This window comes from Paroedura picta, chromosome 12, assembly GCF_049243985.1.
Source record: "Paroedura picta isolate Pp20150507F chromosome 12, Ppicta_v3.0, whole genome shotgun sequence".
Lineage (NCBI taxonomy): Eukaryota > Metazoa > Chordata > Lepidosauria > Squamata > Gekkonidae > Paroedura > Paroedura picta.
The window spans coordinates 49479860-49551210 of record NC_135380.1 but is presented as its reverse complement, the minus strand read 5'-3'; the positions used below and the strand labels follow the sequence as shown (position 1 = coordinate 49551210).

The following is a 71351-nucleotide window of genomic DNA, read 5'->3' as shown; positions in this document are numbered from 1 at the left end:
TGGACTGCCTCAGGGATCTGTCATGGGCACTCTGCTGTTCAACATATTTATAAATTACTAGAAACTAAGCCCGCTGTACTTTAAATACAGTGGGCGCTAGCGGGCCTCGTGAGTTCTGTGGGCCGCCTCCCCGGCTTCGTGTTCCCCGCCCCTGCCCCTGAGGCCAGTTGTGGGCTGAGCTGCGAGCCGCCGGCGTCTCCTCCAGGTGCCCCCCCGCCCTGCCGCCTACCCGGGAGAAAGTAGACAGCATCAGTCTTCTGTGGGCGCCGCCTCTGCCGTCACGACGGACGCCGCCACCACTCCGGCAGCGTCCGCCGCTCCGGCAGCATCCGCCGCCTGGCGCTTCTGGCCGCATGAGCCGGCGGGCGAGGTTCCCTGGTTGCGTTCAGTGCGGCTAGCAATGGTGCTGCTGCTACTGTGCCTTACAGTGCTAGCTGCTGCCGCCGCCGCTCCCGCAGCTTACAGTGGCAGCCTCTCCTGTCCTGCTCAGGGGCCGCTCCTGTCCTCTTCGCCGACCTGTCCTCTCCGGGGGCGGCATGGCCGCCACCATTGCAGCTGCCGCCACTGCGCCTGGCGCTGCTGGGTGCCACTGCCGGGCGCACCTGCCTGTGCAGGGTGGCGGCGAGGCATCCTGTTTGCAGCCATTGCCACCACCGCTGCTCCTGCTAGCTCCTGCCACCGCCGAGGCAGCAAATGGTGGTGGTCGGCCGCATGCAGCCGACGTCGGAGGGGGGCGGATCGGGAGGTGCAAAGGGCCTCCCGATTTGTCAGTCCAGCAGCAAGGGACCAATTGGCACCCTTCCTCATCCTGGACAGGTCCCGCTCTCGGGGCCCTTACTGTTTTATTTTATCCGCCCCGCAGGTTAAAGATTTGGATCAAGGAATAGAGGGGGTACTTAATTTTCAGATGACACTAAACTGTGAAGGGTAGCAAACACAGAAGAAGACAGAATCAGTCTTGACAGGCTAGAAAACTGGGCTAAAACAAATAAAATGAATTTCAGTAGTGATAAATGTAAAGCTCTGCATTTAGGTAGAGAAAATCATATGCATCACTATAGGATGGGTGAGACTTGTCTTGGCTAGTACTATATATAAAAAGGATCTGAGGGTCTTAGTAGACCATGCACTGCACATGAGTCAGCAGTGTGACTCGGTGGCTAAAAATGGTGGTCTGAACCACTGGCTCATCTATTCACCTTAATTGATGAATTTGGGGTCTTACCTGATTCATGGCTGAATTCCATTATAGTCCCAATTTTCAAAAAAGGTAGCACTAACATTCCTAGCAACTATTGCCCCATAAGTCTATTATCTGTACTGGGGAAACTATATTCAAAACACTTATTGGGACGTTTATTAGTCTGGATGACTATTAATAATCTACCAGGCAAAGAACAAGCAGGATTCCGCTCTGGATGTACGTCACTTGACCATTTTCTTGTATTATCCTTTCTAGCAGAAAAGTACTCCTTACATCTAAAAGGCAAATTATATGCAGCTTTCATTGATTTATGGGGAGCATTTGATTCCATCAATAGATCCCTATTATGGAATAAATTAGCTGCTCTGGGAATGGACAAGCGATTGCTTTTCCTAATTCATAAATTATACACTTCAAACAGCTGTCGAGTGAGGTTTGACAGTAACGGTTCCTTAACTGAAAAGATCCCGGTCACTAAAAAGGCAAACGGGATTTGGGGCTGTATTAAAACCATTCTTGGTTATTTTTAATTAGGTCTATAGGAATGCCATCAGGGCCCGGTGCTTTACCTGATTTCATGAGATCACAGATCTCTTCTTGAGAAACAGGAGGCCAGAGAGGTACATTACATGGAATCAGGGAATCATCCTCTGTTAGTACTGATTCTGAAAAAAGATTTGAAAAATGTCCCATCCAATCAAAGGCTGAAATAGATGAAGAGTAGTTCACATTAAGTGGCTGAATGGAGCCCGATACCTCTGCCCAGAAGTCTTTAGTATCTTTATTAAATTGCATCTTGTTCTCCATTTTTCCATTGTGTTCAGATCTCGTTGAACTCTGTCTCTTTCTTCTGGAGTATTTGCCAGTCCTCCCAATTTGGTGTCATCTGCAAACTTGATGAGTAGCCCCTCCACCCCCTCATCTAGATCATTAATAAATATGTTAAAAAGTACCGGGCCGAGCACCGAGCCCTGAGGTACCCCGCTACTCACCTCTCTCCAGTCTGATGAAACACCAATGACAACAACTCTTTGAGTGCGGTTCTCTAACCAATTCCCTATCCACCTAACTATCTGAAAATCCAGATTGCAGTCCTTCAACTTATCCATCAGAACATCATGGGGAATCTTATCAAAAGCTTTACTAAAATCCAAGTAAACGACATCAACCGAATTTCCACGATCCAGCAAATCTGTTACTTGGTCAAAAAGAAACCAGGTTGGTCTGATAGGACCTGTTGGAGACAAATCCATGCTGACTTGCTGATCACCAAATTGTCCTCCAAATGTTTGCAGATCGCTCCCTTTAATATCTGCTCCATTATCTTCCCCACAACAGAGGTCAGACTCACTGGTCTGTAGTTTCCCGGGTCATCCTTCCTCCCTTTTTTGAAGATCGGAATAACGTTTGCTCTCTTCCAGTCCTCCGGGACATCTCCAGTCCTTAAAGAGGTCCTGAAGCTGATGGACAAGGGCTATGCAAGTTCTCTGGAAAGTTCTTTGAGCACTCTCGGGTGCATTTCATCCGGCCCAGAGGATTTGAACTCATGCAGTGCAGCTAAATGCCCCTCGACAACCTCTCTATCCATGTTAACCTGCCACCCAGACACTATCCTTTGGCTACTGCCATCTCTAGATGTGCCTAAACCCTTTGACCTGTGGAAAAAAACATTTCCTGAACATTTTCCTTTACTTTCTTAGTTCCTCTTGAAGTTCTCTGTTCATCCAAATAGGCTTCTTAGAGCTCCTGCAGTGTTTTCGTCTTTCTGGGATAGTCATTGATTGAGCATGCAATAGCTCTTGTTTGAGTAGCACCCACCCTTCACATGCTCCCTTCCCTTCCAGCATTCTCGTCCATGGTATGACACTCATCATGTCTCTGAGTTTATTAAAGTTTGCCCTACGAAAATCCAATATCCGCCTCTGGCTACAAGCTTCCTTGGCTCCCCATCTCAAAAGGAATTCTATGAGGACATGGTCACTTCCCCCTAGGGTCCCCACCTCCTTCACCTCATCCACCAACTCTTGCCTGTTGGTCAGTATTAAGTCCAGTATGGCTGGACCTCTTGTGGGTTCATCTACCATTTGATAAATGAAATTGTCAGCCAGGCAGGTCAGAAAGTTGCATGACTGAGGACGCTTCGCAGAGTTTGTTTCCCAGCACACATCTGGGAAATTGAAGTCACCCATGATGATAAGGTCCTGTCGCTTGGATATTTTCTCAAGCTGCTCACAAAGTTGGATATTTTCTCAAGCTGCTCCACATCCTCTCGTTGGTCAGGCAGTCGGTAGCAGACACCAACCACCCAGATGCTTTCCACTGTAGATATGCTCTCCTTCACTAGAATTTCCTGACCGGTAAGCCCTTTCCTCACATACAGTGCCACTCCTCCACCTCTTCGACCTATTCTGTTTTTTCTGAACAGTTCATATCCACCATTACATTCCAGTCATGAGAATCATTCCACCAAGTTTCTGTGATGCCTACTAGATCATACCTTTCCATCAGCATGAGAAGTTCCAGCTCTTCCTTCTTATTGCCCATGCTTTGGGTGTTAGTATAAAGGCATCTGAATCCTTTTACTTTTGGTTCCCTATGAGCTGGCCTTGCCAGTTGGGCTCCCTCCGATCGTTTTCCTTCCATACACTCCCTATGTTGATCGTCTCCTTCCCCTAGTGGCTTCAGTTTAAAGCTCTCCTGATGAATCTCCCTAGGTTCCTGCCAAACACATTCTTCCCCAGTTTCGATAAGTGCAGTCCATCAGGTGCTAGTAGGCCTTCCTCAACAAAGCCTATCCCATGGTCCCAGAAACCAAATCTCTCCTGCCGGCACGATAGGGAAATGCCCCATGTATTTTTTTCCTAACTTCTTTAAGGGCTGACTGCCCCTGCAGTGTTTGGTAGAGACGTACACCAGATCGCTCTCTCCTCAATTGGGCTTGGGAAGGTACTTCTTGTCAGCACACTCCTTGTAAGCATCTGCAATTGTGGTCAGAGGAGTAAATAGTTTGGGCCACAATTGCTGAATATGGGCAGCCCAGGCCTTCAGGTTTTCCAGTCCACTGGTCGTTCTCAGGGAGGGAGAGAGCATACCGCCACCCCATATGCCACTTAAAATGGAGACATTCCAGAACTAGTGTGGACAGCCTTGTTTACACAAATTCAGTGAATGGCAGCAGTTAAGTCCAGTTGTTCTGTTGGAAGAAGATGTAGTATCATAAATACTGCTCGTATTCACACATTTGGTCTGGCTGTTAGGGTGATACCCAGAGGGCAAACCTGACTTTGCCCCTGAGAGTTTCAGGAGCTCCTGACAGAAGTTGGCAATGAACTGAGGAGCTTGATCCAAAATGACGTTGTTGTTATTGTTGTTATTAAATTAAATTTCTAGACCACCACTCTTGGCCAGACCAGCTCATGGCGATTTACCATAAAATAGAAAACCAGTTTAAACACCAGTACATATTAGAATCATAGAATCATAGAGTTGGAAGGGGCCATACAGGCCATCTAGTCCAACCCCCTGCTCAACGCAGGATTAGCCCTAATATTAACACATTGTTGTCGGTGGCAGCTGCAAATTAAAACCTATTAATTCCTGCAGAGCCTCAATCTACTGCTCACTGTCTGTGTCCACTATAGATGGACGGCCACTGCAAGGAGAAGAAAGCGGACAACTCTGCTGCAAGCCCAGGTAAGCACACTTCACTTCTTGTCCTTTATAACATTCAAACTACAGCATGTAATAAACATACATGTCTGCATTGACCCTTGATCGCATCCTGTTCCTGGGCTGACCGCTGCAGTGGTGGTGCTGGAGTGCAGCAGAGCCAAACATGCAGCTCCCTCTTTTGGCAAACGACCAAAGAGGCAGAAGAAGCCGGGCATCTTGATCCCCTTCCCAGAATCCCAGTGGAAATGGCGTCTTTATTTCTCCAAGCTTCTGTATGTGACCTGTATCTGTAGGTCACAGATATTACCCATCAAATAAATTACCATCCGATAAGAAGAAGAAGAAGAAGAGTTGGTTCTTATATGCCACTTTTCCCTACCCAAAGGAGGCTCAAAGCAGCATACAGTCGCCTTCCCATTCCTCTCCCCACAACAGACACCCTGTGGGGTGGGTGAGGCTGAGAGAGCCCTGATATCACTGCTTGGTCAGAACAGTTTTATCAGTGCCGTGGCGAGCCCAAGGTCACCCAGCTGGCTGTGTGTGAGGGAGTGCAGAATCGAACCCGGCATGCCAGATTAGAAGTCCGCACTCCTAACCACTACACCAAACTGGCTCTTTATCTGTCTCCTAACTATCTGTCTCCTCTCGGCAAAGATACAGCACCATACAAACAGGGTCATCACATCAAAATCACATCAGAATCACAAGATGTCATAGTCCCATTGTATACGGCACTGGTCAGACCACACCTGGAGTACTGTGTGCAGTTCTGGAGGCCTCACTTCAAGAAGGACGTCGATAAAATTGAAAGGGTACAGAGGAGAGCGACGAGGATGATCTGGGGCCAAGGGACCAAGCCCTATGAAGACAGGTTGAGGGACTTGGGAATGTTCAGACTGGAGAAAAGGAGGTTGAGAGGGGACATGATAGCCCTCTTTAAGTATTTGAAAGGTTATTACTTGGAGGAGGGCAGGATGCTGTTTCTGTTGGCTGCAGAGACGCGGTAATGGGTTTAAACTACAAGTACAACGATATAGACTAGATATCAGGAATTTTTTTTTCACAGTCAGAGTAGTTCAGCAGTGGAATCTTCAAGCAAAGGTTGGAAACACACTTTTCTTGGTTGCTTTAGGATGCTTTGGGCTGGTCCTGCGTTGAGCAGGGGGTTGGACTAGATGGCCTGTGTGGCCCCTTCCAACTCTATGATTCTATGATTCTATGGTCCTGGCAACATCAGCCTAGGGGTACTGATCACAAGAGGGGGAAGGGAGGGACCCGATCTTACTACTCCCCTCCCCGGACTCCAGCCCGGCCTCAACCAAATGCCTGGTGGAAGTGCTCCATCTTACAGGCCCTGCAGAATCCAGAGAGCTCTGTATGGAGTCTTAAGATGTGCTGGACAAACACTGCCAGACATTGTGCAGAGGGTAGGGGGAGCACAAGGGGCAAAGTAAGCTTGTTTGGAGAACAAATCCACCTCACCCAGATGGCTGTAGTTCCATGGTTAAGGAATAAATCGGTGATGAAATCCATAGAGATCACCATCCAAGGGGGAAGGGGAGTTTCAAGCGGTTGCAGAAGTCCCCTGGGTTTGCCTCCCACCCATATGGCCATGAGGCACATGAAGCAGCCCTGAATCCAGGCCTCAATGTCTTTTCTTATGCTGGGCCAGTATTGCCACCCAGCCAGGTCCAAGGTTTTCACGAAGCCTGAATGCCCTGCTGGCCAACTGTCGTGGCACACTTGCAACACCTGCCTGCAGGCAACTGCGGGGACATACAGGGGATCCCTCCTATAGAAACGTGGCACAGCAGGGGCAGGGAGCCTAGCTTCCAGGCATGATACTTTCACATCTACCCCAGACAATAACCAGGACCCAAGGTGAAAAGACTAGGCTACACACCAAAGGGCTACATAAGATGCATGCATATGTAACAGACCAAGACCTGCGAACAGCAGGAACCAGGCTCCATGGCAAATTATTATTATTATCCTTTAATTTATATCCTGCCTGCCCATGGAGGCTCGAGGCGGGTCACATAAAATCAATCCCCTAAAAACAGTAACTAGAACAATAAAACACAGTACACCAATCACAACAAGGCAAGACAAGAATGGCGGCCAGGTTCATGCAACTAACCCAATTTCCATAACCCCACTAAAAGGAAGAAAAAAAAGGGGGGGGCTGATGGCACACGCAACCGTCACATTTGTGAGGGGGGGCGGATCTCTCTTGCTGCCCGGCCTCAACCAAAAGCCTGGCGGAAGAGCTCCATCTTGCAGGCCCTGCGGAACGTTGAAAGTTCCTGCAGGGCCCGCAGCTCTTCCGGGAGCTCATTCCACCAGGTGGGGGCCAGGACCGAAAATGCCCTGGCCCTAGGTGAGGCCAGGTGAGCTTCCTTGGGGATAGGAATGACCAATAGGTTAGCCCCCGCAGAGCGTAAGGCCCTGCAGGGGGTATAGGGCGATAGGCGGTCCCTCATATACGCTGGGCCCAGACCACGGATGGCCTCGAAGGTCAAAACCAAAACCTTGTACCTGATCCGGAATATAACTGGTAACCGGTGCAGCTGCCTCAGCACTGGCTGGATATGGGCCCTCCAAGGTGTAGCTGTGAGGACCTAGCAGCCGCATTTTGGACCAGTTGCAGTTTCCGGGTCAAATCCAAAGCCAGGCCAGTGTAGAGCGAGTTACAGAAATCTAATGAGGTGACCGTCACATGGATCACTGTGACAAAGTGTTCGGGGGACAGATAGGGCACTAGTTGCTGAGCCTGGTGAAGATGGAAAAATGCCTGGCCAGCTACCTGCTTGACCTGTGCCTCGAGTGTTAGTGAGGCATCAATGGTCACCCCCAAATTTCTGGCCTGAGACGTGAGCTTAAGTTGCGTCCCGGACAGAGAGGCTAAGTACGCTTCCTGGTCTGCTTCCCTACGGCCCAACCATAGGACCTCCGTCTTTGAGGGGTTGAGTTTCAGGCGACTCTGCTCGAGCCATCCAGACACAGCTTCCAAACATCTGGCGAATGGTTCTGGGGGGGAGTCCGGGTGGCCATCCATGAGGAGAAAGAGCTGGGTGTCATCAGCTTACTGATGGCAATCCAGCCCATAACTGCGCACCAGTTGAGCCAGAGGGCGCATAAAGATGTTAAATAATGTGGGGGAGAGCACCGAGCCCTGTGGGACTCCACAAGTTCATCTCCCACTACTACCCTCTGTGTCCGGTTTTGGAGGAAGGAGTGTATTCAGTGCAAGGCTGTACCCCTTATCCCTGTACCGGTGAGACGGCTCGCTAGCAGCTCATGATCGACCATGTCAAACACGGCCAACAGATCTAAAAGAACTAGCACAGCAGAGCCGCCTCAGTCAAGCTGGCGACGGAGGTCATCCAACAAGAAGACCAACACCGTCTCAACCCTGTGGCCAGGACGGAAGCCAGACTGGTATGGATCGAGGGCTGAAGTATCTTCCACAAAATCATACAGTATCCTACTGTATGTCATGGCTGTTGTTGGGGCAGAAGGACTGAGAGTAGTTGTTGTTCTCCCCATTGAGTTCAAGCGGCATGCTTATATCCACTGGGCTGATTTGTTGGTATAATTCTTCTTCTTCCATTAAGTCCACCAAGGGGCTCTAAACTCTGGTGACCAAAATCTGGTTAGGATCCTTGGCCCCAAAGAGATCAAATTGGTCTCAACCTGAGCAAGTGTCTTCTTGGTACTGGCTCCAGCCTGGTGGAGCACTCTGACAAATGAGATCAAAGTCCTGTGAGAATTTAGGAAGATCTCTTGCATCAGGCTGAGGCCTAATAATTAGGGTTGTGCACTTTGGCTTCAGCCAGTTCGGATGCCGAAGAGCACAAGCCTACTAATAATTAACACCTCATGGACCTCTCTGCCAATACCTGCCAAGCTATCTTCCGTAGGGAGGTCTACTGAATGCCCCCCACCCCCAATCTCATGATAGGAATTTTATAATGGGCAGTATTAGAGTTTAATTTACCTGGAAATTTTAATCAAATTAGATTTTATATTGTATCACAGAATTTTATGGGGTTTTAATTGTGTTTTGAGCTGCCGAGAGAGGGTGGTCATACAATTAATTAATTAATTAATTAATTAATACTCGTTTAACATGATTAATTAATTAATTAATCAAAATGTTGCACTGGTGCCTGGATCGAAGCGTAGGCTGAAGCGGGTCTCGATGTTAATGAAGCCCTGCCCCCCCCTCCTCCAGAGGGCCCGAATCACTCCTCACTTCTGGTCTGCAAGCCAGAACCGCAAGGCCACGCAAGATTTACATCAGCACACTGCTGGCGGTATACTATGCACAGCACCCTGTCACACCACCATGGGACATAAGAAAGATCACCCACTCCTTCACAGATCTAACCGATTGCTACGGTTATCTTTGGAAGCTCTGGTTCTGGTGCCCCTGCCTTTTCAGATTAGGAGTGTGGCAAACTGGATAAGGGCCTTTTTGGTCATGGCACCAAAACTCTGGATCAATCTCCCCTTCTTCTGGGCAAAACCGCAGTATGCAAATAAGAATCAATGGGGAAAGAGAAACTGCTCTATAAAGCCAACAAAGATTTAATCAAGGCGTGAGCTTTCGAGTGCAAGCACTGATTAAATCTTTGTTGGTCTTAAAGGTGCTACTGGACTCTGATTTTATTGTGCTACTTCAGACCAACACGGCTGCTCATTTGAATCTGCTCTATAAAGGTAGGTTCATAGAATCATAGAGTTGGAAGGGACCTCCAGGGTCATTCAGTCCAACCCCTGCACAATTCAGGATCTCACAGTTAGCTGCCCATCCACAGTGACCCCAATTTCATGCCCAGGTTGGATTAGGTGGTTGATTGTTCTGCAAAGAGGGGAGGGACTGTTTGTTTGGGGCTGACTGCTGATTCTGCCCTCTGCTGGGTGGGGTTTTGCTCCTTTGCTCCTTTGGCGTGAGCCTATGGGCAAGAGCTGGGGGTCAAGCTGGAAGTTTTCCTAAGTATTCAGGGCAGTGCAGAAAAACACAAACTCCTTTTGTAATGGACCAAGGCGGCATGCCTGGTGATGGAGCTGAGGCAATCCTAGGCATGGTCTGTGGCACGTTTGTGTTTTTACCTCAGGGTAACTTGCAGCAAGTGCTTGCAGCTGCTTTGGCGGCTGATTTGCCCGCGGCCTGGCGAGCTTCTTGCTGCGGGGGTGGGCGGGAAGAGGGAGCCACGGCCCGGGGCCGAGGCCTTCGCAGCCCAGCACCAGTGCTGTAGGACACTCCACAGAGCAGAACCACCTCTGCAAATGGAAGCCAGCCTGAGGCTCCAGGCCCAGCTTATCTGCACCAGAGCTGCCCTGTTGGGCTGGTTTTACTGTTCTGGAAGCTGCAAGGGAGGTATTTTGTATACAAACAAAGATTGGCATTAACACAAGATCCACCCCTGCTGTCCCAGAGGCTCAGGGCGTAGATTGTTCTATCAACTGCCCTTGTGGGGAATCAAAAGGCAGAATTTCTTGCATTCTCCCCCTCCCCCCCCCCACCACCTCGTTAATCTTTTTGAAGGCTGCAGACAGACGTTCCCCCCTTCTCTTCTGTTCTTTTTTTTAAAGACTCTGCTGAGACTCTCAATGCCTTTTGCAGCCTTGAATGCAGATTCTTCTAAGTAATATTACAGCTCTGGAGAATCAGGCAGTATATGAAGTAGACGGGGAACTATAAAGCGGCTTTAAAGGGGCAATAAAAGTTTTGGGTTTCATCTCATCTTACCGAAGAGGAGAATAACAGAGAAGCAGGAAATTTCAGTAGCAGACCTGGGGAAGGTCACCGGTCTCAGACAGCACCTTAGACAAAAACATCTCCTCTTATGAAAACAGCCAGGGTAGCTGGCAGGCAGTCAAAACCCTCATACAGGCTGAGCTCCCAGCAGTGCTGAAAAGTGAGAAGAGGCTGTTTTGTCTGCGTTCCCTATAAATGTTTAGAATTATTCTTTGGCATTAGCTGCTGAAGGCTCCTTGGCCTGAAGCCGTGCCCAGTTCCACTACCAGGACGCTGCTTGGAGCCAGAATTCACATCTGGCACTGCACACACAGAAGGTTTAGAGCACATTTGGAGATGTGTCCGACTTATGGGATCAGCAGACTCGTGGGCCAGGCTGCTTTGGGGGCTCAGTCTGTTTCGGAGGCATACAGGAAGACGTGCAGAAGGGGACAAGGGGGCACACGTCACAGCTTCTTGAGAATTTCAGCTTTGTTTCTTTTTCTATCAAGTTACTGTTTTTTCTACCCTGAAGAACATTTTCAGTGGCTATAGTCTGGCCAAGGTCAGAAGTTGGTAAAACCAGAATAAATTGGGTAAAAAAGGGGGTTGTTTTGGGGTGTTTTTCTTGTTTGGGAATGGGGAATTGAGCTCATGAGAATTGTAGTCCATGGGCATCTGGAGGGCCACCGTTTGACTACCCGTGGACTAGAGAATGCTGGATTGTGTCCATGTAGCAGCAGGCTTCCCTGGGCAGTCTAAGCAGCAGCCATCTCCAACGCCTTTCCCTCCTGCAGCACAGCACAGAAGGCCAGGCAGGGCTCTGTTCTCATGGACGGGGCAGCCCAATGTACGGAGCCCTGGGCTCTGTTGCTGTACTCTTGTGCCGGTGTTCATTGGTCTGGATAGCAATAACCTCATGTTTTTTATGTTTTGTTTTTGCCAGTTGTGCACAATCCATGTGGCTAGTTGAGCATTCTGTTTTGTATTCGGAAGGACAGAATTTAGCGCACTCTGAGTTATTACTACTTGCTACAGGACCTAGCCATCTTTCCATTGGCAAAACCCTCCCTGTCTCTTTCTTTCTTTCTTTCTTTCTTTCTTTCTTTCTTTCTTTCTTTCTTTCTTTCTTTCTTTCTTTCTTTCTTTCTTTCTTTCTTTCTTTCTTTCTTTCTTTCTTTCTTTCTTTCTTTCTTTCTTTCTTTCTTTCTTTCTTTCTTTCTTTCTTTCTTTCAGGATGTTGTACAACATTCAGTCCGTAGACATTGGTAACATAAAACTAAAAACAGTAAAATCTATAATATTAATAAAAATGAAGTTATTAAAAGAGTTTTAAATTACCACTAAATGTCAACACCAATTGATGTCAAGTTCTGGTCTCTTGAAAGTGGGGGGAGGGCAGTGGAGGAGGGGAGAGGGAGGCCCAGCCAGATACGCTGCTTTCTTACCTCAAGCTTTCTTACCTCAATCAGCCTTTGGGCTCATCCTGCGTTGAGCAGGGGGTTGGACTAGATGGCCTGTATGGCCCCTTCCAACTCTATGATTCTATGATTCTATGATTCTATGAGTTCTTTCCTACTGCAGAGATCAAGGCCAGTGTCACTTTATTAACCTAGCCAAAGACTTTCTGTGACTGGACCGGACACTGATCATGGGCTGCAGTTTCAACAGATGCTCTTGTAGCCTGGGCCAGAGTTAGAAACATAAAACCATTAAAAAGTTGGAAGGTTCACCTGGCTCAACACCCTGCCCAGTGCAGGAAATGTACAATTACCTTCCCCCAGTGGCTCCTTCCTCACTGGCAAATTCCTGGAGATTTGGTGGCTATCCCTGTGGAGGGTGAAGTTTGGGGAAGGAATCGAACAAGGATGCAATTCCACAAAGTCTACCCTTCGAAGACACCACTTCTCCCGAGGAAAATGACCTCTAGGCGAGTTGTAATTCCGGGCTCTCCCTGGAGTCTCACATTGGGTGTATTGTGATTTGAAAGTAGCCGAGTTAATCTATCAATGATATGATGAGACAAGGCAGTATTAAAGTATAAAGAAGTATTTTACTAGACTACCAGGATAAGGGAACTTGGAAATAAAACAAAAAAAAATGCATAGCTTTCTTTAGCTTATGGCAGACCTCTACAGCCTAGCTGTTACATGGTTGATTTTCAAGATGGATCTCACTCTCTGCCCTAAACAATTGAAGAAGAAGAGTTGGTTCTTATATGCCACTTTTCTCTACTCGAAGGAAGCTCAAAGCGTCTTACAGTCGCCTTCCCTTTCCTCTCCCCACAACAGACACCCTGTGGGGTGGGTGAGGCTGAGAGAGCCCTGATATCACTGCTCGGTCAGAACAGTTTTAGGACTGCATGTGGGGAGGAGTGGGGAATCAAACCCCGCTCGCCAGATTAGAAGTCCGCACTCCTAACCAGTACACCAAACTGGCAGTTCCAGAGAAGACAAGGTAGGAAGGACAATTGCTTCTCTTCTGGTCACTTGCCATGCCCTGTGAGAACTAGACATGTTATCAATAGTGGTAAACACTTTGCATATCAATAAACATATCACATGACCCCTATGCCTGTTCCCACAGCAACAAGTGTCAACAAAACTGTTAACTCTTTTTCTGACAGACAGTGGCTGGCTCTTGCTAAAAGACCAAGTCTAACAGCTGGCAAACCTAAACACCAGCTAAGTCGCCGTAGGGAACATAAATGAGAAAAGGCAGGGAAATCAGCATTTGTAGAGGCAGGTTAGGACCTATCTAACCATAGCTAAAAGCAGGCGTAGCTCTGTGTTGTGTCTGAACCAAGCCTGTGTCTGTGCATGGGAAGCCAGTGAGGAGTCCTGTGCCAGAGAAAGAGCCCCAGCTGGGCGGCATTGTCAAGAGGCATAGCAGTTTTGGTCTCCCACATTTGTTGATTCAGCTGTGGTAAACTTCTTCATTGGCTCCCCGTTTGCCAGGCTTCCTAACGAAATGCCAGAGGGGGAGGTGAAATCTGCCACTCACCTTCCTTCTATAGTTGGTACTAACAGGTTTTAAATTAGACCAAGTCAGTTCCCTTCAGACAGTGCTTCAGTCCAGCTGGATCATGCCCAGACCCCGGGTTTTTGAAGGCAAAAAATACTTTTGTGGCACTTTTCAACAATTAGATATTCATAGTCTGCCTTTCTTATTAAGGTGGATTATGCAGAGTCCACCCTCTAAATCAGTCATTTACTCCAAGGAACTGATCTTGGAGATAAGAGGTGATGCTAGGAGATCTCCAGGCCCCACCTGGAGATTGACACCCATAGTGACTGAAAGGCCTCACCAATTATTTAGGTTGTAATCCATTCTGGGTGGGGTTGCTCTAACCTGTAAGGATCAAGTCCATAGACTTTGGGCGCTCTTGGACACAGGCTTATGGCTGGAGAAGTAGGCAGAAGCTGTGACCAGGAGTGTCCTTGACCAGCCTTGACTGTTTAACCAGTTGCAGGGCCATTCCACACCCAAAAAGTATAGTGAAAGGATTATCTTTTGCAGGCGCCACATTTTTGCCATTTTTCACAACATCGTCAACATCCAGCGTCCCAGCAGCAAACCAGTAGCTACATCCTCTATTTTAAAGCGCTAGCTGGGGAATTGCATAGAGTGGATTCCCCAAAATATATAGTGCAAGCAGAGGAGAACAACCAGCAAGACACACACCAAGGGAATGTGTGGAGCCAAAGTAGTGCTATCTCCGCTTCCAGTGCCCAGCCTCGCACCCGCCTCCCTCTCCCTTCTCCTGGGGGTGGTTTTCTCTTTTGTTATTTTAATCAAACTGCCTGGAGCAACGAATAGACAAAGCAAAAAAAAAAAAAAAATTCCCCTCACCAGTTAGCACATTAAGCATGCCTCTCTAAACCCCCCCCCCAAAAAAAACAGGCTTGAGATTAGTTATTACAAGCTTCAAGGCTCATGATTGCAAAAGGGGTGGCATTAAAAAAGCACTCTGCATCTATGATCAGATGCATGGGCGTCTCAATGGAGAATTTTTACTTTTAAAAAATTAGCTGGCATTGCGGGCTCTTTAAAATATGGAGAAGAGTGATTTGTGCCTGTCTTGATTGACCGGTGGAGGAGAGTCGTGGATAAAGCGCATTGCTCTCTTCTGCCATTTCAACCAAGTGTGCAAAGTGCCAAGAAGCGTGAGAAGGCAGCAGAAGAAAGCGAGAGAGCCAGAAGGTGAGGAATGGCCAGATGTGCGTTATTTTTTAGCGTTATGCCATTTCCCTGGCGTAATGCTATTTTCTTAAATGTGTGGAATTGTCCACAGTCTCCCTGGGCAGAAAAGATATGGGCACTGTGGTGCATGCCAGGATCAGACTACTACAGTGCCCTCTGCATGGGCGGAAAAGGCCGGGATGGTGCCCATACGGCAGCAGGGCTAGTCCCTGCAGCCGCATGACATCAGCGCAGTGTGGCTCCATCCTGGGCCTGGCCTGCTTTAGGCTTTCCATTACCCTGCGGCAAGAAAACACAGATGTTTCCATGGGGGCAACGGAGCCTATCCAGCTGCAGGCCCATGTGGACAGGGAAGAGCCGGGCCTCCTCACCTTGTTACAGCATCTCAGAAGGGACAAAAAATGTCCCAGTCATCTCCATGGCACTTTGCGGTGCCACGGTCCCAAATGGGGCATTTTTTTTTTGCATGAAAGTTGTAATGCAATCCCACCTTTGTGAAATTTTTTTTTTTAATCCCTCACCGCCCCCCATGCAGTGGAACCTTCTGCCCAGCTGTGTTATGGGGATGCAGTAATCCAAGGTGGACAGTGTGCGCCATGGAAATAGGTCCCCTGTGGGGACACAGGAAGTAGCAGAACATGTTGTTCTGCTGCAACTTACTCCCAGTGGCCCAGAGCTGAGCCACTTATGTGGAACTGGTATAAGTGAGACGGCCCTTGAAAATCCTTTTGGTGCAGCCAAGATGTTGACTGTGGTGGGTAGTAGAGACACCTGTGCTCCAGTCGTGGCCCATTTGTACTGGCTCCCAATCTGTTTCCAGGCACAATTCAAGGTTCCGCTATGAACATTCAAAGCCTTCTTCATCATGGTACCAAAGCTCTGGGACTCTCTCAGTCTCTTCACAGATGTGAAGATTTTGCTGTTGTGTATGGCATTCTTCAGTTATCCTTTTGGCCCTATGTGTAGTTTTTTAAAAAGATTTTGCTTGTGTATTTTGGTTTTGGCTTTAATTGTTTTGTGTATTTTCACTTGATTGTAATGGTTTTTCAAATGTGTTTTTATTATGTATATTTTGGTAGTCCTGCTGAGAACAGAAGGGAAGGGTATACATTTGGTAAGCAAATAAATAGCTTTACTAGGATTAGAGAAATCTGAAACAAAGCACAAAGCATTTAACATATGTTACACAATGCAGAAAATGATAATATGAGAGCAAGATAATACATACAGCAAACAGATAACACACTTTATGCAGTAGCATAATCCCCAGTCCTCTTTCTTTTATTACAGCACCTGTCTGAACCATTCCATTATAGCCCCTTTACTTTCAAAATGTTCTCCAAACAATTCTTATTTGATTTGTATGCCACCGCTCTCCAAGACTTGTGGTGGTTAACAATAAAATGATAAAACAACAATACCCATAAAATCCCCCATACAAAAGATGGCTCACCAGCAGAGTTAACCCCTTTTAACCCCCCCCCCCCCGTCCAGCTAGCAGTCCGAAGCTCTTCCATTTGGAGCAAGGGACCTGATCTTAATAATTCGGTAATTCTGAGACCTCAACCCGGCCTCCACCATATGCCTGGTGGAAGAGTTCTGTCTTACAGGCCCTGTGGAAAGCTGTTAATTCCGACAGGGCCCTTAGCTCTTTTGGAATTAACAGCTCTCCGCAGGGCCTGTTAACATAGTTTGGAAAGGACAGATGCTTGGGAACCTGGGAATGTAGAAACTTGGCCATACAGAGGAGAACTTTTCAGGGTTGATAGGGCAGGAAAAGAGGCACCCAATAAGCTTTTGAGTCTGAACAGGATAATTCTGTACTTCCTCTACTGGGGTTTCCTGAACAGGTGGGGGTTAATTAATTTTGTATATATTTTTAAAATGTGTTAAACATTTATTTGGTGATATGACTATATACGGTCATGTCAATCTGCCCCGGCCCCCAATGGCCAATGGCAGGCCTGGGTGGGTGTGTACCCAGCAATACTTCCCAACCATATCCTGCACGATCCTGCCACTTCTGGGGTTTTTCAAAGCCAGAAGAATGTTTCAGGGATCTCTCAATGGTAAAGAAATTGAGAAAGGCTGTTCTGCTACATGACCACTGGTTTAGCTTTTGGGACTCTAGTGCTGGTAGGGAAGAGCTCATTTGGATGGTCCTGAATGGGCACTTCTCTCATGACCAAGTCTCTCTCATTAGACTGTTGCGAGGGTAAAAGAAAAATAATATTTGAAGGGCTGGCGACCTGTCATAATAGCCCTCCCGGTTTCCTTCGGAGCGTTGATTTAGCCGTCTAATGGCCCAAGAGCCCTTCATCCCTCCTAACCCCCGTGCTCCTTTCCTTTTTTCTGTGCTTTCCCTCGCATCTTCATCCCCTGGTTTATGACCTGTCTCTCTCCCTCCCTCCCGCCGCTAAGAGGCCTCTCTTATCTACCCACGTCCCTGGTTCACATAGTGGAGGAAGGAAATTTACTGCCAGGGATGGCAAGGAGAGCAGACTGGATGTACCTTTAGACCCAAAGCTCTCCCTATGGGAACTGGATCTCCCGCTCAAGCACTCCCTCCTCTATGTAGCCCTAGGGGGACACCCATGTTTGTCTCTGTCATGGTTCCTGTTCTTGCCATGCTTTGCCTTGTGGGACCCTTCAATGAAGACTGACTTCTTTGCACAGCTTGTGTATAGCTCAGTTCTCTGCAAGGGGGTCTCTTCTGGGTCAGCCGGACCACCCTACGGTTCGTGACATGACCCCTGTGTGAAATCTCATTGATTGCCGCAGTACCCATCAAATGACCTACTTTGTTATCTGAAGTAAGGGGGGTAGCCACACATAACAGGGCTTTGTCTGTGGTGTCACCAAACTGTTTTGAGAAGGACAAAATTATTTAAAGCTTTTTATCTCACTACTCATGTTTTGAGAAGGACAAAATTATTTAAAGCTTTTTATCTCACTACTCATGCTAACCTTGTTCAACGTGTATCCATATTCCTCACTGTGTATTTTATTTGTGATAATGTGACTGTAAGGTAATGGCAATATAATAGAATTTTGAGTTTGACTCCTTGGCCCTGGGATAGTGACCAGCAATTCCCTGGCAGGAATGTCTCACAGTTGTATGGATCAAGCAACATTTGGGGAGGTGATAGCCTTTGATCTCTGATAACAGGCAGTTCGGTCTCTCCCTGTGTTTTTGTAAACCACACTGAATTCAGAGGATTGATTGGCTGTTTTGATAAAGGATTATCATTGGCTGTATTTGGTTGTGACACAGTTTACTGATGTAGCAGAATTGATTTTTGCTATATATTCCCTGTGATGTAAGGAGATCATAGTCTGACGAAGAGTGCTTGCACTCGAAAGCTCTGAATAAATCTTTGTTGGTCTTAAAGGTGCTCCTGGACTCTGAGTCTATATCCAGTCATTAACGGGGCACACTGTCTGCATAGTAATATTTCTTTCCTTCTTAGTAGTGGTGGTTATAGAGGAATGGCCTCCACTTTAGAATTCACCCCAGTTATTCCACCACCGTGACTGCATTCTGCTTGTGTTGGAGCCTGGCTGCAAACTTGTAGCTGGCAGAAAGGAGGAGGCCAGGGATGAGCACTTGAGTGCTTACAGATGCTAATCATCTGGCTAAAGTAGAACAAAGGGTTACCCTGCTGGAAGAGACAGAGACTTGGACAACCAAATGGCTACATAGTAATTCCTTCCTCTTGATCAGGAAGAGTGAGAATGGGCCAGAGCAGAACAAACTCTCAAAGCAGAGATTACACATTTTCAGACCAAGGAGAAATGCTTCTCTTTTTATCCTGCTTTTCACAGACTCACAGAATTATAGAGTTGGAAGGGGCCATACAGGCCATATAGTCCAACCCCCTGCTCAATGCAGGATCAGCCCAAAGAATACTAAAGCATCCAATAAAAGTTTGGATCCAACATGTGCTTGAAGACTGCCAGTGAGGGGGAGCTCACCACCTCCTTAGGCAGCCTATTCCACTGCTGAACTACTCTGACTGTGATATTTCCCCCCCTGATATCTAGCCTATATCATTGTTGTTGTTGTTGTTGTTGTTGTTGTTGTTGTTAGGTGCAAAGTTATATCCGACCCATCGCGACCCCATGGACAATGATCCTCCAGGCCTTCCTGTTCTCTACCATTCCCTGGAGTCCATTTAAGTTTGCACCTACTGCTTCAGTGACTACATCCAGCCACCTCATTCTCTGTCGTCCCCTTCTTCTTTTGCCCTCAATTGCTCCCAGCATTAGGCTCTTCTCCAGGGAGTCCTTCCTTCTCATGAGGTGGCCAAAGTATTTGAGTTTCATCTTCAGGATCTGCCCTTCTAAGGAGCAGTCAGGGCTGATCTCCTCTAGGACTGACCGGTTTGTTCGCCTTGCAGTCCAAGGGACTCGCAAGAGTCTTCTCCAGCACCAGAGTTCAAAAGCCTCAATTCTTTGACGCTCGGCCTTCCTTATGGTGTAACTTTTGCAGCCATACATTGCAACTGGGAAGACCATAGCCTTGACTAAACGCACTTTTGTTGGCAGGGTGATGTCTCTGCTTTTTAGGATGCTGTCTAGATTTGCCATAGCTTTCCTCCCCAGGTAAAGGTAAAGGTAAAGGTATCCCCTGTGCAAGCACTGAGTCATGTCTGACCCTTGGGGTGACGCCCTCCAGCGTTTTCATGGCAGACTCAATACGGGGTGGTTTGCCAGTGCCTTCCCCAGTCATTACCGTTTACCCCCCAGCAAGCTGGGTACTCATTTTACCGACCTCGGAAGGATGGAAGGCTGAGTCAACCTTGAGCCGGCTGCTGGGATTGAACTCCCAACCTCATGGGCAGACAGCTTCAGACAGCATATCGCTGCCTTACCACTCTGCGCCACAAGAGGCTCTTCCTCCCCAGGAGCAAGCATCTTTTAATTTCTTTGCTGCAGTCCCCATCTGCAGTGACCTTGGAGCCCAGGAAAATAAAATCTGTCACTATCTCCATTTCTTCCCCTTCTATTTGCCAGGAATTGAGAGGGCCGGATGCCATGATCTTAGTTTTCTTGATGTTGAGTTTCAAGCCAATTTTTGCACTCTCCTCCTTCACCAGCATCAACAGGCTCTTTAGTTCCTCTTCACTTTCTGCCATTAGAGTGGTATCATCTGCATATCTGAGGTTGTTGATATTTCTCCCTGCAATCTTGATCTCAATTTGTGACTCCTCTAACCCCACCTTTCTGTGTGCTGATGTGCTCCGCATACAAGTTAAATAGGCAAGGTGACAATATACAGCCTTGCCAAACTCCTTTCTCAATTTTGAACTAGTCAGCGGTTCCATGCCCAGTTCTCACTGTTGCTTCTTGATTTGCATATAGGTTTCTCAAGAGACAAATAAAATGCTCTGGTATTCCCATCTCTTTAAGAACTTGCCACAATTTGTTGTGTTCCACATAATCAATTTGTTGTGTTCCACATAATAATTAAGAGCCTCTTGTGGCGCAGAGTGGTAAGGCAGCCGTCTGAAAGCTTTGCCCATGAGGCTGGGAGTTCAATCCCAGCAGCCGGCTCAAGGTTGACTCAGCCTTCCATCCTTCCGAGGTCGGTAAAATGAGTACCCAGCTTCCTGGGGGGTAAACGGTAATGACTGGGGAAGGCACTGGCAAACCACCCCGTATTGAGTCTGCCATGAAAACGCTGGAGGGCGTCACCCCAAGGGTCAGACATGACTCGGTGCTTGCACAGGGGATACCTTTACCTTTACCTTTACCTTACATAATCAAAGGCTTTAGCATAGTCAATGAAGCAGAAGTAGATGTTCTTCTGGAACTCCCTAGCTTTCTCTATGATCCAGCGTATGTTGGCAGTTTGATCTCTAGTTCCTCTGCCTCTTCGAAATCCTGCCTGTACTTCTGGAAGTTCTCGGTCCACATATTGCTGGAGCCTAGCTTGTAGGATTTTGAGCATAACTTTGCTAGCATGAGAAATGAGTGCAATGGTGCGGTAGTTTGAACATTCTTTGGCATTGCCCTTCTTTGGGATTGAAATGTAAACTGACCTTTTCCAATCCTGTGGCCACTGTTGAGTTTTCCAAATTTGCTGGCTTATTGAATGTAGCACTTTTACTGCATCGTCTTTTAAGATTTTGAATATCGTTGTACTTGTAGTTTAAACCGATTACTGTGTGTCCTCTCCTCTGCAGCCAAAGGAAACAGCATCCTGCCCTCCTCCAAGTGACAACCTTTCAAATACTTAAAGAGGGCTATCATGTCCTCATGTCCTTTTCTCTTTGGATGGGCACAATCCATGAAGGGTGGGCACAACCCTCCATGTGGTGAGGGACAATGGGAAAGTCCCAACTCTAAGGTAATGATGGGCTTTTAAATGCTGCAACTTCAAGAAGTACTAGCGTATTGTAATTACACATAATTTAGCATAAGTACAGAGTGCAAGGTGAGAGGACTGCATGTTTTTCTTTACATCTTTGCTCAGTCTGATTATTGTACAGACCATGTGTGTTCTTTATTTTTGTTTATTAATTTTTAAATATATTTTGGATGCTCTTAGCCTGATCCCTGTAGCCACACTGATATCTCCAGCATTTAGGGACCCATTCATTTGCACCCATTGTGGGATAAGAATGCAAATCATCCACATCAGGTCAAATAATTCTTTCAAGATATCATTTTAATGGTTGCAGCCAATATGAGCCAATTAATAAGTGGCATTGGGGCTATTTTCCCAAATAGAATGCCTAGAAAAATGCTGACATAGATTTTTTATAATCAGCATGACACACCCAAAATTAGATCATTATCTCATCAGCCACAGCTGTACAATCCCTGATAAGCATCGTCCACTCAGCTCAAGGCCGGTCGATGGCCAAGAGCCAGGCCTGGCATTATGTCATTCTCTTGACTCATGTCTCTCATCTCAGGCACATGCTGCCTTACTCTATACAATGCTATGGAAGTGTGCCAAGACACCTGCAGACATCATACTCTATACAAAGGTCAGCCTGAAACAACCTCCATTTCTCTAAGGGCAAGACATTTTACAGTGACTAAAATGGTCACTCCATCAACACCACACTATCCAAACACATCTTGCCATCTAAAATGCCATAAAGGTGGTACTGGGTAAGCTTGCTATTCCTTGTGAGAACTTGAAATTGTGAAAGTGCATTGTAGGGGTAGTCCATAAACACCTAGTTTCTTTAAATGAAACTAAGTCCTCTGGGCCAGATGAATTGTATTCAGGGGTAGTAAAAGAACTTGTGGATGTAATTTCTGAACCTCTGTTCATTATTTTTTGACAAGTCTTGGAGAACAGGTGACGTGCCAGAAGATTGGAGGCAAAAAAGGAGGATCCCAATAACTACTGACCCATCAGCTTGACGTCTATAGCTGGCAAAATTTTAGAACAAATCAAAAAACAGTCAGTCCTTGTGCAGCTATAGTAGATGGTTGTAATTACTTAGAGTCAGCATGGCTTTCTCAAGAACAAGTCATGTCAGACTAACCTGATGTCTTTTTTTTTTTTGAGAAAGTTACTATCTTGCTGGATCAGGGAAATGCAGTGTGTAGACCATAATCTTAGTAGACCACAAACGGAACATGAGTCAACAGTGTGATTTGGTGGCTAAAAAGGCAAATGAGATTTTGGCCTGTATCAAAAGAAAGATACTGTCCAGGTCGCGTAGGGTGATGGTACTGCTTTACACTGCTCTGGTTAGATCTCATTTGGAGTACTGTGTTCAGTTTTGAGCACCACAATTGAAGAAGGATGTAGACAAACTGGAGTGTGTCCAGAGGAGGGCAATAAAAATGGTGAGGGGTTTAGAGACCAAGATATATCAGGAAAAGTTGAGAGAGCTTGGTCTGTTTAGCTTGGAGAGAAGAGGTAATATGATAGCCATATTCAAGTACTTGAAGGGGTTTCACGTAGTGTAGCGATCCCCAACCTGTGGGCGGCGGACCACATGTGGTCCTTCGACTAATTGGAGGTGGGCCGCGAAGGACGCCTTCTCCCCCCCCCGGCCCTTTACTTCATCCCCCCCCCCCGGCCCTTTACAACACACTTCGGGTGTCATTGTCTCTCATCACTCTCGTTGCAGAGAAACAAGCTCAGGGTTCCCGTTGATTTGTCACTGTCATGAGTTAAAATTTCCATGAAAATAAAATGTTCCTTATTTTCATTGTTGTGGCGTGTCTGTATCTTATTTTGAAGGGATGTTTAAACATTACCATAGCGATCAGAGAGCGTTAGGGCAGTGGTTGAGAGTAGAGGAGTAAACTACCCCCCCCCACTGGGCCTCAGTAAAAGGTGTTGACTGGTCCCCGGCGTTGAGTGGTCCCCGGTGATAAAAGGGTTGGGGACCACTGACGTAGTGGATGGAGCAGAGTTATTTTCTTTTGCCCCAGAGGGTCGGATCAGAACCAATGGGATGAAATTAATTCAAAGGAATCTTCAGCTAAACATCTGGAAGAAGTTCCTCACAGAGCAGTTCCTCATTGGAACAGGCTGTCTTGGGAGTTGGTGGGTTCTCCTTCCTTGGGAGTTTTTAAGCAGAGTCTAGATAGCCACAGAAATGCTGATTCTGTGAATTTAGGCAGATTGTAAGTGGCTGGGCAGAAGGGATTGTGTCCATGCTTGGCTTCTGTAGCCCTTTCTTGCATGCCCAGGGAAATGCTGATTGCCACTTTGGGATTGGGAAGTAAATTTATTCCAGGCCGGACTGGCTATGGAATTTGGGGTTTTTGAAGGGGCCATCATCTGGGCATGGAATTGGGGTCACCATGGGTGGTCTGGTAATTGCAAATTTCTTACATTCTGAAGAGGGTTGGACTAGATGACACTTCCAATTCTATGATTCTATGTGGCTTTTCGCACGCCTTCAAAATCGCACAATGGTTGCCAATTGAAAACGCTATTGATTTGCCGTTATGTACAACGTCGTTGACAATCTGCCACACACCTGAAACCGATCCGCAAAAAGCGCTTCCTTGTAGCGCTTTCAGGGAAATCCCCAAAAGTGGATTCACCCTCCGGAAAGCGATACACTCCTGCAACCAATCTGCAACACTAGCGAAAAAGACCTGTGCGTTAACATTGTTCCGGTTTCTACAAAGTCCCTCCCCCTGGCTCTCTCCTCTGATCTTCCGGCGAAGCGATCGCCGTTTTTTTTTTCTCCGAGCGAGTGGGGATAAACGCACCAGCGAGCCTCTTTCTGTTTAGAGGCTTCCCCAGCTTCAGTCCCTCCCCAGAGTCACTAAGCACAAACAACACTTTGGACACAAACAACAGAGAAGCCCGTTTGCTGATGTATTTTCCCTTTATTTTTTACACGAAAATCGGGCCCGTGAGAGGGAGGGGGGATTTTTTTTTTTTACTCGGAGGGAGCGTGGCAACGATCAAACGACAGCTCAAACACACCGGGCAGCTGGATGGGTCTCTCTGTTGCAACGAATCAACACAGATTCGTTGCAATGGGTGTGTGTTTTTTTTTTTTTAAAAACTTTCTTAAAGGGAAAGGGGCTGTTTGGGAGCATGCTAACGGCTGCCCATTGGCTGCTTGACGGCCAGGGGCAGGACGAGCTTGGCAAGAGCGCTTCCTTTCTAGCGATTTTTGCCGAGACCGGAAGCCTGTGGGAAACGCTACAAAACGCAACTGGATTCTACTACAAAGGCAGGTATGCATAACGACGAATTCCACTATTTTAAATGGCGATTTTTCATTCAGCAACCAATTTGCTACAAAGATCCCGGTGCGGAAAGCCCCTATGAATTGATTTTCTCCGCACTAGCATCTAGGAGTGAAGTAGGAGATGTGGCAGCTCAGTAGAACCTGCAAATGGCAATACAAGGATGTTGATTGGGCAAATCCGTTAAGCAAGAAATACTTCTAGATGTCCTGGTGGCAGCAGTTTGTACCCATATTAACTTTGTTACTCCCCAGGAGTAAGGGAAAGGAGCAGCAGCAAAGAGTGGAGACTTGAGACAGTTGTGGGGCTTCCTGAACTCTTAACACCCAGGGGAAAAGGCCTTATGAGTTTCTTCCTTCACACTGATGTTCTTAATGTCTAGGTTTTTGGGGATCCAACTGGAATCTGCCTTGATGGGCAACTCTGGTGCAAAATGTTCCAGAGTGAAGGTGGATTAATGCAGGCCTTGTTAGATAAATGGGAGTGGACATTCATGCTACTTCCGTTTGTCCGTGACACAGAGACCTTGGCTTCCTTCCAGATAGTATGAATAAATTGTACACTTTTGCAACACTCATCTATTTGCACTGGGGTGGGGCTGGCTTTCAGGCTGCCCTTTATGGGAGCTCATGTCTTTGCTTCTCAATTTTCTGTGAATGGGATACGCTAATAAGGCACAGGTAAGTACCCCTGCCAAATGTTTAGTAACCCCCTTCCCCATACAAAAGGGATTTTTCATTTTGGATTCAAAATTACCATTTTTTTCCCCTTGGAAGAATGTCTAAATTACACATTTATACTTATACTAGGAATAAGGCCCATTGTAGTGGGAATACAATGGGTGCTAGCAGGCGGCGCGGCTTCCCATGGGGTGCTGGCAGGGGTCTGTGGAAGTGTCCGTGGAGGAGCAGGCCGGAGTAAGCGAGGGGTCCCGGGGCCAGAGGGAGGAAGAGGGGAAGTGAGGTGTAGGAAGGGAGGAGAGAGTACAGGGCAGGGCGAGTCGTACCTGAGTGAGCAGGTCTGTAGCGGCGCGGGTTGCGTCTCGGCCGTGGCTGGCTGTTGCGGCTCAGCGGCGTCTGCAGCGTCTGGGGAGTGATCTGGCTGCGTGGGCGACAGCCTGTGCCCTGCGTCTTCATGAGCACGGGCTCGTCGTCGTCGTCCAGGCCTCGGCCACCATCTTGGAGGGTGGGTGGCGGCCCGTTTTCAGGTGCGCCTTCTGCGCGGGCCCCAGCAGCGGCGAACTATCTTACAGCAGGGCAAGCGGGTAAGGGGGGCGAGGAGTTCGGGGCTCATGGCGGCTGCGGCGGGGATGTTCCGGGACATTGGGGGAAGCGGCGAGGCGCAAGTGGGGTGGGATTGGGCTTGGGTGGGGGAAGTGTGCGGGCCGCGGCAGGCGTCTGAGGACATCGGGAATGGGGGGTGGAGGGCAGGGAGGGGCGTCCGGGGTGCGCGGCGAAGCGGGGAATGGGAATGGGGGGGAGGTCGAGACCGGTGGCGCTGGCGTGCGACGGACGTCTGGGGTGGGGGTGGGAAGGGGGGATGGCCGCGGTAGTCTGCGCGGGGAGTGGGAATGGGGGGGAGGCCGCGACCGGTGGCGCTGGCGGGCGACGGACGTCTGGGGTGGGGGTGGGAAGCGGGGATGGCCGCGGTAGTCGGCGTCGGAGGCATTCGCAGGCAGGTCATAGGCGAAGGGCAGTCGCTCGGCGAGGAAGCAGGTTCCCCAGACCGGAGCGGCATGTGGCGAGCGTCCTCCCTGGCAGCCACAGCCTCCCTGGCAGCTTCGCGCGCCTCCCAATTGGACACTTGGCCCTGGAGTGGCACTCAGAGGAGCGAATCAGGAGCCGCTTTGCGGCTCCTGATTTGCTCCTCCGAGTTTTTATCCCGGACAGAGCCCGCCCTAACTCCTCCCACACAGCCCTTACTCTTTTATTTAGTCCGTGGCGCCCGTGGTGCCACGGGCGGTTTAAAGATGAGCCTCTTGTGGCGCAGAGTGGTAAGGCAGCTGTCTGAAAGCTTTGCCCATGAGGCTGGGAGTTCAATCCAGCAGCTGGCTCAAGGTTGACTCAGCCTTCCATCCTTCCAAGTTCGGTAAAATGAGTACCCAGCTTGCTGGGGGGTAAATGGTAATGACTGGGGAAGGCACTGGCAAACCACCCCGTATTGAGTCTGCCATGAAAACGCTAGAGGGCATCACCCCAAGGGTCAGACATGACCCGGTGCTTGCACAGGGGATACCTTTACCTTTACTTATTTGAAGTACTTTTTGGTATCACTTCCTTGGTCTCTTCCTCTTCTTCTTTGAATGAACAGAATGTGACTGCTGCTTTTGTCATGACAACTGATGTGTCTGTTGACACATCAACAGTTAAAACCCTGTGTGATCATTACAGCCCATCTGATCAGCAAAGATTGAGTCCAGTAGCACCTTTAAGAGCAATAAAGTTTTATTCCCATTTGATCAGGTTGCAGGACTGTGACCCTGAGAGCAAATGAGGGTGTATTATACACAGCAGGGAATCTTGCAAAAGTCTGCCCCAAAGACGCCTTTTTTTTATTTCTGCAAGTGGCACCATTTTTGCCGTGGAGAAGAAGAAGAAGAAGAAGAAGAAGAAGAAGAAGAAGAAGAAGAAGAAGAAGAAGAAGAAGAGTTTGTTCTTATCTTTACCCGAAGGAGTCTCAAAACGGCTTCCAATCGCCTTCCCTTTCCTCTCCCCACAAAAGACACCCTGTGAGGGAGGTGAGGCTGAGAGAGCTCTGATATCACTGCTCGGTCAGGACAGTTTTATCAGTGCTGTGGCGAGCCCAAGGTCACCCAGCTGGCTGCATGTGGGGGAGTGCAGAATCAAGCCCAGCTCGCCGGATTAGAAGTCCAAATTCCTAACCACTACACCAAACCCACTGCAGTATTTTTTATTCTGCATGACCCTCATAGCGGCAACTGCGTCTTTTCAGTGCAGCATTTAAAATTAGCTTTACAATTATTTTTCTTTTACGATGTTACCAAGGAAGTCCTTTTCCTCATGCATAAACTTTAGTGTGTTTTTGGTCTCTTCCCCTGTGCCCCTGTGACAGCCCCTTTTCTGCTTGTCCACCAATGGGAGCCGATTCTCTGCTGAAGGAGACAGGCTGCCTTAGTTATAGGGAAGTGGAGCCTCTAGCTGTGTGGAATCTCATGGACTTCAAAACTGTAGCTTCTCCGTAAAACTGTAACACACAAGTCATGATGTGCAGCGGAGGTCTACCTCTGAGCAGTGACGTTGGTGGCGGGGGCTGTTGTTTGACAGTTTATCAGGATGGCAAAGTGGAGGGGTCTTCATTTGGCCCCCTTGGGTGGGCTCTGCGGCCGGCTGAAATGACAGTTCCCTCTTGCAGGAGAATAAGGAAGCAGAACTGCTTGAGGTTATGGGAGGCTCCCATTTTGGACTTGTTCACCAGTGATTTCAAAAAACTTGGGGGTGGGGAACGTGTGGTGGGAGCTTTCAGTTTGCATGGGAACCTGTAGTCGGCTGTGATCCATCCTACGAGGAACAGTATACCTTGGAGGGAGGAAGGTGGTAGTTTTGGCATTCAAAAGGCTATGTAGCCCCACAGAAATTTCTTGTTGAAGTCTCCTTGTCCATGAACTGCAATTCCCACGAGGCCCTCCCACTTAAATAATTACTGTTTCAAATGCATAATCACTGCAAAGAAAAATGAATGCAGTATCAGAGCACATGGGCTCGTTTTAAAATGTTTTCTAAAAGAATGATTTAAAAGGATCAGCGATTTGACTGTGGTGAAAACCGGTACGTGCAGAATAGCCCAAAGACAATTCAGAGGGGGAAACACATTTGAGCCAGAGTTGTCCAGGGAGGGCAAGTGAAAGCAAAAATAGCAACCCTAAACAGGTCTACTCAGAATCCTACTTGAGTTTATTGATTGCAGCTTACTCCCAGGAAAGTCTCCTTAGGGTTCTGTGTCAGACAAACAAGCAAAATTGTTTTGCAAACAGTGCAGAAAATTGCTGTAAGTGGGACATATTTTTGAGCTCTGCTGAAACTGTCCCATCAAACAATGTTGATGGTTTTGGCTCTGCCCTACTTGGTTGCAGTAGAACTTTATCATATGGAAAGGCCTGAGCATTTAAAAACGGGCAGTTCTTTTATTAAGCCTGTCGCCCCATAAACAGTTTTTAAAAAGCTGAATATGCTGTCTGTGTCCTTTCTCTATTTCGAAAGATGTTTTTTCTTACCATTATTTCCCCTTTACTTTCTGACACTATTTTGTCCTGTGTTGGTTTTGCCTTATTTAGGCAGCAAGACTCTCTCACGTTTCCTCCACAATACAGTGAGAACTCCTCAGTGCTGTAGAAAATATTGGGATACTGTCCTGGGTCGTCAGACTCCTTCCTGGGTGTTGAGGTATCCATGTGTGACATGAGGTATGCATTATTCCCATAAATCTATGACTCAGATGAAGATATTTATTGAGGCAAGGAGCTATAAATAAGACAGAGAATAATAAAAAAATACCAAATCAGTTGTGTTTTCTTCCTGTACAAAAAGAAAAAGAATAAAACCGTGGCCCTCCTCAAAGCAAATTTTTGTCCCCAGACAAAAAAGGAAGGAGACACACTCCAATTTAATTTGATTCTGTTGTGCAAAATTGTAGTAACATCTACAGAGTTGAATAGTCCAGGGCACCCAGAATCAAATCCAGCCCCCAATGGCTTGACTCATGGTTGGTAGGTGGCATTCAGTGGTGAGGGCAGCTAGCCATTCAAGATCTGGTGCAGAGAAGTTTACAGTTCCCATGGTGGACTCTTCCGTGTCTCCCTCCAACAAAGGCAGACTGAATCAAGTACAGCAGCAAAGGGTGGAGCAGTCCAGTTTGGCTGGGGATCCTCCATTGCCTGCTTTCTTGTTCACTTTGGGCAGCAGGAGGACAAAGGACATGGCCAGGGCACAATGGTAGAAGCTGTGGACGTAGGTGTAGTCCCACTCCTGGAAGAAAAGGCAGCAACAGTGCACTTAATGGACAGGCTCCACGATGGGGGTCAGAGGGGTGGGATAGAATGGAAAGAGAGATGGCATCCCTGGCCAACCACCAGGGGGCCTCTTACCCTCATCTGCCTCACAGCTGTGGGGGGGAGGGGTGTGGGGGGGTCGCTGTGTCAGTCTGAAAGGAGAACAGAGGGGCACCTTTAAGACCCACAAAGGCTAATCCCTTGAGTCAACCTTTGTGGGTCTTAAAGGCCCCACTGGACTCAAACTTTCTTCTTCCTTAGAAAGTTGTTCTGAGGGTGAGCAGTGGATGCCAATTACTCATTTAAGGAAAGATGAACCACTTAAATAATTCTGCTGGATAAAGGGCAGTGAAAGTGTTTGCCCCACCCCAATTGCAATTGCCTCTGCCTAATTGCTTGGAGGAGGGGCCAGAGCCACTCTGATGAGGGATGGGCCTTACAGGAACCAGGAGGGCTGGACAGGCTCATCAAGCCCGCAGCTCATCATCCCTTCCTTCTCATCCAAGTAGGAACAAGTAATACTGCCCAGCACAGCATGGAACATATTAAGAAAGACTTTGTGCATTTGGGGAGAAAGGCAAAGATCTGGGAGCACAGGTTGTGTTTTCATCAGTCCTTCCTGTAAGCCGTGGCTTAGGAAGAGATAGAGAGAAATCATGCAAGTAAATGGCCGGTTACGTCAGTGGTGACATCTGGAAAGGTTTGGATTTCTGTGTCATGGTCTCTGATGTCAATATGAGGGGCTACTATCAGGAGACGGTGTGCACCTCACAAGAGAGGGAAAAAGTATTTTTGGGAGAACCTTTGCAAACCTGGTAAAGAGGGCTTTAAACTAGACACAAAGGGGGAGCAAGATGTAAATTCAGAACCTGGTGTGAGGGTAAGAACTCAAGATGAGAAGAATGCAAATCTACAGGGGATGGCACATAAGCAGGGAACTAACTTGCAAGGAAGCTCAAAAGCCAAAACCATGGGGCACACAAAGGATGGATTATGATTAAGGTTGGGAGCTTCGGTGTCTGAAGCATCTGTTCCTGCCTGAAGCAGGGGGGGGGGAGAGGAGGTGTGGTTACTGACAGATGGGTCGGCACACATGTGCAGGCACAATGCCACGCCTCCACTCCCCCCAGTGCATTGGCGCTGGCTTCTTCGGGCAGGAACGGTCGCTTCAGACGCCGAAGCGCCCAACCTTAATTACAATGTCTCTACACTATTGCACAGAGTATGGGGAACAAGCAGGAGGAACTAGTAGTTGTATGACCTAATAGGAAACAGAAACTGGGTGGGATAATACTCACAATTGGAATACTAAAATTGAGGGGTACAATCTATTCAGAAGAAAAGAAGGGGGGAGGTGTAGCAATATATGTTAGGAATCTTATACTTGTGAAGAAATACAGGTACCCGAGCACAAAAGTTCAGTTAAGTGTATTTGGGTAAATATAAAAGGAGTAGGAAATGAGAGTGGTATTATTGTGGGGGTCTGCTATAGACCACCAAGCCAGACAGAGGACTTGGATGAGATACGCCTAGACCAAATTACACAATTCTCAAAGAGGATGGAAACAGTGGTCATGGGTGACTTCAATTATCCAGATATCTATTGGAAGACGAACTCTGCTATAAATACAAACATTGTTAATTTCTTAACTTGTCTTGCTGACAGCTTCATTTCCCAGAGAGGGGAACCAGGGGCTCAGCTATTTTAGACTTAAATCTCATCAATAGGGATAAACTGGTGGATGAAGTGGAAGCAGTGGGCACACTTGGTAGCAGTGACCATGTGCTTTTGGAATTTTCAATTGTGGGAAAGAGAAAACCTTTACATAGTCACACATATAGACTGGACTTCAGGAAATATGATTTTAACAGACTTAAAGATATGTTGGGTAGAGTCCTATGGTCAGAAAGACGTAAAAAAAAATGGGAGTCCAAGAGGGCTGAGAGTTTCTTAAAAGTGAAATAAAAAGGTAAAGGTAAAGGTATCCCCTGTGCAAGCACCGGGTCATGTCTGACCCTTGGGGTGACGCCCTCTAGCGTTTTCATAGAATCATAGAGTTGGAAGGGGCCATACAGGCCATCTAGTCCAACCCCCTGCTCAACGCAGGATCAGCCCTAAGCATCCTAAAGCATCCAAGAAAAGTGTGTATCCAACCTTTGCTTGAAGACTGCCAGTGAGGGGGAGCTCACCACCTCCTTAGGCAGCCGATTCCACTGCTGAACTACTCTGACTGTGAAATTTTTCCTGATATCTAGTCTATATCGTTGTACTTGAAGTTTAAACCCATTACTGCGTGTCCTCTCCTCTGCAGCCAACGGAAACAGCATCCTGCCCTCCTCCAAGTGACAACCTTTCAAATACTTAAAGAGGGCTATCATGACCCCTCTCAGCCTCCTTTTCTCCAGGCTGAACATTCCCAAGTCCCTCAACCTATCTTCATAGGGCTTGGTCCCTTGGCCCCAGATCATCTTCGTCGCTCTCCTCTGTACCCTTTCAATTTTATCTATGTCCTTCTTGAAGTGAGGCCTCCAGAACTGCACACAGTACTCCAGGTGTGGTCTGACCAGTGCCGTATACAATGGGACTATGACATCTTGTGATTTTGATGTGATGCCTCTGTTGATACAGCCCAAAATGGCATTTGCCTTTTTTACCGCTGCATCACACTGCCTGCTCATGTTTAGTTTACAATCCACAAGTACCCCAAGGTCTCGTTCACACACAATGTTACCTAGAAGCGTATCCCCCATCCAGTAGGCATGCTTTTCATTTTTCTGACCCAGATGCAGAACTTTACACTTATCTTTATTAAATTGCATCTCATTTGCCCATTTTTCCATTCCATTTTTCCATTCCTCGTTGAACTCTGTCTCTATCTTCTGGAGTATTTGCCAGTCCTCCCAATTTGGTGTCATCTGCAAACTTGATGAGTAGTCCCTCCACCCCCTCATCTAGATGATTAATAAATATGTTAAAAAGTACCGGGCCGAGCCCCGAGTCCTGAGGTACCCAGCTACTCACATCTCTCCAGTCTGATGAAACACCATTGACAACAACTCTTTGAGTGTGGTTCTCTAACCAATTCCCTATCCACCTAACTATCTGAAAATCCAGATTGCAGTCCTTCAACGTATCCATCAGAACAGACTCAATACGGGGTGGTTTGCCATTCCCTTCCCCAGTCATTATCGTTTAACCCCCAGCAGCAAGATGGGTACTCATTTTACCGACTTCAGAAGGCTGGAAGGCTGAGTCAACCTTGAGCCGGCTGCTGAGATCGAACTCTCAGCCTCATGGGCAAAGCTTTCAGACTGCATTTCTGCTGCCTTACCACTCTGCGTCACAAGAGGCTCAAAAAAGTGAAATACTGAAGGCTCAATCACAAACAGAAGAAGAAGAAATGATGGAAGAAGCCTAAGGAAGCCAAGGTGGCTCCATAAGCAGTTGTCAAATGATTTGAAGAATAAAAAAGTCATTTAGGAAATGGAAGGAAGGCCTTATTACCAAGGATGAGTATAAACAAACAAGCAATAATTGTAGGGGGAGTGTTAGAAAAGCTAAAGCTCAATATGATCTTAGGCTAGCAAGAAGTGCTAAACATAACAAAAAAGGCTTCTTTAGTTATATTTCAAGTAAGAAAAAGAGTAGGGTCATGGTAGGACCACTGCGAGGACAAGAAAGTGAAATTATAACAGATGATGAATATAGGGCTGAATTGCTTAACTCCTATTTCTCCTCAGTCTTCTCTTGTGAGGGAAATAGTGCTCAATGTGGAAAAAACGGAACACAACAGGGGAGGTAGGAATGGTGGCCTAGGATCACTATTGGAACAGTCTACAAACACCTTGTTTCTTTAAAAGAAACAAAGTCTTCTGGGACATATGAATTGCATCCAATGGTACTAAAAGAACTTGTCCGTTCTTTTTGACACTTGCAGAACAGGTAAGGTGCCAGATCACTGGAGGCGGGCAAATGTTGTCCCCATCTTCAAGAAAGGAAAGAAATAGGATCCGGGTAACTATTGACCTGTGCGCTTGACATCTGTAGCTGGCAAAATTTTGGAACAAATCATCAAACACTCAGTCCTTGAGCAGCTGGAACAGGGAGTTGTAATTTCTAAGATGGGTTTCGCAAGAAAAAGTCATGTCATCTCTTTTTTGAGAAAGTGACTAAATTGCTGGATTAGGGGAATGCTGTGGACATAGTTTATCTGGATTTCAATAAAGCTTTTAATAAGGTTCCACATTATATTCTTCTTGACAAGCAGTAAAATGCAGTATGGACCCTAATTCTGTCAGGTGGATCAATAACTGGTTGACAAATCGTACCCAGAGGGTACTTGCTAATGGTTCAGCATCTTCTTGGAAAAGAGTGACAAGTGGAGTTCCCCAGGGATCTGTCCTGGGGCCTGTGTTGTTCAACATATTTATAAATGATTTGGATGAGAGATTAGAGGGGATATTTATTAAATTTGCAGATGTTACTAAACTGGGAGGGGTAGCAAACATAAGAGAAGACAGAATCAGAATACAGTATGATTTAAACAGAATAAAATGAAGTTCAATAGGGACAAATGTAAAGTTCTGCATTTAGGTAGGAAAAACCAAATACACCAATATAGGATGGGGAAGACTTGTCTTGGCAGTAGTATGTGTGAAAAGGACCTAGGAATCTTAGTAGACCATACTTTGAACAAAAGTCAGCAGTGTGACTTGGTGGCTAAAATAGCAAATGGTATTTTGCCCTGTATTATACGGAGTATCGTGTCCAGATCACGGGATGTAATGCTACCACTTTACTCTGCTCTGGTTCGGCCTCACTTGGAGTACTGTGTTCAGGTTTGGGCACCCCAGTTGAAGAGGGATGTACAAAAACTGGTGTGTGTCAAGAGGAGGGCAACAAAGATGGTGAGGGGGTTGGAGACCAAGACATATGAGGCAAGGTTAGGGGAGCTTGGTCGGTTTAGCCTGGAGAAGAGACAACTGAGAGGGGATCTGATAGCGATTTTCAAGTATTTAAAAAGGTGCCATATAGAGAATGGAGCAGAGTTGTTCTCTCTTGCCCAAGAGGGACGGACCAGATCCAATGGGATTAAATTAATGGAAATAAATTCGGTCTAAACATCCAGAAGAAGTTCCTGACAGTCAGAGCAGTTTCTCAGTGGAACAGGCTTCCTTGGGAGGTGGTGGGTTCTCCATCTTTGGAAATTTTCAAACAGAGGCTGGATAGGCATCTGACGGAGAGGTTGATTTTGTGAAGGTTCAAGGGGTGGCAGGTTACAAGGGAGGAGCGATAAAGTTGTGACTATCCTGCATAGTGTGGGTGGTTGAACTAGATCTCAGGATGTCCCTTCCAACTCTATGATTCTATGATTCAAGGGGTAGGTGGGTAGGGAGCTGTCTGGACTTCATTTCTGGAGAGCACACATACCTGATTGGCCCGGTCCCACTGGCACTTGCCCCCAACAGCCCAGTTAGGAGCAATCTGGAGCAATTGCTTCTAGTTTGCCCCTGGCTGCCATTGGGAGAGGAGGCCAGTAGGGCTCCTGGCTGGGGGCTGGCCTGGCACAGTGTGGCCAGGCCTCAGAGGGCCGTTACAACAGACCCTGAGGCTTGCCCAGCCCACACCAGCCGTTGCAGGCCCGGGTGGAGGCCCGGGTCTGGCCTAGTATTGGTGACCTGCAAAAGTGGCCCCTGAGGCTTTGCCAGGCCCTGCCAGGCCTTCGCAGGCCTAGGAAAGGTCTGCCAGGGTGATAGTGAAGTTTCCACCACCACTCCACCTGGCCCTGTACAGCCCTCCAAAGCTCGGGCAAGTTTTGCGGGGCCTCGGGGTGTGGTGGCAGGATGGTTGGTGGAGCGGGGTTAAAGTTCCTACCGACACTCTGCCCAGCCCCGCAGAGCCCCCTCGAGGCCCCAATGAGCTGCAGTTGGGCTTTGTGGGGCAGCAGAGGATACTGGACTGAGGCCTGGCGGTGGAGGTGACAGTTGTTCCTCCTCCTCCTCCTCCTCCTCCTCCTCTTCTTTTCCCCCTCCTCCTCCTCCTCCACCAACACCAAGTACACCATGGGGCAAACTACACTGGCCAATCTGCAGGGTTGCAGTTGATACGTTAAAGGTTCAGTAACTAGTGATGTTATTGTTATTGCTGCTATCACTGTTATTATTAATTGAATTTATATTATATCTATCTTATGATTTCATGTTCTCTGTAAATCACCCTGAGCTGCAAGGAGAGAGTGGTATATAAATATAAAAATAAAATTATATATATACTAGACTTAAAGCCCGTTGCAGGGCTAAATGCAATGGGCGCTAGTGGGGAGTGCGGAATGTAGACTGGAACTCCCTGTTCCCCCTCATCAGCCCTTCCACCACTACCCTGCAGAGGAAGAGGAGGTGGAGGAGGAGGAAGAGTTGGTTCTTATATGCCTCTTTTCTCTACCCAAAGGAGAAAGCGGCCTTCCCTTTCTTCTCCCCACAAGAGGCACCGTGTGGGGTGGGTGAGGCTGAGAGAGCCCTGATATCACTGCCCGGTCAGAACAGTTTGATCAGTGCCGTGGCGAGCCCAAGGTCACCCAGCTGGCTGCATGTGGGGCAGAGTGGAATCGAACCCGGCTCGCCAGATTAGAAGTCCGCACTCCCAACCACTGCACCAAGCTGGCTCTCTAGGGGGGTAGTTCTAGGGTCCAGTAGTTGTTGTCAATTCAAATGGCCTCAACCAAATGCCTGGCAGAAGAGCTCTATTTTGCAGGCCCTGCAGAACTTTCCTTTCTCCAACAGTGCCTGGATTTCCTCTGGGAGCTTATTCCCCCACATGGGAGCCAGGACAGAGCATGATCTGCCCCTGCTTGAGGCCAGACGTGCTTCCTTGGGATCAGGGATCACCAGCCAGTTGGAGTTGGCTGAGTATAGTGCTTTTTGAGCGGTAGAGCAGAGAGGCAGTCGCTCAGGTTCACTGAGCCCAGACTACATATGGCCATAAAAGTGATTACCAAGACCTTAAGCTTCATCTGTGATTTAGCTGGTAACCAGGGGAGTAGTTGGGAGTATGGGCCAGATGTGGGCCCTCTAAGGTGTTCCCTATGGAACCCCAACCACTGCATTCAGGACCAGTTGTAGTTTCCAGATCAGGAATAAGGGTAGGCCTGTGAAGAGCAAATTGCAGAAATACTTTCTAAACGTGGCCCTTGCATGGATCACTGTAGCTAGGTGTTCCGTGGCCAAGTAGGGCGCTAGTAGTAGTGACAACGACTGATGCATGTAGTTTCTATTTCCTGTCCATCGGCTACAGTGCAGTAGCACACATCCAAATACAGCCAATGATAATTCCCTTGAAATTCAAGGGAATTGATTGGCTGTTTTGGCAAAGAATTGTATTGGGATGTGTGACACAGTTTACTAATGTAACGCAATTAATTTTTGCTACATATTCCCATGGTCATGTAAGGAGTTCTTAGTCTGACGAAGAGTGCTTGCACTCGAAAGCTCACGCCCTGAATGAATCTTTGTTGGTCTTAAAGGTGCTCCTGGACTCTGATTCTATGGTTAAGAATGGTGGCCTCTAATCGAGAGAACCAGGTTTGATTCCCCCCTTCCTTCTCCACATGCAGCCAGTCACAATTCTCTCAGGGTGTGGGGAGAGGAAGGGAAGGCAATTGTAAACCACTTTGGGACTCTTTCACGTTGTGAAAAATGGAGCACAAAAAAAAAACAGCTCTTCTTCAGTAGCACCTCAGACACTCACAAGATTTTGGAAGATGAGCTTTCAGGAGTTAAAGCTGTCTTGCAAAGGGAGCTTTGACTCCCAAAAACTGATACTGCTCAAGTCGGGGTAGTCAACTGCGGCCCTCCAGATGTCCATGGACTACAATTCCCATGAGCTCAAACCCAGCTCTTCTATTGAGCCGAACAGAGTGGTGGGATCCAGGCCACAGTTTCTCATAATCAGATAGAAAAGACATTCTCATAGCTGGTGAAGCAGAGCAGCTAAGAGCTGAGTCCCAGATTCAAATCTTGCTTCAGCCACTCCCTCTTTAGCCACAGTTCCCGACCTGCAATGTGTTATCAGCCTACACTACAGGGCTGTTGGTAAACAAAAGAACGAGATGCGCGTTAAGCATGATTTTAATTTTGGGCCAGGAGTGGTGGATGGGTGACTCTGAAATCAATGCCTTCCAGAATAGCCTGCCCCCACCCCACCCCACCCCATTGAAACTGTCTGTTTGGCAGCTCAGGGCTGTGGTGGGGAGAGACATTTCTCTTGCTGGGCCTCCTTCCAATTTTCTCTTACAGTCAGAAGCACCCTGAAAGTGTACTTGTGCGGAGAACTTGAGCAGATGCTCATGGGGAGGGAACTGACAAAGAAGGCATGAATTTGTGGTGGTGGTGGTGATGGTGGGGAGGCAGTGTAGCGATCTGGGCTGCTGGCTGAATGCCGCATCTGAGCTGATAAGCAAACTTTCTTGCACTGCGAGTGACTCAGTTACAAAACACGTTTGAACCATCCCTCCAAGTCAAGTGAGGAATTTCAGGACCTCTTCCCTAAAATGGTATCATTGCTTCTAAGCCACTGAGGATGGCAGAAGATTCATCCAGAAACTGGAAGATTGCTACCCTCCCTTTCCTTTCCCTCTGGGGTGGGAAATGTGCTCTGGTTGGAACTTGTTTCTTGCAAGTGTTTGCTACATGGGGTAAGCCCCAGAACTGGGTCCAAGTATCACCTACTGGGGCTGCATCACTAACCATGCTCTCTCTCTCTCTCTCTCTCTCTCACACACACACACACACACACACACATTCAGATTGAAATTATTTCAGGATTGCCATGTTCTGTTCACAAAAACAGGCTTCGGCTAATTTGCCTTGCCCAAAGGGAGAAAGAACATTCCCCAAACAGCTTCCTGGTCCCTGGCCTTCAGCAGGTCCATGCTTGTGGGGGTGGCCAGGTGGATGTGCTAGTTCAACTACATGGCCGTTTGCAGGCCAATGTGCCAGAGTACAGATATAACACAGAGCCAACATGGCCTCTGGCGTTCAGGGCATACATTTGGTCTGCCTGAACATAATATCCACTCAAGGAAAGCTAAACAAGTTGGCTGGAAGGTCAGAGGACAAAACCCTGCCCCCTTGGAATTCTTCAGCCTTATGGACTCTGATTCCCTATCCCGCTGGATGCTTCTGCTGATACAGGGGTATGTTTGAGACCCTCCTCAAATAAAAAATTACGACAACAGTTCCTTTGTCTGCACCGGTGACCCCTTGTCTCCGCTCTTTTTAATTTTCAACCTTTCCTCATATGTCTTGGTCTCCAAGCCCCTCTTTTTAATTTTCATTCTGCCCTTTGTACAGTTCTGATCAGACCACCTATCAGACCCCTTCTACTGTGTTCCTTACCCATCAGCAGCCTGTATTTATCCCTCAGGCTTCGGTTACCATCAAGCTATTATTGCCCTAAGGGACGCTAAGTCCTTAAGTACACAAAAAAAATTATTTGAAACTTTTGCATGTTCTGTATGATGCATTTATTTCTTGTGGAAATGCTTTGTATTTGCTCTTGCTCGATGCCGACTGACCCAAAACATCTGCTGTTCCCCCCTCAGACACCCCCTTCCATGACTGAACAAACCGACATACCCAAGGTCTGCTCAGGTCTACTGTTCCTATTAAAACAGTGTCTGGTTTACAAGTTAAGTTATGATGGTGGCATTTGTTACAAAGTTCCATATCATTACCCCGTGACATTCTATGTAAACCACCCAGAGCTGTATGGAAGGGCAGTATAAAAATCTAAATAAAGAAAATCTTAACCGCTGTTGTTGCTCTTAAACAAAACAAAAAGGCCGGAACAGGCAGCGCCTGTCTGGGCCTCTCCGACCCTGTCTGGCCTTCCCTTCCAGTCCGCGGCCCACTTGGGCTGCGGACCGGTTGCGCCCACCCACACCGACCTGCCAGCGGGCACTCTGGTGCAATAGATGCCAGTGCGCCCCTCCCTGCCGCCGCAGAAGGAAGTGGGTGGCCCAGCCTCCACTCGCCCCCTCAAGCCCCTCACCAGAGCTCTGACAGCTCGCTGCGAGATGCACACCGGCTCTTCCTGATGATGCGGGAGGGACAGATTGCCTGCCCCCTCCCCCTCCCCCCTCAAGACCATCATGCACCTTGCTGGAGCTTTGCCACCAGAGCCACTAACTCCCTTCAGCGTCACACAGAGGAAGGGCAACCTGCCCACCGGCTTCCCCCGCCCCCTCAAGCCCCGCCACACACCTCCCCGGAGCTCTGGCAGCGAGATGCTTGGCTGTTCTTCGCTGTGGCACGGAAGGAGGCCGGACTGTCCAGTGCCTCCCCCGCCCCCCATGTCCACTAGCACCCGTTGCATATGTGCATACACCAGGATCGCAGCCTAGTCCTTACCACAGAAAGGGCCATCTGGGCGGTGCTGGGACAGGAACCCGTGGTCCAGCCTGCGCTTTCGCTGCTCCAGCGGGCTAATACAGATCGCTGGGCGCATCCGTATTGGGCCAGCCCCTGGAGCACTCACCTCTGCAAACCGCTTGCGAGCCGCTCGCCCAGACTCACTGCCAGACGTTTCTTGGACAGCAAGCAGGGCGCTTCCACGGCTCCCACCCTTCCCCCTCACTGGACTTGGGTGCCATGGGGCAGCCTGGCTGCTGCTGCGCGGCTGGACGAGTGGCGCGGGCTCAGAGGCGGCAGCCGTGCAGGTTGTCCAAGCGACGGGCTTGGCACCACGTCCATGGTGGCCAGCATGCCTCCGACGGACCGCTGCCTCTCCAGCCACATGCCACCAGCCTGCGAGGCAGCGAGGCACTCGCCCAGTCTGGCCACCAGAGGCCGGCCACTGTGGACACACCGCTGACTGGGAGGCTGGTACGGGGGGGGGAGCTGGCGGGGGGGGGCTTTCCAGTGTCCATTGCCCTGCGAAGTCCTGTCGCTGCCTCACCAGTGGGAGGCTGGCACAGGTAGGGAGCCGGGGGGGGGGGGCTTTCCAGCGCCTGTTGGCCCACAAAGTCCTGTCGCTGCCTCTTTGCCGGCCAGCGAGATGCTGGCCCAGGGAGGGAGCCAGCAGGGGGGGCCTTCCCCTGACCTGTTGGGCTTCCCCTTCCCTGTTGGACCCCATTTTAAAAATGGACTTTGATTGTTGTTGTTAGGTGCGAAGTCGTGTCTGACCCATTGCGACCCCATGGACAATGATCCTCCAGGCCTTCCTGTCCTCTACCATTCCCCGGAGTCCATTTAAGTTTGCACCGACTGCTTCAGTGTCTCCATCCAGCCACCTCATTCTCTGTCGTCCCCTTCTTCTTTTGCCCTCATTCGCTCCCAGCATCAGGCTCTTCTCCAGGGAGTCCTTCCTTCTCATGAGGTGGCCAAAGTATTTGAGTTTAATTTTCAGGATCTGGCCTTCTAAGGAGCAGTCAGGGCTGATTTCCTCTAGGACTGACCGGTTTGTTCGCTTTGCAGTCCAAGGGACTCGCAAGAGTCTTCTCCAGCACCAGAGTTCAAAATCCTCAATTCTTTGAAGCTCGGCCTTCCTTATGGTCCAACCTTCGCAGCCATACATTGCAACTGGGAAGACCATAGCCTTGACTAAACGCACTTTTGTTGCCAGGTGATGTCTCTGCTTTTTAGGATGCTGTCTAGATTTGCCATAGCTTTCCTCCCCAGGAGCAAGCGTCTTTTACTTTATTTGCTGCAGTTCCCATCTGCAGTGATCTTGGAGCCCAGGAAAATAAAATCTGTCACTACCTCCATTTCATCCCCATCTATTTGCCAGGAATTGAGAGGGCCGGATGCCATGATCTTTGTTTTCTTGATGTTGAGTTTCAAGCCAACTTTTGCACTCTCCTCCTTCACCCGCATCAACAGGCTCTTTAGTTCTTCTTCACTTTCTGCTATTAGAGTGGTATCATCTGCATATCTGAGGTTGTTGATATTTCTCCCTGCAATCTTGATCCCAATTTGTGACTCCTCTAATCCCGCCTTTCTCATGATGTGCTCTGCATACAAGTTAAATAGGCAAGGCGACAGTATACAGCCTTGCCGAACTCCTTTTTCAATTTTGAACCAATCAGTGATTCCATGTTCAGTTCTCGCTGTTGCTTCTTGACCTGCATATAAGTTTCTCAAGAGACAAATAAGATGCTCTGGTATTCCCACCTCTTTAAGAACTTGCCACAATTTGTTGTGCTCCACACAATCAAAGGCTTTAGCATGGTCAGTGAAGCAGAAGTAGATGTTCTTCTGGAACTCCCTAACTTTCTCCATGATCCAGCATAGTTCAATCCTAGCAGCCGGCTCAAGGTTGACTCAGCCTTCCATCCTTCCGAGGTCGGTAAAATGAGTACCCAGCTTGCTGGGGGGTAAACGGTAATGACTGGGGAAGGCACTGGCAAACCACCCCGTATTGAGTCTGCCATGAAAACGCTGGAGGGCGTCAGCCCAAGGGTCAGACATGACTCGGTGCTTGCACAGGGGATACCTTTACCTTTACCTTTACCTTACATAATCAAAGGCTTTAGCATAGTCAATGAAGCAGAAGTAGATGTTCTTCTGGAACTCCCTAGCTTTCTCTATGATCCAGCGTATGTTGGCAGTTTGATCTCTAGTTCCTCTGCCTCTTCGAAATCCTGCCTGTACTTCTGGAAGTTCTCGGTCCACATATTGCTGGAGCCTAGCTTGTAGGATTTTGAGCATAACTTTGCTAGCATGAGAAATTAGTGCAATGGTGCGGTAGTTTGAGCATTCTTTGGCATTGCCCTTCTTTGGGATTGGAATGTAAACTGACCTTTTCCAATCCTGTGGCCATTGTTGAGTTTTCCAAATTCGCTGGCATATTGAGTGTAGCACTTTTACTGCATCATCTTTTAAGATTTTGAATAGTTCAACTGGAATGCTGTCACCACCACTAGCTTTATTGTTGCTCAGACTTCCTAAGGCCATTTGACTTCAGAAAACAGGATGTCTGGCTCCAGGTCAGTAACTACCCCAATGTGGTTATCAGGGATGTTAAGCTCACTTTTATATAGTTCTGTATAATTTTGCCACCCTTTTAAAATCTCTTCTGCTTCTGTGAGGTCCCTACCATTTTGGTCCCTTATCATACCCATCTTTGCATGAAATGTTCTCTTCATATCTCCAATTTTCTTGAAAAGATCTCTGGTCCTCCCCATTCCATTGTTTTCTTCTATTTGTTTGCACTGTTGATTTAAGAAGGCATTCTTATCTCTTCCAGCTTTTCTCTGGAATTCTGCATTCAGAATTCTGCATTCAGTTGCTACCTCTTGTACAATGTTGCGAATCTCCGTCCATAGTTCTTCAGGCACTCTGTCTATCAGATCTAATTCCTTAAATCTATTTTTCACCTCTACTGTATATTCGCCGGGATTATGATTTAGTTCATACCAGAGTGGCCTAGTGCTTTTCCCTACTTTCTTTAATTTAAGCCTAAATTTTGCAACAAGAAGCCGATGATCTGAACCACAATCAGCTCCTGGTCTTGTTTTTATTGACTGTATAGAACTGCAGAGCACAGTCAATCTGATTTCTGTGTTGACGTCTGGTGATGTCCATGTGTAGAGTAGTCTCATGGGCTGTTGGGAAAGAGTGTTTGCTATGACCATTGTATTCTCTTGACAAAATTCTGCCCTGCTTCATTTTGTACTCCAAGGCCAAAACTTGCCGGTTATCCGAGTTATCTTTTGGCTTCCTAGTTTAGCATTCCAATCCCCCATGATGATAAGCACATCATTTTTTGGCGTTGCTTCTAGAAGGTATTATAGGGCTTCATAGAACTGGTCAACTTCATCCTCTTCAGCAGCAGTGGTTGGGGCATAGTCCTGGATTACTGTGATGTTGAATGGTTTGCCTTGGATTCGAACTGAGATCATTCTGTCATTTTGGGGATTGTATCCTACTCTCTTATTGATTATGAAGGCTACTCCATTTCTTCTGAGAGATTCTTGCCCATAGTAGTAAACCTGATGGTCATCTGAATTAAATTCACCCATTCCTGTCCATTTTAGTTCACTGATACCTAAAAGGTCGATGTTCGGTCTTGTCATCAATGACTATTCCAGAAATACGAAAACACTGCAGGAGCTCTAAGAAGCCTATTTGGATGAACAGAGAACTTCAAGAGGAACTAAGAAAGAAAAGGAAAATGTTCAGGAAATGGAAGGAAGGACAGAGCTCTAAAGAAGAGTACCTACAGGTTACTAGGCACTGTAGATCAATCATCAGAAAGGCCAAAGCTGAGAGTGAGCTAAGATTGGCCAGGGAAGCCCATTGTAACAAGAAAAGATTTTTCAGTTATGTGAGGAGCAAACGTAAAGTCAAGGAGGCAATAGGCCCACTGTTGGGTGCAGATGGACAAACTCTAACGAAAGATGCAGAGAAAGCAGAAAGGCTTAGTGCCTATTTTACATCAGTTTTTTCCCACAGCTCAAAGTGTTTAGGCACATGTAGAGATGGCTGTAGCCAAAGGATAGTGTCTGGGTGGCAGGTTAACATGGATAGAGAGGTTGTCGAGAGGCATTTAGCTGCACTGGATGAGTTCAAATCCCCTGGTCCAGATGAAATGCACCCGAGAGTACTCAAAGAACTTTCCAGAGAACTTGCACAGCCCTTGTCCATCATCTTTGGAACCTCTTTAAGGACTGGAGATGTCCCGGAGGACTGGAAAAGAGCAAACGTTATTCCGATCTACAAAAAAGGGAGGAAGGATGACCCGGGAAACTACAGACCAGTGAGTCTGACCTCTGTTGTGGGGAAGATAATGGAGCAGATATTAAAGGGAGCGATCTGCAAACATCTGGAGGACAATTTGGTGATCCAAGGAAGTCAGCATGGATTTGTCTCCAACAGGTCCTGCCAGACCAACCTAGTTTCCTTTTTTGACCAAGTAACAGGTTTGCTGGATCGGGGAAATTCGGTTGATGTCATTTACTTGGATTTTAGTAAAGCTTTTGACAAGGTTCCCCATGATGTTCTGATGGATAAGTTGAAGGACTGCAATCTGGATTTTCAGATCGTTAGGTGGATAGGGAATTGGTTAGAGAACCGCACTCAAAGAGTTGTTGTCAATGGTGTTTCATCAGACTGGAGAGAGGTGAGTAGCGGGGTACCTCAGGGCTCGGTGCTCGGCCCGGTACTTTTTAACATATTTATTAATGATCTAGATGAGGGGGTGGAGGGACTACTCATCAAGTTTGCAGATGACACCAAATTGGGAGGACTGGCAAATACTCCGGAAGATAGAGACAGAGTTCAACGAGATCTGAACACAATGGAAAAATGGGCAAATGAGAACAAGATGCAATTCAATAAAGATAAGTGTAAAGTTCTGCATCTGGGTCAGAAAAATGAAAAGCATGCCTACTGGATGGGGGATACGCTTCTAGGTAGCACTGTGTGTGAACGAGACCTTGGGGTACTTGTGGATTGTAAACTAAACATGAGCAGGCAGTGTGATGCAGCGGTAAAAAAGGCAAATGCCATTTTGGGCTGTATCAACAGAGGCATCACATCAAAATCACAAGATGTCATAGTCCCATTGTATACGGCACTGGTCAGACCACACCTGGAGTACTGTGTGCAGTTCTGGAGGCCTCACTTCAAGAAGGACGTAGATAAAATTGAAAGGGTACAGAGGAGAGCGACGAAGATGATCTGGGGCCAAGGGACCAAGCCCTATGAAGATAGGTTGAGGGACTTGGGAATGTTCAGCCTGGAGAAAAGGAGGTTGAGAGGGGACATGATAGCCCTCTTTAAGTATTTGAAAGGTTGTCACTTGGAGGAGGGCAGGATGCTGTTTCTGCTGGCTGCAGAGGAGAGGACACGCAGTAATGGGTTTAAACTTCAAGTACAACGATATAGGCTAGATATCAGGAAAAAGTTTTTCACAGTCAGAGTAGTTCAGCAGTGGAATAGGCTGCCTAAGGAGGTGGTGAGCTCCCCCTCACTGGAAGTCTTCAAGCAAAGGTTGGATACACACTTTTCTTGGATGCTTTAGGATGCTTAGGGCTAATCCTGCGTTGAGCAGGGGGTTGGACTAGATGGCCTGTATGGCCCCTTCCAACTCTATGATTCTATGATTCTATGATTCTATGATTCTATCTCTTGTTTGACCACGTCCAGCTTGCCTTGATTCATGGATCTGACGTTCCAGGTTCCTATGGAATAAAAATCTTTACAGCATTGGACTGTCTTTTCGCCACCAGTTACTTCCACAACTGAGCGTCCTTTCGGCTTTGGCCCAGCCGCTTCATTCATTCTGGTGCTACTCATACTAGCCGTCTGCTCATCCCCAGTAGCATATTGGGCACCTTCCGACCTGAGGGGCTCATCTTCCGGTGTCATATCATTTTGCCTTTTGAACTAGTCCATTGGGTTTTCATGGCAAAGATAGTGGTTTGCCATTTCCTTCTCAGTGGATCACCTTTTGTCAGAGCTCTCAGCTATGACCTGTCTGTCTTGGGTGGTCCTGCACGGCATGGCTCATAGTTTCACTGAGCTACGCAAGCCCCTTCACCACGACAAGGCAGCGATCCTTGAAGGGGGAGGGCTTTGATACTAGTAAATAAATAAAATATATTTTGGAAAGCTCTTCTTGGAGTATAGGAAAAACTTTGTTTTTGTATGATTAGTTGTTTATTGTTGAGCTGGTTCTAATGCATGTTTTCTTGCATTACGTAAACTGTTTTTTAAATTTTTTTATGTCTTGTAGAATTTTCAATTGAGAAGAGTCGTATTGACAGAAACAATCAATGATTTGTTGTGAACATTTCAAGCAATAAATTGAAGAGAAAAACTTTGGACAGCAATTCTTGCAGAAATTGTTTATTATACTTAAATCCATTATTTGCGTGGGCATTTCTTTTGGGCACGTGGAAAACCCAGTGGTGGTGGCTAGAAGCAGAGGCAGCTGCAAGCGGCAACTGGATGAACATCGGGAGCAGAACTGCATGAGCAGAACTCTGATCCACCAGGGAGGGACCACTGGGGCAAGGATGCTCTGCCTGCTTGGTGCCCTTGAGGGCAAGAGTGGGCGGGCTCCTGGGTTCTGGCCCTTGGAGCTCTTAAGGCAAGGGAAGAGCAGGCGTGGTTTGCCACTGTCTGTCTTTGCTTAGTGACCCTGGAGTTGCTTGCTGGTTGACCCAGCGTAGCTTCCAAGATCTGGCCCGATCAGGCCACCCCGGGCTCTCCTTTCAGTTGTTTTCAGGCCTGTGTTCTCGTTGTTTGTCTCCAGCCTTTCTGAGCCAGCAGACACCACTGGGATTCTGACACAGAGGCTGCCCCATGAGGCAGAGCCAGCCATGGAACGGCTACTGCAGATTACCTCCAGTCACACAACAAAAAGCCAGGTGCTGTTGTGGCAGCTACTGCCAAAGCAACATTTTATGAAATCTGCTCAGCCAATAAAAAGGCTTGCTGGAGAAACGATCCAGCTGGCCCTGCCAACTTTAAAAAAATCATCTGGCAGGCAACCTGAAAAGTTTCAGCAGATGCTATGGTGCCCATGGGGACTCCTACCTTAGAGGCATCTAAGCAAGGCAACTGAGGATTTCTCCATTTCTTGCAAAGATTGGAGCCGTTTGTAATTCCTGAGTGAAATCCTTCATGTCCCCATGGAGGACCAGTACATGCATGCTGCCAAAATGCCAAAGAAGGAGAGCATGGGATTCTGCTAAATGACACTTTTATGTTCTGTTAGGACATGCAATTATTTTCTGCTTTGAACAACTAATCCTCACGGATCTCTGTGAAGCCGTATCTGCTTCCAAGGCCCGTGGCAGAGGCCATGTGAGAGCTAAGTGCATCCATGGATAAGCGTTGGAGCCAGTCCATTTTTCTTCTTCCACCTTCCTTTTGGTAAAACTGGAATATTGTCTATTTTTTATGTCTCTAAATTCTGAAAAACTAATCTGTCTGTATTTGAGAAAGTGCCATTTTAAATGACTAGATACATTTTGCCGAAAAGATCTTTTCTTCCCTCCCCCAACTGAAAACCTCATGGAACATGTTACTTTCCTCCCACTCTTAGAAAGTAGAATTTATTTGCAGAGGTTTCCTAAACCAGATGTGCAGCATGAATTTCTCAGATGCAGACGAGAAGCAGGGGTGTTCAGAGATCACCCGTGTTCAGAGATTTCCTGCTTGTACCGAGAGCCCCCCCCCCCGCAGTGCCTTTTGTGCCTGCAGCTCTTTCTGAGAGGACCACTGTGCTTCCCCGCCCCCTGCAAATCCCTCTGCAGAACCCTTTCTTGGAAGCTGCTGCTGAACACTTAATCCTCATTAATGATGTACTCAGAGGGCAATTTGATTGCAAACTGAGAGCAATTCCCTTGAACAATAGAGAAAAAGGTTCCTTTTTTGCTGTGATTGTTCTAAATTGTACTGCAATTTTTTTTGCATCTGCTTTTACAAGGCTGCCCCTTTTTCTCACCTATCATCTGCCTCACCCTCCATCAGAAGAAAAAAAATGACTTGCCAAAAATTGAACTTTTTACCATGGCAAATATTACATTTCATTCATTCATGCATGCATAAGTCCGTTGTACTTAAAAATACAGTGGGTGCTGGGATCCCCACCCCGGGCAGGCCAGCCGAGGCCTAGAGAGAACACAGCAGCCCTTTTTGGGGCAGGGGAGAAGCACTTCTCTTGGCAAACTCAGGCTCTTAGAGCAAAGGTGCACTCTAAAGGCTGTTGTGCAGTGTGAATCCCAGCCCTCCCACCAGAAATTTTGGCTGTGCTGAGGTCAAGGAGAAAGCACCTTCCCTATAAGGAAGGCCAAGTATATGGGTGTTGAGACCGAGAAAAGATCACAAGGTCAGTGGAGTGATCTTGTCAGATCTCAGACTCTAGCCAGGGTTGGCCTTGCTCTGTATTTAGGCTAGATATAGGCTAGATATCAGGAAAAAGTTTTTCACAGTCAGAGTAGTTCAGCAGTGGAATAGGCTGCCTAAGGAGGTGGTGAGCTCCCCCTCACTGGCAGTCTTCAAGCAAAGGTTGGATACACACTTTTCTTGGATGCTTTAGGATGCTTAGGGCTAATCCTGCGTTGAGCAGGGGGTTGGACTAGATGGCCTGTATGGCCCCTTCCAACTCTATGATTCTATGATTCTATGATTCTATTTGGATGGGAGAGATCCAAGAAGGCCCAGGGCTGCTACACAGAGGCAGGCTATGCGAAACCACCTCTGCTCACCTCATGCCTTCAAAGCCCCATGGGGTTGGTGTGTTAGGTGCCATTTGACAGCACTTTCCACCCCACCCAGAGAGGGAGAGGTCCCTCATAGCAGCAGAAGCTGGGGTCGGTCAAATAAACCGGCTTGCAATAGATTCAGAACAGACACAGCATGTCATTTAATGAGTGATATTCACTGCAGCCAACTCTCTCAATGATTTCGATTATGACACTGGGCAGATCTTTGGAAGAACTGCTTAAAAGTTGTTAGTTGTGATAGCTGAATATATGCAAATGCAGTCTATCTTTGAATACCATTGTATTTTTAATAGGCCTTTGAGTAGTAGGTGCTGGGGTCACCTAGGGCAGGGGTAATCAACCCAAGGTCTGCGGCCCGGTGCCGGGCCGCAAAGGCCACAGTACCGGGCCACCGGCAGCCGCGCCTGCCTCCCCCCGCCCGCAGTGAGAAGTAAGGGTAGAGGCAGGCGCAGCCGCCGGCACGCCAGTGACGCAAATGTGCATGCGTGCAGTTGCTGCGCATGTGCGTTAGCGCCCCCTGATGGCGAAAACGTATGCACTGCAAGTCCGTGCATGCGCGTTAGCGCTACCTGGCGGCGAAAACACGCATGTGCGGCAACTGCGCATGCTCGTTTTCGCAGCACCCGGGCCGTTGACTCTCCCCTCACCCCAGAGGTGGTCCCTGACCTGAGAAAGCTTGGGGACCGCTAACCTAGGGCAGTGGTCCCCAACCTTTTTATCACTGGGGACCCGTCAATGCTTGACAATTTTACTGAGGCCCGGGGGGATAGCCTTTTGCCGAGGGATGTCGCTGCCACTATCTGAGCCCCTGCTCCGCTTGCTTTCCTGCTAGTGCTCCTGACTTCCTGCTGCCCGCTGGGGGGCGCTGCCAGCAGCAGCTGTGCAGTGCCATGCCAAGAGGAAGCCCCAGCCATGGCGGCCACCAGAGAGCACCAAAGGTGAGCTGGCGGCAGAGTGGCAGGGCAGCCCCCGAGGCAGCAGCTGGGGAGGAGGACGAGGAGGAGCCGCGGCCCGGTACCGACTGATCCACGGACCAGTACTGGTCCCCGGACTGGGAGTTGGGGACCAATGACCTATGGCATTTCTGCACACGGGTAATGTGGCGTGCCAGCTGCTGAAGGTAGGCGGCATATTCTGTCCCCTCCAGATAACGTTGCCTACCTCCAGTGGTTGGCTCACTGTATCTGCCATTTTAAGCCACAACAGGGTGAATCCCAAAAAGGGGATTCACCACCGAGAAAAGCGTGATCTCAAGCAAACGACCTGCCCGCAAATAGCAGGAAGAACATTTGGAGGGGGAAACGCACTTTAGCCTATGTTCCGCTCTCCTCCCTGCATTCCCTGCCAAGGGAAGGTGGCAGCTCCCCCCCCCCCCCGGCATTGCAAACAGCATAATTCTCATTAGGCATTCCTACCTCCGTGCAGCCTTCCCATTCTCTTTGGTCTGAAGACCCCCACTATGCAGGCGGCGTGGAGGCAGCACCCGGCATACGACATGCTGAAGACGGAGAGAAAGCGTCCGGGGCAACTGGACTGTCAGTGACTGGTGGAGCAGCGGGGGGGGGGGGGGGGGACGACAGAGCAGCAGACAGAACAGGGGTCTGTGGCTGCACAGAGATAGGAACACCTAATGAGAATTGTGCTGTTTGCAATGCTGGGGGGCTGGGGGGGCTGCCACCTTTGCCATGCCCTTCGCTGGCCAGCTGTGGTTTCCTTTGTGTATTTGCTGCTTGCGCAGCATGTGGGAAGGAGAAGGCACGCAGAGAGAGTGTAATGTGTGTGTGGGGGGGGGAATTGTGTGATTAATTATCACACTATTGCAGGCAGGAGGTGTCCCACCATTTGGGCCACTGTGCAGAGATCCCCCTTGTACAGGGCGATCATTTTTATGACTCATTCATGACCTTCTCAAGAGTATGACTGACAATTTCATTTATCAAATGGTAGATGAACCCACAAGAGGTTCAGCCATACTGGACTTAATACTTAATACTTAATACTGACCAACAGGCAAGAGTTGGTGGATGAGGTGAAGGAGGTGGGGACCCTAGGGGGAAGTGACCATGTCCTCATAGAATTCCTTTTGAGATGGAGAGCCAAGGAAGCTTGTAGCCAGACGCGGATGTTGGATTTTCGTAGGGCAAACTTTAATAAACTTAGAGACATGATGAGTGTCATACCATGGACGAGAATGCTGGAAGGGAAGGGAGCATGTGAAGGGTGGGTGCTACTCAAACAGGAGCTATTGCATGCTCAATCAATGACTATTCCAGAAATACGAAAACACTGCAGGAGCTCTAAGAAGCCTATTTGGATGAACATAGAACTTCAAGAGGAACTAAGAAAGAAAAGAAAAATGTTCAGGAAATGGAAGGAAGGACAGAGCTCTAAAGAAGAGTACCTACAGGTTACTAGGCACTGTAGATCAATCATCAGAAAGGCCAAAGCTGAGAGTGAGCTAAGATTGGCCAGGGAAGCCCATTGTAACAAGAAAAGATTTTTCAGTTATGTGAGGAGCAAACGTAAAGTCAAGGAGGCAATAGGCCCACTGTTGGGTGCAGATGGACAAACTCTAACGAAAGATGCAGAGAAAGCAGAAAGGCTTAGTGCCTATTTTACATCAGTTTTTCCCCACAGGTCAAAGTGTTTAGGCACATGTAGAGATGGCCGTAGCCAAAGGATAGTGTCTGGGTGGCAGGTTAACATGGATAGAGAGGTTGTCGAGAGGCATTTAGCTGCACTGGATGAGTTCAAATCCCCTGGTCCAGATGAAATGCACCCGAGAGTACTCAAAGAACTTTCCAGAGAACTTGCACAGCCCTTGTCCATCATCTTCGGAACCTCTTTAAGGACTGGAGATGTCCCGGAGGACTGGAAAAGAGCAAACGTTATTCCGATCTTCAAAAAAGGGAGGAAGGATGACCCAGGAAACTACAGACCAGTGAGTCTGACCTCTGTTGTGGGGAAGATAATGGAGCAGATATTAAAGGGAGTGATCTGCAAACATCTGGAGGACAATTTGGTGATCCAAGGAAGTCAGCATGGATTTGTCTCCAACAGGTCTTGCCAGACCAACCTAGTTTCTTTTTTTGACCAAGTAACAGGTTTGCTGGATCGGGGAAATTTGGTTGATGTCATTTACTTGGATTTTAGTAAAGCTTTTGACAAGGTTCCCCATGATGTCCTGATGGATAAGTTGAAGGACTGCAATCTGGATTTTCAGATAGTTAGGTGGATAGGGAATTGGTTAGAGAACCGCACTCAAAGAGTTGTTGTCAATGGTGTTTCATCAGACTGGAGAGAGGTGAGTAGCTGGGTACCTCAGGGCTCGGTGCTCGGCCCGGTACTTTTTAACATATTTATTAATGATCTAGATGAGGGGGTGGAGGGACTACTCATCAAGTTTGCAGATGACACCAAATTGGGAGGACTGGCAAATACTCCGGAAGATAGAGACAGAGTTCAACGAGATCTGAACACAATGGAAAAATGGGCAAATGAGAACAAGATGCAATTCAATAAAGATAAGTGTAAAGTTCTGCATCTGGGTCAGAAAAATGAAAAGCATGCCTACTGGATGGGGGATACGCTTCTAGGTAGCACTGTGTGTGAACGAGACCTTGGGGTACTTGTGGATTGTAAACTAAACATGAGCAGGCAGTGTGATGCAGCGGTAAAAAAGGCAAATGCCATTTTGGGCTGTATCAACAGAGGCATCACATCAAAATCACAAGATGTCATAGTCCCATTGTATACGGCACTGGTCAGACCACACCTGGAGTACTGTGTGCAGTTCTGGAGGCCTCACTTCAAGAAGGACGTAGATAAAATTGAAAGGGTACAGAGGAGAGCGACGAAGATGATCTGGGGCCAAGGGACCAAGCCCTATGAAGATAGGTTGAGGGACTTGGGAATGTTCAGCCTGGAGAAAAGGAGGTTGAGAGGGGACATGATAGCCCTCTTTAAGTATTTGAAAGGTTGTCACTTGGAGGAGGGCATGATGCTGTTTCTGCTGGCTGCAGAGGAGAGGACACGCAGTAATGGGTTTAAACTTCAAGTACAACGATATAGGCTAGATATCAGGAAAAAATTTTCACAGTCAGAGTAGTTCAGCAGTGGAATAGGCTGCCTAAGGAGGTGGTGAGCTCCCCCTCACTGGAAGTCTTCAAGCAAACGTTGGATACACACTTTTCTTGGATGCTTTAGGATGCTTAGGGCTAATCCTGCGTTGAGCAGGGGGTTGGACTAGATGGCCTGTATGGCCCCTTCCAACTCTATGATTCTATGTGAATCGCAGCCATATGGGATGAGGGGATGACCGCTCTAATGCACTGGACAGACCTACCTCGAAAAAAAACCTGAGCATCAGTGCCAGGGCTCCAAAGCAGAGGCCAGGTCCAATCTGCTGGGTGTAGACGCTTCTGTCAGGATACAGGCCTTTTTTCTCTTTCATCTTTCGCAACTGAAAGGAAAAAGACCAGCTGGTGATGGATACCTGAAGTGCCTTCAGTCCCAAGGACCTTTGTGAAAGAAAATCCATCGGGATATGAGAACACTGTCCCATAGATATTTCCTTTTCGTATGAAAACTCTTTCTGCTTCCCCAGGGAACGCTTTGGGGGCAGCAGGAACAGCCACAGAGACCTTGCGTTTTGTACTGCGGTAGATGAAAACTGGGGGCAATTCCACACCCGAGAAATAAAGTGGCATTTTGCACAACGTTGCCAATATCCAGCATCCATGCAGCAAACTGGTAACTACATCCTCCACTTTAAAGCGCTAGCTGGGGAATTGCATAAAGTGGATTCCCCAAACTCTGTAGTGCAAGTGAGAGGAGAGCAACAAGCAAGCCACGCCCCAAGGAAATGTGTGGAGCCAAAGTAGCACTATCTCTGCCTCCAGTGCCTCCAGTGCCTCCAGTGCCCGCCCTCGCACCTGCCTCTTTCTCCCTTCTCCCAGGGCACAGTGGGTTTTTTTTAGTTTTCTTTTTAAGCAAACTGCCTGGAGCAACGAATAGGTGTTAAATCATTCAGGCAAAACAAAACACACACACACCCTGTTAAAACACAAAGCATGCCTCTCTAAAGTCCCCCCCCCCAAAAAAAATCAGGCTCAAGGTTAATTTTTAAAAGATTCAAGGCTCGTGATTGCAAAAGAGGTAGCATTAACAAAGCACTATGCAGCTATGATCAGATGCATAGGCGTCTCAACAGAGAAGTTTTACTTAAATAGCTGGTACCGTGGGCCCTTTGAACCATGGAGAAAGGTGATTGGCATGTAAAGTGCGTTGCTCTCTTCCATCTTTTCAAGCAGGCATGCTGAGTGCTAAGAAGCGTGAGAAGGCGGCAGAGGAAAGCAAGAGAACCAGAAGGTGAGGAATGGCCGGAGGTGCGTTATTTTTTAGCGTTATGCCATTTCCCTGGTGTAACACTATTTTTTTCAGTGTGCAGAACTGCCCTGGGTGAAAATTGCTGTGGTTATTTGCGGGCTTACCCATTTTACGGTTATCACCAGAACGGCTGTCCCGATTGGTCCTGAGTAAACACCATATCCCCATCGGTCGTGGTAGATCCTGACAGCAATGGTGAGCACACCGAACATCAGAAAAGTGGACTTTTTGGGCTCATCAAACTCTGCCAGGGCTGAGGAAAGGAGAATTTGGGGCTTGGTTAAGTCATCCTGCAAACGTGGTTCATTTTAATGACCCTGCTTGATTTGTGGCTTATACTACAACTAGTTATACTACAACTAGTTCAAAATGCAGCAGCCAGGATCCTCACGGCAACACCGTGGAGGTCCCATATCCGGCCTATTCTTCATCAGCTGCAATGGCTACCAGTTGAATTCCGGATCAGACTAAAGGTTCTGGTAATTACCTTCAAGGCCATACGCGGTCAGGGCCCAGTGTACCTGAGGGACCGCCTCCCCGCCTATGCCCCCAAAAGAGCTCTACGCTCTACTGCCTCAAATCAGCTAAGGATCCCTGGCCCTAAAGAAGTCCGTCTGGTCTCGACCAGGGCCAGAGCATTCTCTGTTCTGGCCCCTACCTGGTGGAACGAGCTCCCAGAAGAGATCAGGGCCCTGACGGAGCTTAAACAGTTCCGCAGGGCCTGCAAGAAGGAGCTCCTCCATCAGGCATTTGGCCGAGACCAGACGTAATCAACAGCGACCAAGGGCCCCTGCTCCCCCCCCACCCCCCCTCAGAATTCAATCAATAAACCACCCCTCTCAGAATCCCATCAACAAGCCCTGGACCTGTTTGTATCACAACTGTTTACTGTTATACTGTGTTGTGTTTGGTTGCAATTGTTGGTTATTGATGTATATGTTTTACAGACTGTTTTATGTAAGGTTCCTTGTTATAATGTAAACCGCCCTGAGCCTCCGGGGAGGGCGGTATAGAAGCATGATAAATAAATAAATAAATAAATACAAATTCCTTCAATGCCTAGTTTGTCTTGACGAACGCTGGTTTCGTCACCTCACTTTCGTTGGTCACCCCACAAAGATATGGCTGGCTTCCCAGCATGCATTGCAGTGAGTCAGGATTAAGCCAGATGCTTGCATTCATATGTCACTTAGATTAACTGTAGCTAATAAACCAACTTCAAACTGTGGATTCAGGTCCTGGTTTGAAGTCCCCTAACCACAAGCCTGGTCTGAGCTTGAATGATCTCAATAACTGAGGTTGGCTTGATTCAATCGCGGTTTCCTGTGATGTCTGAACTGACCTGTGGAAGAATCCTGGTTGCCCTTTCTGAGGGTTCTTCGTTCCAGACTGGGACCTGGGATGCCTACGGACCCTCTGAGTACAAAGGCTGCTTCTGCACAGATATCTTGCCCTGCTTTGCAAGCGAAACTGGAGTGCTTTTGTTGTTGTTTTCTTATAGCATCCTCAAGATGTCCTCTTTCCCTCCTCTTCTGCATCTCTCTCCCTCTGCCCTCGACTGTGGTCTTTTCTAAACCTGGTGCACTGCCGTGTTTTTTGAAAGATCAAAATTTGCCTCTGCCACTGGAGGGCTTTGGGAGTCTTTTTTTCCAAAAAATTGACCTGTTGCTATGGCATTATAATGATATTGTCATGGTTCTCTGAATCCAGCTTTCATTTGAAGGACTTTAATCCGGTTTAATGTTTTATTTTTCAATTAAATATGGAAATTCAGAGGAATTAGTACATTGTGGCAATAGATCATTCATTCATTCATTCATGCCGCCACTCCCAGTCCAGCCGGCTGGCAGTGGCTTACAAGAAGTATAAAAATTATAGCTTTAAAACCCTTTGCCATCCCACCTGAATCCCAATGTAAACCCCAAAACCAAGCCAGCAACAACTGCCATGTGCCCAGGGAGGTGTAACAAGGCAGGCATCAGCACCAGGCAGCAGGCACCAAAAGAAGCGCCAGAGGAGGAAAAGAAGCAGAGTTGGCTTTTATAGGACTCTTTTATCTACCAGAAGTCTCACTTACCTTTCCTCTCCCCACAATAGACACCCTGTGAGGTAGGTGAGGCTGAGAGACTGCTTAGTCAGAACATCTCTATCAGTACTGTGATGAGCCCAAGGCCACCCAGCTGGCTGCATGTGGGGAATCAAATCTGGCTCGCCAGATTAGAAGCAGTCACTCTTAACCACTATGCAAGCTGGGGCCAGATTTTCCGTAACCTGGCCTCAATGCAACGCCTGGTGGAAGAGCTCTGTCTTGCAGGCACTGCAGAACTGTAAACGTTCTGTTAGGGCCTTCAGCTCTCCCAGGAGCTCATTCCACCTGGCAGGGGCCAGAGCTGCAAAGCCTCTAGCCCTGGTTGAGACCAGACCAACCTCACGAGGGCTGCGGACCTCCAACCTGTTTGCACCCGCAGAGTGCATAGCCCTGTGAAGGGCATAGGGGGTAAACAGTCCCTCAACTACATTGGGCCCAGACTGCAGATGGTTTTAAAGGTCAAACTAGAACCTTGAATTTGATCTGGTATTCAGTTAGTAACCAAGGCACTTGCCTCAATGCCGGCTGGATGTGGGCCCTCGGTGCTGTCCCAGTGAGGACCCTAGCAGCTGCATTTTGCACCAACTGGAGTTTCTGGATCAAGGACAAGGGAAGGCCCACATAGAGAAAATTATAGAAATCTAGTCTTGAGATGACCATCATGTGGATCACTGTGGCAAGGTGTTCTTGGGACAGATAGGGTGCTAGTAGCTGTGCTTGGTGCAGATGGAGAAATGCCAGCTGGGCTACCTTAGTGATCTGGGCCTCCATAGAGAAGGAGGAGACCAGAGTATCTCCCAAATTCCTGGCGGAGTGCGAGGTCTCTAGTTGCACTGCATTGGTAGACAGGTTTCCAACTCTGCATGCTTCCTACCAAACCACAGGACCTCCGTCTTGGAGGGGTTGGGTTTCAGCTGGCTTTTCTTGAGCCAAACGATCACTGCTTCCAAACATTTCGAAAATCTTTCACGGGAGGGGGCGGAGGAGGAAGGGCAGGCGTCCATCCAGAGGCAGACGGTGATAATGTTAGAATGCTGTAGCGCTTGGATGTTCAGGTTTTTCAAAAGTGCAGGAGAGACTGCTGCGTGGGCCCCGCTGCCTGTGCTCCAGTGGCAGCCATGGAATCTATGCAGAGCATTGTCCCTGTGTGGAAGCAGAGGAAGAATGCTTCTGCTTCACTTAAAAAGCAGCTGGGCCAGAGCTTTGGGCTGGGCTGTCATCATAGGCAGCTCTGTCGCCGGATGGACAGCCACCCGGAATCCCCCCAGATACATTTGCCCGTTGTTTGGAAGCCAAAGTTGTATGGTTACAGCAAGATGGAGGTCCTGTGGCTGGGGACGGAGGAACCGGACCAGTGGCTGCCCGCTCTGGCAACTTTTTATCCTCAGCTAGGAACCTGGGTGTGATTCTGGATGCCTCCAGAGGTCGAGGTCACCAGAGTAGCCCGGCTGGCGTTCTTCTATCTGCGTCAGCTGAGGCTAGTAGCGCCCTATCTGTCCTCGGATCATTTGGCCACAGTGATCTGTATAACAGTCACCTTCAGACTGGACTTCTGTAAATCACTCTACTCAGGTCTTCCCTTGTCCTTGACTTGGAAATTGCAGCTGGTGCAGAATGCAACTGCAAGGGTCCTCACAGAAACATCTTGGAGGGTCCATATCCAGCCAGAGCTGAGGCAGCTGCACTGATTACTGGCTGCGGCCCAGATCAAGTTCTTGATCTTTAAGGCCATTTGTGGCCTGGGCCCCACATACCTGCGGAAACGCCTACCCTCCTATGTCCCCCACAGAGCTCTTTGCTATGAGAACCTGTTGGTAATCCCTGGCCTGCGGGAGATACACCTGGCCTTGACCTGGGCTAGGGCCTTTTCGGTCCTGGCCTCAACCTGGTGGACTGAGCTCCTGGGAGAGCTGAAGGCCCTGTTGGAGCTTTCCCAGTTCCACAGGGCCGCCAAGATGGAGCTCTTCCACCAGGTCTTTAGTTGAAGCGCAGGCAAGTAAATCTAGGGCCACTCCTGAATCGGCTAGAACATTGGCCTACTCCCCTATAATCTGTCCCCTGAGGCATGAGGTACTGGGGAGCTGCTGAGTAGAGGGGGAAGGGTTATTTTTGCTGCTGGGGAGGGATAATCTTATTTTTTAATTGGGACTTTTACTGTGGGTTTTCCCCCCTATGTTACCCACCAGAAGCCAGCTTGTCTGGGAGTGGCAGGCTAGGAATTAAATTAATAAACAAACAAATAAATAAATAAAAAGGGGAAATATTGACTGGAATAAGCTCCACAGAGAAGATTTGGGTTCATCTCTCCCCCTCTCCCCCTCCAGTTGTCTGAGGATGATTTCAGGCTGGTGCCCAGGCCAGGGCTTCTCTTCAGACACCTGTCTGTAGTCTGCTCCCTTCAGTCAATGAGGCTGTGAATTATTGGAGGCTGCTGCGGAGCACAGAATGGGGTCATCCCTGATGGAAGTTATGGCTCCCACAGGGATCCACTCCATGTGCTTCCAGCTCACACAGCTGGATCATGCCTGTCTGGGATTTGCAGTCCTGGGAAGCATGCCTGCAGTGGCTACGTATGCACACGGATACATTCCATGCTTTGCAAGTGACATGGGGAGAGGTTTTCTTCACGTCTCAAGCACCACACCTTCAGTGTCCTTGGATCACATTTTTATTAAGGGGTTATGTTGTTGTTGTTGTTGTTGTTGTTTTGCTGCAGCATAATATCCATTTTTTTTTAGTTCTGCTGCATACCTTCTGAATTGACCTTTTCAAATAAATCTGGAGCTGAATGTCTTGCAGAGCCAATTAACAAAAAGATTGCAATTCTGGACCACCAAACTCAGTGAGGTCAAAGGCACATCTTCTAGACCAGTGGTTCTCAACCTGGGGGTCAGGACCCCTTTGGGGGTCGAATGACCCTTTCACAGGGGTTGCGGCAGGGCAAGCAGCTTGGCTGGGGCACCATCCACACAACAGCCCTACAGAGTAGATCGAGATAGAATGTTCATTTGTCTTGAGCAGAGGAAAAGAGCAGGATCAAGGTGGGACAAGAGGCAGAGGACTGAGAAACTATGGGGGAAAAAACAAAACAATTTATATACCATCATGAACACTGGATCTTCACGCCATTGGTCAGTTGCGGTTTAATTTCTGTGAAAGAACATTTGCATCATTTTATGGTTGGGGTCACCACAACACAAGGAACTATATTAAAAGGTCGCCGCATTAGGAAGGTTGAGAACCCCTGTCCTAGATGTTGGGGAAGAGGGGGGAGAGGGATGTTCATGTATTTCAGATATTTCTACACTGCCTCTTCAGAGCCCTGGTTGAGACAATCTACAATTAAAAAGTCAATATAAAAATAAGCCATAAGAAACCAAATCATTAACAATGAGAAAGGAATGTTAAGAACTTGAGTTTACCTGTATTAAAAAGAATTTATCAACTGCCTTTATAATTTCTCTTTAACTTGGCATTAATAACAACAACACTTATGTTTGGACTGATTAATTTATCTTAGTCGAGTGAGATTCAATGTGGGGTACAAGTTGGTGAGCCAGTCTAGGGGGAGATAATCCCGGTTTAGACCCGAAGCCTTGCTGATCTCACATGCTTGTTGAGGGGACAGAAAGTAGGCAGGGACAACCAGGCATGCTCACGGGGACATCCTTGGAGGAAGGGTGGGACAAAAAATATGATAGTTCCATGACACTGTACTGAAGCAAAAGAAAGAATCCAAGGACTCATATTTTCAGTATCCTGTAATCATCTCAAGAACTATAAACTCTTCTGGAAGAAAATGTCTTCCTTCCTTCCTTCCTTCCTTCCTTCCTTCCTTCCTTCCTTCCTTCCTTCCTTCCTTCCTTCCTTCCTTCCTTCCTTCCTTCCTTCCTTCCTTCCTTCTTTCATCCCCAATGGGTACCCCAAGGAATGTGTTTGTTTGTTTGTTTATTTATTTATTTATTTATTCCACATTTATATACCACCCTCCCTGAAGGCGCATGGCGGTTTACATGGAACTGAAGAAACTATACATGAAACAATACATATAACTAATTATGACATTAATATTATTGACTGACACTAGCAAAGCAACTGTATAACATCTTTAATCCGCTCCTGCGGAGTGGATTAAATAAAAGAGTAAGGGCTGGTGGGGAGGGTTAGGGCGGGCTCTGTCCGGGATAAAAACTCGGAGGAGCGAAACAGGAGCCACAAAGTGGCTCCTGATTCGCTCCTCCGAGTGGCACTCCAGGGCCAAGTGTCCAATTGGGAGGCGCACAAAGTGCGCCTCCCTATTGGACACTTGGCCCGTCTCCCGAATGCCGCGCCACACACTCCAGTCCTCCTGAGCCGCCATCCTGCCCAGATGGCCGCCAGGGAGGAGGCTCGGCCCACTTCCCTGGGCTCGGGGAAAATCGCTTCCCCTCCGCCCAGCGAGTGCCCTTCCCCGACTACCTTCCTCACTCCTGCCCCGCCGCCTCAATCTGCGCTCGCCGCCGCTCCGGGCCCACCTCCAGCATCAGCATGGACCTGAAGAGCATGCCGACGAGCTGCCCGCCGCGCTCCCACGTCGCTGCCAATACGGGGAGGCCGCCGTCGAGCCGCCGAAGGACCACTGCGCCCTCCAAAATGGCCACGAACATGGACAAGCCGGCGACGAGCCGCCGCCCGCCCTGGCACTTCGCCGGCGACATGAGGAGCCGAAGCCGAAGAGCCTGCCGACGAGCTGCGGAGCGCGGCCGAATATCACCACCAATATGGGGAGCCCGCCGACGAGGCGCCAACGGAGCGACCCGCCCTCCAAAATGGCCACCAACCCAAACTACCCATTGACAAGCCCCCGCCTGCCCTCGACCTTCACCCGCAACATTAGGAGGCCGCCGCCGCAGGAGCCCACGGCCTCCCATCTCACCTCCTCTTGCAGCCCCCCACCACTACAACAACTCCGCAGAGCCGCCGTCCGCAGTCCACAATGGCCGCTCTCACCGGTAAGCTGCCTTGACTCTCCCTGCCCTCGCCTCTTCCTCCCTCTGCCTCTGAGATCCCTCCCATACAACGCGCCACTGCCGACGCGGCAAATCTACCACCCCTCTCTCTTTCTACTCACTGCTAGCACCCATTGTATTTTTACTACAATGGGCTTTATTCCTAGTTAAACAATAATAATACAACAGGTCCAGGAGTCTTGGTGGATTTCTGGGAGGGGGAGAGGGAGAGGGGGGCAGGGGCCCTGCCGATGTTGATTGATTGTGCCTGGTCTCAGCCAAATGCCTGGTGGAGGCATTCATTATCCTCTCCACCATTATATCTTCACAACAACCCTATGAGGTAGGTTAGAAGAAGAGTTGGTTCTTAAATGAATCTGAGGCTCCCAGCTCCTAGTCCAATCCTCCACTGGCTCTTTCTGTTGCATCAAATATATTAATTCCATCCCTCCAATGTATAGCAGTTTTAGAAGCCTCAGATAAAGGTGGGTCCTTACCCATCAGTGACACCCACATGGATAATGCTGTTCCATAGATGCTGAAGTACTCAAGGATATCATATTGCATGAAGCAGAGGATGGCTAATCCTGGACCGTCACACGCATGGTATATCTATGAGAGAAAAGGATTATGCAAAGACCTCATGAAACAGCAACTCGAGCCTGTAAATCATATAATCATAGAATTGAAAGGGACCTCAAGGGTCATCTAGTCAACCCTCTGCACAACTACCTGCCCACCCACTGTGACCCCAATTTCATGCCCAAGTGATCCCTCCACCAAAAATCTCCAGAATTCAGCCTGGCCTAGAAGAAATTCACATACCCATAATGGCAATTAACAATTCCCTGGGTATGCAAGGTAGGGCCACAAGAGACAAACACTGGCACATCCCTTCCTGCCCACCTACTCACCATCTGCCTAAGTTCATAAAATCAATATTTCTGTGAGATGACTATTTAGCCTCTGCTTAAAAACTTCCAAAGAAGGAGAACCCACCACCTCCCGAGGAAGCCTGTTCCATGGAGGAACCGCTCTGTCAGGAACTTCTTCCAGATGTTTAGCCAAAAATTCTTTTGAATTAATTTCAACCCATTGGTCCAACCTTCTGGGGCAACAGAAAACAACTCCAGGCTAAATAGACCAAGCTCCTTCAACCTTTCGTCATATGACTTGGTCTCCAAAACCCTCACCATCTTTGTAGCCCTCCTCCCAAAATACTCCATTTTCTCTACATCTTTCTTCAGTTGTGGTGCCCAAAACTAAAAGTACTCTAAATGAGGTCTAAAGAGAATGAAGTAAAGTGGTAATGTCACTTTGCATGATCTAGACACTATACTTTTTTTTAATACAACCCAAAATCCCATTTGCTTCTTTAGCTACCAAATCACACTACTGAGTGATGTTCAGGTTATAGTCTACGAAGCCGCCAAGATCCTTTTCACATTTAATATTGCAAATGAGAAGTCTCCCCCATCCTATAGTAATGCATTTGATTTTCCCAATCTAAATGCAGACCATTACATTTTTAAGTATTGAAATTCATTTTAGCCCAGTTTTCCAGCCTGTCAAGACCATCCCGTATCCTGATTCTGTCTTCTGGTGTGTTTGCCACCCCCCCTCCCCCAGTATAGCATCATCTGCAAATTTAATAAATAACTCCATGTATTCCTTCATCCAAATCATTTATGGATATGTTGAACAACAAAGGGCCCAGGACATCCCTGAGGCACTCCAATCGTCATTCCTCTCCAAGAAGATAACAAATCATTTACAAGCTATCTGTCAACCAGCTCTTAATCTACCTGACAGAATTAGGATCCATATCACATTTTACTAAATTGCCAATAAGAATATCATGTGGAACCTTATCAAAGCTTTACTAAAATCAATGCATACAATGTCTACAGCATTCCCCTGATCTAACAAGGTAGCCACTTTCTCAAAAAAAGAGATAAGGTTGGTCTGACATGACTTGTTCTTGTAAAACCCATGTCCTAGACTCTTAGGAATTACAGCCATCCACTCTAGCTGCTGTTTCATGATTTGTTCTAAAATTTTGCCAGGTACAGATGTCAAGCTGATGAGCCGATAGTTACCCGGATCCTCCTTTTTCCCCTTCTTGAAGATAAGGGCAACTTTTGCTCACCTCCCATCTTCTGAGACTTAACCTGTTCTCCAGGAAGTGTCAAAAATAATGAACTGAGGTTTTGACCCAGATGCAGAACTTTACACTTATCTTTATTAAATTGCATCTTGTTCTCATTTGCCCATTTTTCCATTGTGTTCAGATCTCATTGAACTCTGTCTCTATCTTCTGGAGTATTTGCCAGTCCTCCCAATTTGGTGTCATCTGCAAACTTGATGAGTAGTCCCTCCACCCCCTCATCTAGATCATTAATAAATATGTTAAAAAGTACCGGACCGAGCACCGAGCCCTGAGGTGCCCCACTACTCACCTCTCTCTAGTCTGATGAAACACCATTGACAACACCTCTTTGAGTGCGGTTCTCTAACCAATTCCCTATCCACCTAACTATATGAAAATCCAGATTGCTGTCCTTCAATTTATCCATCAGAACATCATGGGGAACCTTATCAAAAGCTTTACTAAAATCCAAGTAAACGACATCAACCGAATTTCCCCGATCCAGCAAACCTGTCACTTGGTCAAAAAAAGAAACCAGGTTAGTCTGACAGGACCTGATGGAGACAAATTCATCCTGACTTCCTTGGATCACCAAATTGTCCTCCAGATGTTTGCAGATCACTCCCTTTAATATCTGCTCCATTATCTTACCCACAACAGAGGTCAGACTCACTGGTCTGTAGTTTCCCTTCCTCCCTATTTTGAAGATCGGAAAAACGTTTGCTCTCTTCCAGTCTTCCGGGACATCTCCAGTCCTTAAACAGGTCCCGAAGATGATGGACAAGGGTTCTGCAAGTTCTCTGGAAAGTTCTTTGAGCACTCTCGGGTGCATTTCATCCAGCCCAGGGGATTTGAACTCATCCAGTGCAGCTAAATGCCTCTCGACAACCTCTCTGTCCATGTCAACCTGCCACCCAGACACTATCCCTTGGCTACTGCCAACTCTAGATGTGCCTAAACCCTTTGATCTGTGGGGGAAAACAGATGTAAAATAGGTTTTGAGCCTTTCTGCTTTCTCTGCATCCTCCGTTAGAGTTTGTCCATCCGTACCCAACAGTGGGCCTATTGCCTCCTTTACTTTATGCTTGCTCCTCACATAACTGAAAAATCTTTTCTTGTTACAATGGGCTTCCCTGGCCAATCTTAGCTCACTCTCAGCTTTGGCCTTTCTGATGATTGATCTACAGTGCCTAGTAACCTGTAGGTACTCTTCTTTAGAGCTCTGTCCTTCCCTCCATTTCCTGAACATTTTCCTTTTCTTTCTTAGTTCCTCTTGAAGTTCTCTGTTCATCCAAATAGGCTTCTTAGAGCTCCTGCAGTGTTTTCATCTTTGTTGGATAGTCATAGTCATTTTAAAAAACTAGGACTAGCCCTACAGTGATCCTAGACCACAACTCCCATTCCTCATCATATGAAATAATTTTGCCCTGTTGAGCATGATTCCCCTCGCAAGAGAAGGCTGAGGAGAAGTAGGAATTCAGCAGTTCAGCCCTCTCTTTGTCAGCTGTTACAATGTCACTTTCTGTCCCGGCAATGGTCCTGCCATGTCCCTGTTCTTTTTCTAACTTTGACTATAACTAAAGAACACTTTTTTGTTGTTTTTTCCTAGCTTAAGCTCATACTGAGCTTTAGCTCTTCTAAAACTCTCCGTACCTGCTTTGGTTGGTTCCAGGAGAAGAAGAGACGACTAGAGTGAGTGTGGCGGAAGACCCGCGACGGGGCTACAAGAACATCTCATCGCATGCTTGTGAGGGCCTCTGAGAAAGTGGCGAAACGAGAGTTTTTTGCCACATAAATTGCGTCCGCAAGCTCTCACCCGGCCCAAGTATTTAGGATAGTTAGATCTCCTACGGCCCTTGAGGGGCGCCAACATTGGATGGGAAAATTGCAGCATTACAAGGAATTCTACTCCTTCTCATAGAATCATAGAATCATAGAGTTGGAAGGGATCTCCTGGGGTCATCTAGTCCAACTGCCTGCACTACACAGGGCACCCTGAACCCTCTCGCTCATCCACTGTCACCTGCCACCCACTTGAACCTTCACAAAATCAGCCTCTCCGTCAGATGGCCATCCAGCCTCTGTTTAAAAATGTCCCAAGATGGAGAACCCACCACCTCTCTGCCAGTGAAGGGACTGCCATTGGGCATGCATCTCGAACCCTTTCAAGATAGCCACACTTTCTGACAAGCAGCTCCTTGTGCCAGGATGTCCAGCCAGAGGCTGCCTTAAATCACCTCTGACATTGCCCAGTCTGCAGCCTGACGGCAGTTCTCCAGTCCTTCCCAGTCCTAAAGCCAGCATGGGAAGCAGGGGCTATGCCCTACCCAGTGGAGTCACCGCAGTCCAAGTGGGGTTGCCACCCTTGGGGGAGGGGGACCAAGGTCTCCAGGAATTAACACTGCAAAGATCAGCCCCTCTGGAGAAAACAGAGGCTTTGAAGGGTGGGTTTGGAGGGCCTTTCCCTTCCCCAAACTTTCTTCTCCATAAACTCCATCCCCAAACCTCCAGGAAATTTCTAAGACCAGAGTTGGCAGCCCCAAGGTTGCCAAGAGCAAGAAAGCTACTGGAATAAAAAGCTAGTTAGTCTTTAAAATGCTCCTTGAGACTGACTGACTGACTCCCCCTCCCCCCCCCCCTCTCTCAGCACCGGCCCTGCAGAGGAGAGGTCAGACAAGAACTCCCTGGACATGCCAAGTAGAAAGGAGGTTCTTACCGACACAAAGAACATGGTGAAGAAATAGACCATTGCCTCCATGTGGAACTGCCTCTTGGCTGCGATGCTGATGGTCGGAAGGAAAGCCAGGCTGCTGAGAGTTGGCAGGAGCAGCTTGGCAACCAAAGAACCCATCGGAAGGAGGAGGCAAGCTGGCCCAGGAACAGACCGTTCAGAGGAAGGAAATCCCACCAAATCCCAGAGACGGCCGAGTCGGAAGCTGCGTGCTCCTCAAGGACCATGAAGACAGCTGAGGCCGAGGGGTGCTCTGTTTAAAAGCCCAAAGGCCGGGTTCACTCCAGGGTGACATCAGCAGATGACAGGTGCCGGGAGGCCTGTTGGGTACAGCTGACGGCTGGGGCTGGGAGCAGCCTTTGCTGGCGATGTTTGGGAGGCCTCCTGGGGAACAAATGGCCTGCGGTGAGAGACAGCCCGGGCGCTCCTTCCACGCCTGCCCAGCCTGCGAATGGAGCAGCTGAGGTCCTCCAACTCTGGGGCCACTCTGCCCAGCTTCTCTAGCGCTCCCCAGCCACAGGGCCAAGAGAGGGCCCGTCTGGGGTCAAGGCCTCACCCCTTCGGCAGGCCTGGCAGCTGTCCCTTTCTCGTGGCAAAACCTCGCTCTCTCTCTCTCCCACCAAGGGTACGATGAGGAAAGAAGGGCAGGAGGACAATGTGGAAGCCACACGGGAAACTCTTGCTTCGGGCCAGGCCAGAGGCCTGGTGGAATTCTGTGCCTGGAGGTCCCGAGGGGGGAGGCACGGCCCCTCCCCCACCCCGTGGGGCGGATCCGAAAAGAGGCCGCACAGACCTGGAGCAGGAAACAGAACATCTTCCAGGCAAATGAACTGCAGGACGCATCAAATGCCGGGACCCATGCTAGGCAGGGGCCCTCAAGTGAGCATCCCCAGCGCACTGTGGATTGGCCCACAGCCAGCCTGTGGGCGCAGGGCAGGCACGGCTTGAGGGTGGAGTTCTTTCCCTAGAGCAGAAGCCCCCAGCATCCTGCCCATGGGCACAGTGAGGCCTGCAGGCATCTTTCCTGGTGCCCCCCAAGTGTTCTTAGGACATGGATGGAGCCTGATGGGCCCTTTGCCCAGCAAGGCTTCTGGCTGGCCTGTGGAGATTGTAGGAAATGCTGCTTTGGCAGCAGCTGCAAACAGAGCACAAGGGCCTTGATGGCGTGACTGAAGGCGAGCTGCAACAGCTGTTTGGTGGCTGGCTCCATCTCACGCAATGGCCATTTTGTGGCTGTCTCAAAGGTGCCCATGCCCTGACAAAGGCTGGAGACCCCTGCTCTAAAGGGTGGTAAAAGGTAGGACTTTCGTGCATTCAGAGAATGCCACGGGTAAGCAGGATAACAGGAGTGCACACATGAACTTCCACAGGCAGCTCAATTAGGAGAGTGGGTGCTTCAGTAGGCCAAGGAGAGTGAGAACAATTGAGAGTCACTCCAGTTTGGGAAAAGAGTGTAGCAGCGGCTTGCCAACCTTGGGGTCTGGAAATCTCCTGACTACAGAAGTCAGCTCCCCTGTGGAAAATGCCTGCTTGGTAAGGGAGGCTTGAAGGCACAGAGGGCACCCCACAGAGGTCCTGGTCTTCCCCAAGCCCTGCTCTACCCCTTGACTCTAGCTTCTACAGGCCCCTGCTCACCATCCTCGGCCTTCCCCCCTTCTTCATCTGACTCAGCATTTGGTGTAGTGGTTAAGCGTGTGGACTTCTAGTCTGGCAAGCTGGGTTCGATTCTGCACTCCCCCACATGCAGCCAGCAGGGTGACCTCAGGCTTGCCACAGCACTGATAAAACTGTTCTGACCAAGCAGGAATATCAGGGCTCTCTCAGCCTCATCTCCCTCACAGGGTGTCTGTTGTGGGGAGAGGAAAGGGAAGGCGACTGTAAGCCGCTTTGAGCCTCCTTCGGGTAGAGAAAAGAAGCATATCCCATTCTGCACTTTAGAAGTAGATTTTGCTGTTCTGCACAGGAACATCCAGCTGCCAAAGCATATTGAAAGTGCATTATCCTATGTGTGTGGAATGGGCCTATAAGAACCAATTCTTCTTCTTCAGTAATATCAGGGCTCTCTCAGCCTCACCTCCCTCACAGGGTGTCTGTTGAGGGGAGAGGAAAGGGAAAGTGACTGTAAGCCCCTGAGACTCCTTTGGGTAGAGAAAAGCGGCATATAAGAACCAATTCTTTGTCTTCATGCGGTGTCGTAAAAACTTCAGAGCTGTAGAGCAGTGGTCCCCAACCTTTTTATCACCGGGGACCGGTCAATGGTTGACAATTTTACTGAGGCCTGGGGAGGGGGTAGTCTTTTGCCGAGGGACGTCACCACTGCCTGAGCCCCTGCTCCACTTGCTTTCCCGCCGGCACCCCTGACTTCTCACCGCCCGCTGGGGGGCGCTGTCAGCAGCAGCTGCGCAGTGCCATGCCGAGGGTGAGCCACAGCCATGGCGGCCGCCAGAGAGCACCAAAGGTGAACCAGTGGCAGAGTGGCAGGGCAGCCCCCAAGGCAGCAGCCGGGGAGGAGGACGAGGAGGCCATGGCCCAGTACCGACTGATCCATGGACCGGTACCGGACCCAGGACCGGGGGTTGGGGACCATTGCTGTAGAGGATCGCTTTTTGACCCATGAGCACTGGGGCTGTTGCTTGATTTTTGTCACTAAAAATAGAGTCACTTTCTGGGACCAGGCAGGCATTATGTGTTTGTATTATCTCTCATTGGGTTGCCAACTGTGCACTGGAGAATTTCTGGAGATGTGGGTGGGATGGAGTCAGGGGAGAGTATGTGTTTGAGAGGGAAGAGACTTCAGCAGGCGACTAGGCCACAGAGTCCATCCTCCAAAGCAGCCCTTTTCTCCAGGGGAACTCATCTCTAGAGGCTGGAGATCAGTTGTAATTCTAGGAGATCTCCAGGCCCCACCTGGAGATTGGCAACAGTTCTGCAGAGGAAGGCTGTTAACATAAAATAAGAAAGAATGGGTCACCATTTAGGGCCAAACTAGATGTTGGGTTGGGGTTCTGCAAGACAGCATATAGACAGACATTACATTGCGAGACCCAATCCACTTGGAGAGCACAGTGTGGGGTGCAAGGGCTGCAGGGAGACCCTGCTGTGGGGCTCCAGGTGCACTGATGTCACAGGTGGACTTTTGACTGCTGCCAGTCCAGGAGGAGGCCGGCTAGAAGGGTCAGGCTCCTGGACACATATAACTGAAAAGTTATTACCTGCAGGCTGACTTCTGCACACAGGCAGGGTTGCCAACTCTGGGCTGGGGAATTCCTGAAGATCTGGGATTTGGATCCTGAGGAGAATGGGTACAATGACATAGAGCAAAGCCAGCAAAACAGCCAGCCTCTCCAGGGAACTGGTCTCCATAGCCTGGACAGCGGATGTAAATCTGGGAGACTGCGGGTCCCACCTGGAGGGTTGGCGACCTTTGTGCAACCCATGGAAATGTCAAAGACCTCATCCAGCATTGTGATGATGGGGAGTCTGCTGGCCAGCCTCCCTCTAGACTTTATTAGGATTCAAGCAAACAAGCCAGCCTTTGTAGCCAGCCTCCTGCTTTCCCCCTTCTTTGGGATTAATATCTTTTCCTTGGAAGCCCGTGCAGATTCTTAGCGTCTTTTTGAAGACAGCTGTTCTGATGAAGCAAGGCGAAGGAATGCGAGACAGGAGGGACCAGCTGGCCCCGTGGTTTGGGCTCCGGTGGGGTCATGATGATAGCAGCTACTGGCGGGGCCCGCCTGGATTAACGGCCCACAGTCCGTCTCCCCTCCTAGAATAGCCTTGGTTGCTTCTCTTCCCATATTAGGAGAGCAGAGGCCATAGAAAGATCTGCGCCTCTAGACTGCCAAGAGTGGGACGTCCCCTCTTCTGCTTCTCATCGGAGCCCCTGGCAACTCTTTGCCTCTATACAGGGCTTCAGAATGTTTAGGGCTCTTAATGTTCATCCTTGCAGCAACCTTCCTAACAACCCTGTAAGGTGGGAGCACTGACATTTCCCCCATGTTTCAGACAAGGGAATGAGGTTGGGGGAGTAGCTTCTCAGGGGTTGCATTTGGAATTCAAGGCAGAGGAAGGATTTGAACCAGTAATGTCCCAATTTGTTTCACAGGAATATAATACTGTTTCTGTGCTGGTCTCGACACAAGTCAAAGGGGCATCGCGGGAACTTTCACAGTCTGAAATACCAGGGCAGTGGCTGACCGTCCCCTCGTGTCTACCTTGGGCATCCTGACTGGGTAGAAAGGGGGCATCCAAGGGTCTGTTTCCCTGCAGGGCGTGAATGCCCAGGGACCAAGTCGTCCTTTACAAAGAGCAGAGCTGCATTTGGCTTCCTGCCTTCTCGTTCTGCCCCAGGTGTGGTGCTTGGTTCGGATCAGAACCACAACGCCCAGGCCTTCAGTTCTTTGACTTTTAATGGTTGGAGGAGAGGGACTATGACTCGGTTGTTTTGGGTCGGGCGCTTCGGCATCCAAGGCGGCTGTTCGCGCCTGATGCCGCCAGCTGATGGCCGCTTTGGATGGCAAAGCCCCCACCCCTAGATGGGGCACAGAGCAACATACAGCAACCCCTGTGCCCGCTTGCTGTGGCCCCAATCCAGGTCAGGTATCACACGTGCAGGAACACAGGCAAACCACCAGGTCGGGTTACCATCTCTGGGATGGGCAATACTTGGAGGATTTAGGGGCAGGACCTGAGGAGGTTTCCAGAGTCTGAGGAGGAGAGAGACCTCAGTGGGGCAGAAGGCCAATAAGGCCATAGAGTCCACCTTCCAACGTGGACATTTCCAATTGCCTGAAGACATAATAACAGGAGATCTCCAGTTAACAACTGGAGGTTGGCTTCCCTAACAAGCTCAGAGGTCTAGGAATGCTCCTTCCATATCAAATCATTCCTTGCTGAGTGAAAACTAGCATGTCAGGGAGAAAATTAGGTCAGGGTGCTTACAGCTGGTGGTCAACCTGGAGGGGCTGCAGTCTGCAGTGGGGTTGCCCAGGCATCAAGGGAAGGACAGGACCATAGCACCCCAGGCAGCAGAGTGAGGCACGGACAGCTCCAGGTTTCATGGACTGATTGGGGGAGGGGGGGTTGAACTGAGGGTGCCCGGGGGATTTTCCCCTTGAGTCTTCCCCGCTCCTTGGACTAGCCCTGCTGGATGTTGTCAAGAGTTCGCCCCGGAGTCTCCCCCCCCCTCCAAAGCCATAAAAAGAGCTCTAGTTCTGAGAAGTGAGAAAACATTCCAGAGGGCTTTCTAAAA

General features: G+C 48.4%; 1 protein-coding gene across 1 annotated transcript; it reads right to left on the bottom strand.

Annotated features, from left to right (window-relative positions):
- Positions 1-28963: 28963 nt before the first annotated feature.
- On the bottom strand, positions 28964-66565 carry MYMK (myomaker, myoblast fusion factor). Its single transcript, XM_077306731.1, has 5 exons — positions 66086-66565; positions 61718-61832; positions 54248-54396; positions 53101-53217; positions 28964-29497 (listed from the first exon to the last, which is right to left on the bottom strand). The coding sequence occupies exons 1-5, from the start codon at positions 66218-66220 to the stop codon at positions 29351-29353; spliced, it is 663 nt and encodes a 220-aa protein (XP_077162846.1). The 5' UTR covers positions 66221-66565; the 3' UTR covers positions 28964-29350.
- Between the last annotated feature and the right edge of the window lie 4786 nt (positions 66566-71351).

Coding starts and splice junctions, on each gene's coding strand:
- MYMK (XM_077306731.1), bottom strand. CDS start 66,220: ATGGGTTCTTTGGTTGCCAAGCTGCTCCTGCCAACTCTCAGCAGCCTG. Junction 61,833..66,085: donor TCACCATGTTCTTTGTGTCG/GTAAGAACCTCC, acceptor TTTCTCTCATAG/ATATACCATGCGTGTGACGG. Junction 54,397..61,717: donor CATGTGGGTGTCACTGATGG/GTAAGGACCCAC, acceptor TCCTTTCCTCAG/CCCTGGCAGAGTTTGATGAG.